The sequence below is a fragment of the Triticum urartu genome, chromosome 3A, assembly GCF_056163025.1.
Source record: "Triticum urartu cultivar PI428250 chromosome 3A, HENAU_Tu73, whole genome shotgun sequence".
Classification (NCBI taxonomy): domain Eukaryota; kingdom Viridiplantae; phylum Streptophyta; class Magnoliopsida; order Poales; family Poaceae; genus Triticum; species Triticum urartu.
In genome coordinates, this window is record NC_141875.1 from 733,072,098 (window position 1) to 733,144,186 (window position 72,089).

The 72,089-nt window shown below is 46.3% G+C and overlaps 2 protein-coding genes and 2 pseudogenes across 4 annotated transcripts; 2 read left to right on the top strand and 2 right to left on the bottom strand.

The window, feature by feature from the left end:
• The first annotated feature begins 5,165 nt into the window (after positions 1–5,165).
• Positions 5,166–7,256, top strand: LOC147982386 (uncharacterized; annotated as a pseudogene). The gene is made up of 6 exons (XR_015599187.1): positions 5,166–6,316; positions 6,383–6,484; positions 6,560–6,640; positions 6,716–6,796; positions 6,874–6,954; positions 7,033–7,256. The product of XR_015599187.1 is annotated as an uncharacterized LOC147982386 (transcript).
• A 17,057-nt stretch (positions 7,257–24,313) lies between these two features.
• Positions 24,314–26,211, bottom strand: LOC147982387 (uncharacterized; annotated as a pseudogene).
• A 186-nt stretch (positions 26,212–26,397) lies between these two features.
• On the top strand, positions 26,398–29,819 carry LOC125546301 (eukaryotic translation initiation factor 4E-1). The gene is made up of 5 exons (XM_048710522.2): positions 26,398–26,765; positions 28,050–28,215; positions 28,303–28,428; positions 29,397–29,462; positions 29,545–29,819. The coding sequence occupies exons 1-5, from the start codon at positions 26,527–26,529 to the stop codon at positions 29,593–29,595; spliced, it is 648 nt and encodes a 215-aa protein (XP_048566479.2). The 5' UTR covers positions 26,398–26,526; the 3' UTR covers positions 29,596–29,819.
• Positions 29,820–30,850: 1,031 nt separating this feature from the next.
• LOC125546302 (pseudouridine synthase and archaeosine transglycosylase (PUA) domain-containing protein) lies at positions 30,851–36,000 on the bottom strand. Of its 2 annotated transcripts, none has more exons than XM_087514365.1 (8): positions 35,863–36,000; positions 33,682–33,763; positions 33,498–33,565; positions 33,127–33,224; positions 32,342–32,478; positions 31,950–32,017; positions 31,500–31,563; positions 30,851–31,114 (listed from the first exon to the last, which is right to left on the bottom strand). In XM_087514365.1, exons 1-8 carry the CDS (start codon positions 35,871–35,873, stop codon positions 31,097–31,099), a joined length of 546 nt encoding a protein of 181 aa, XP_087370491.1. In that variant the 5' UTR covers positions 35,874–36,000; the 3' UTR covers positions 30,851–31,096. The 2 variants fall into 2 exon arrangements, with proteins under 2 accessions (XP_087370491.1, XP_087370490.1); XM_087514364.1 differs by lacking the exon at positions 35,863–36,000 and adding an exon at positions 34,027–34,203.
• Positions 36,001–72,089: the final 36,089 nt, after the last annotated feature.

A 72,089-nucleotide genomic window follows, 5' to 3' on the forward strand; every position in this document is an offset into this window, starting at 1 on the left:
CACTATGTGGTATGTCTTCTCATGAGAAATTCAAATTCTAAATAGTCCATTAATTATCTCTTGTTGGATCCTTTTATTTACCTCTTGTTTATCCTTAATTGGTATCACATTTATGGGGGAGTAATATGCTATGTGTATATTACTAGCCTAGAAAATGTGTACATTTGAGATATTGTCACCTAGTGTTGATATTGTAAATTTTCTTGTTCCTAGGTGGCATGTTAGCTCTACAAGTTGCAATTTGCTTTTTGTTTGGTGTGAAGATGATGACGGATATCCTTGTTATCTATCACTGGGAATTATTTCCAAGTACTTCTTGTCTTTTGACAATTGGTACTCATTTATGTGTGGTAGAAATTATTGATCATCTTTACATTGGCCTTTGCTTTTATTTTCTTTATCTCTTGCCTAGGATTGTGTCAACTCCCATTGTATTCCATACACTTGTGGATCTTGTTAATTTCTTGACCTTGTCTAGTGTTTTCTAGATATAGTGAAAGTGGTGATCCCACCTCGTGCATTTTGTATTCAAATGCAAATTCTCTATAATGCACTAGTCTTGGGGGAGCTATTCTATTCTCTATAAAACACTCATCTTGTGATCCTTATCAAGTGTGTGTTTGTGGAAGGCAAGCCGTTTCTTTTTGGTGCTTTGTGCCATCATGAAACTTTGTAGAGGGCTTGGTTTGTTTGGAACCATTCTCTCTTTTGGGAGTTTGACATATTTCTTTTTGAGTGTATCAATGGATATCTCATTCTTGATGTATCTTTTATGGATATCCTCCAAGTAATGATTTATTCATTCGGTATCTTTTCTTCGCTTGGTATTTCTTTGTCTTTTGGTCTCGGTTCTTGAAAGTCTTGAGCATGCATATTTACTTCTTGTAGTTTCTTTGGCATGTTTTCTTTCCTTGACCCAATATATAGGGGGAACTCCTCCAAGTCTCAAATTGGATGAGATATGCATGAAATTCATTTTAATATCTATATGCACATATTTATGTGGAGTTTGTCCTATGTGTTGTTGGTTCTCTAACTCTTTGGTCCCAATGAGTTTGGGTACCATTTTGTTAGTGTTGTTGTTCTAGGAACAAGTGGAGATGCATTGGATGCTCGGCTCACTCACAAGGAAGGTGTTGTCACCATGTGCTTATTGGAGTCAAGCTAGGATGATCAATGAACTACTTTGTATCTTCAATTGGTATCTACTACATCCTTCCAATGTTATCTCGGTAACAAGTATCTTCATATACTTCATGCACACATTTCTTGCATCAACCTTGTGTAGGTTGTTTCATGGCATGTTATCCATTCTTTCTTGTGATACTTGTTTCCTTTCTCAAAGCATCCCAACAATGATGTCTTGTTGCTAGTTGTGATGTCTTTGATGTTCGTGTGGTTGGAATTCATTTATATGCAATAAGACCATATCTAGCCTTGTGCTATGCTCTCAAGCAAATATCTTATTGGTATATGTGTGACTTCCTTTTGGATATCTTGTTCCTTCATGTTGTAACTATTTCGGGTGTACATCCTTCTTTGTAGATATATATCATCATGCTTTCATCTACCTAGAACTTTATACACTTGAAAGAAATTACATCTCTAGATGATATCCTTTCTTTCACGCCCACCTTGCCTTTCTTATGTTATTTCTTTGGTGGCTCCGTGAAATCTTTTGCCTTGAGTGGGTATCGTATCTCGTTGCATCTTGATGCACTCTTGTGTGGTGAAGATTATTTTCCTCATGCTTATCTTTACGAGGTTTTTGCCACCTTAATTGGCATCCCTCGTCTTGATGCGCCTTTCATATTCTATCTTCACCGCGGGTTGTCACAAGAATAGGTTCTCTATATGCTTATTGGTAAGCTTGTGAACCCATTTGCTAGTTGTGTGTGGGAATGATAGGCCTTGCACTGTGTGCCTCATTCTTTGAAGACTTTATTGATGCTTAATGCTCTTCTGTACATTAGTCTTCTCAAGTGCATTGCCTTGACTCACACACATCTTTTTGGTTGATCCCACTCTTAAGTTGCCTCTCTTACTTGTTGCTCAACCATGTGTTTGTTGCAAGTACTAGGCTTAGTTTCCTATATGCTCTCTTGCACTTGTTGTAAGTTTCTATTGATTTTGGGGGAGCTATGATCCTATTTTGTACACTTTGTATCCAAATACAAAAATTCTTGATGTGCACAAATCATGGGGAGCTTCTCTAGTTTCTTTAGAACACTGCTCCGCTCTTATCATAATATCCTTTATTCATGTGGCTCGTAGGATCATTGGCCTAGTTGGTTCAATTGGTATCTTTTGATAGCTTGTTTCAATTGGTATCTTTTGATTGCTTGATTGCTTGTTTCTCTCTTTGATTATGTCTTTGTGGCATATCTTCCTTTTGCAATATTTGGGCCTCAATATAGTTTGTCTTCCTCCAAGTATTTACCGTTGGATATGTGTATTGCATTCCACTCTCTTGTTGAGAAATACACAATTTATGTAGGAACACATTTTATATTGGCCTTCTAAGCTTTTAGCCCATTTTGGCAATCGACGCCAATGGGGGAGAAGTTTCAGAGAGTTTTGTGGAGAAGCTTTGGTTTATGTTTCCTTAGCTTTTGCATCTCATTCGCATGCATCATTGGTTGTTGCAGTGCATGGTGATGCATAATTCCTTATATAAACTCTCTTGAAAGTGATTGTCATCAATTACCAAAATGGGGGAGATTGAAAGAATATGCGGTGCCACCATGTTTGGTTTCGGTAATTGATGACAATCTCTATGGACTAATGGTTGTCTTGAGTTATATTTGAAGGTTTTGTCCATAGGCTTTTCTTGGAGTACATGTGTTGGTTTCAAGGAGAGTTTGTGTTGACCAAGGTGCTATTAAGGAATTATCCAAAGCTTGGTCATGTGAGAGTTGAGCTTATTGCAAGCATGTCTTGAAAAAGAAGATTGTGTGATCATTCATGTTTACCTTCAAGACATCATCCAAATGAAGAGAGTTGGAAAGATTCAAGGTTGATCAAGACTAAGTCAAGAGTGAATCAAGTTGATCAACTCACAAAGAGTAGAAGATGTACCGAGAGGGATCAAGTGATCCCATGGTATGGTAAGCGTTGTCCATTGCACTTTGTATACTAACCCATGGTCTATGTGAGAGTCTATGTGGGGTTAGGTATGTGTCCATGGGCTTGCGTCAAGAGGATGATATCATACAACCCATGGGAAGGATGACATCAAGTGGTGATCGTCATCAAGATTGTCGTGTGCAATTTCAAGTGGAGAATCACGAAGAGATCAAGTGCTTGAAGCTTGCCATCCATTGTGGTGTCAATGGACTTGTGAAGATGTGCCGAAGAGTGGCTCACCCATAGTGTAGTATGGGGGAGCAATCATCTAGTCTTCATCGACCCAACGCAATCAAGAAAGGTGGTCCATCTTGAGGAGGACAAGATCGTCATCATCTAACTCAAGTGGATCATGTGCAAGGCAAAGGTTTGCCCTTGATAGGTTTTCTATTACCGGTCTCATGGTGGTAGTTGGGAGACCGGGTTATAGGATCGATAGCCGTACTATCAAGGGGGGCTCTCAAGTGAGTAGCTTGATCGTATCGTTCGTCGAGAGCTCAAACCATTGCATCCTTGCATAATGTTTCTTGGTTCTTGTTTGGTTCTCTTTGTGAGTCTTAGAGCTTATAGTCATCTTGATGACAAGTTTGAGTTCATCGAAAACGGAGTTCGCATGCGTCTTCTATGATGTTTTCAGTGTTGTAGGTTTTACCGGTCTTATCCGAGGAAGGGACCTCACCATTTTCTTATGGGCCTTTTCTAATTTGCTTCTTATTGTTATTTCTTTCAAGATTGTGTTAGCCCTTGTCGCTAGCTTTCCAACAAACTTGGTTTCATCGAAAACGGAGTTCGCATGCGTCTTCTATGATGTTTTCGGTGTTGGAGGTTTTACCGGTCTTTTCCGAGGAAGGGTCCTCACCATTTTCTTATGGGCCTTTTCTCATTTGCTTCTTATTGATATTTCTTTGAAGATTGTGTTAGCCCTTGTCGCTAGCTTTCCAACAAACTTGGTTTCATCGAATTCGGAGTCTGTTTGCAAAAGTTGTGGCAGTTTTGGTGTTCTGAAAAGGCTGCAGCGGTACTACCGCGAATTGGAGCGGATGTAATTTTCAATCCCTCCATGGATTCTTGCTAGTTTTTGAGGGAAAAGAGAGAGGAGATCTAGATCCACGTTTCCACCAATCACTTTCTCCTCTAGGTGAGAGGAACCCCTTGGATCTAGATATTGGAGTTCTTGGTGTTCTCCTTCTTGTTCTTCCTCTCATTTTCCTCCCTAGCATTAGTTGCTTCGGTGGGATTTGAGAGAGAAGGACTTGGGCACTCTGTGTGCCCTTGCCATTGCATTTGGTGCATCGGTTTGAGTTCCCCACGGTGATACGTGGAAGTGAAGTTTGAGAAGCTTATTACTCTTGGGTGTTTGGGCACCCTAGAGCTTGTTCATCTTGGGTGCCTTGGCGCCCTAGACGGTTGGTGTTGTTCGGAGCTCAATAATTGTGGTGTAAAGCTCTGGACAAGCGTCGGGGTCTCCAATTAGGTTGTGGAGATCGCCCCGAACAATTTGACGGGTACCGGTGACCACCCCCAAGGGTTGCCAAAGTGTACGGGTTTGGTGACCGCCCCCAAGGGTTGCCATTTGTACGGGTTCGGTGACCGCCCTCAAGGGTCCCTTAGTGGAATCACGGCATCTTGCATTGTGCAAGGGAGTGAGGAGATTACGGTGGCCCTAGTGGCTTCTTGGGGAGCATTGTGCCTCCACACCTCTCCAAACGGAGATTAGCATCCGCAAGGGTGTGAACTTCGGGATACATCGTCGTCTCCGCGTGCCTCGGTTATCTCTTACCCAAGCTCTTTACTTATGCACTTTACTTTGTGATAGACTTATTGTTTCTTGTCATATATCTTGCTATCACATAGTTGCTTATCTTGCTTAGCATAAGTTGTTGGTGCACATAGGTGAGCCTAGTTGTTTTAGGTTTTGTGCTTGACAAATTAACCGCTAGGTTTATTCCGCATTTGTTAAAGCCTAAACCATAATTATTTTAAAACGCCTATTCACCCCCCCCTCTAGGCGACATCCACGATCTTTCACTTACCATAGACTCAACTGCATTAAATTGGAAGTGGAATGGTCATTTAGCTGCATGTACCGCTTTAGATGGTCATAATTGGATGTTTCCTCTTGCATTTGGTTTTATTGAGGTTGAAGATGAAGATAATTGGACATGGTTTATGACACAATTGCATAGAGCACTAGGTCCAATTTCAAAGCTTGCTATATGTACCGATGCATGCAAAGGCTTAGAAAATGCAATTAAGAAAGTTTTCCCTCAGGCAGAACAAAGGGAGTGTTTCAGGCATTTGATGCAGAATTTTTCGAAAAGATATCGTGGTGACATAGTTGGACGCATGTGGGGTGCGGCCAAGACACATAGACCTTCAATGTTTGAGTACCATTTCTCCAAGGTTCTAGAATCTAGCCAAATTGTGGGCAAGTATTTGCAAGATTACCATAATCTGAAGCGGATGAGGTCTAGTTTTGACACCGAGATCAAGTGTGATTACATTCATAACAACCTCGCGGAGAGCTTCAACAATTGGATTAAAGGAATCAAAGATCTTCCTGTAGATGGGTTGGCTGACACACTTAATGGAAAGATAATGAAATTGTTCGAGAAAAGGAGAAAGATTGGGGAGAAGCTACAAGGACGGATGCTGCCAGCAGTTGTACAACAAGTGAATAATAGAACAAGAGGACTTGGGCACCTGAAAGTTACCAGATCAAGTAGGTGGAAGTGTGAGGTGAGGGACATCAACAAAGACAATTTGAGGCATGTGGTTAACATAGAACAGAGTGAGTGCACGTGCCTCGAGTGGCAGCACACGGGCAAATCGTGTGAACATGCACTTGCTTTCTTGATTGGAAAAAGGAACGTGAAGATGGAAGATTATCTTCATGAATACTACTCTCTAGAAAGGTTTAGGGCAGCTTATAGGGGGGTTGTTGAGCCTCTCACAGACCGGTCACAATGGCCTAATGTTAAATTAGACTTTTTGTTACATGCACCACTCCCCAAAAGTTCAGTAGGAAGAAAAAGGAAGTCAAGATTGAAAAGTTGCCTTGAAAAGGGAGGGGGAATTATAAAAAGAAACCACCACCAAAAGGTCAATTAGGAAGCCAAAACAGGTGCAAGAAGTGTAAGCAATTGGGACATAGGCAAGCTGGTTGTCCGACTAATGGAGTGAAGAAAAGGTAATTTGTATTGATTCACATTTGCTCTACTATTTTGTTTGTAACATTGGTTGAATTTGTTGGCAGGAACCAAAAATCTAGAAAGATAAAGCCAAACACCGAAATTGATGTTGAATGTACAATCCCAGGAGATGTCCTGCAAGCCAGCCCTCGTCCTGTCACAAGGAGGTAAAAATTAATGCTTTTCTTCAACTTCTCTAGTGGACATGAGATAATTTTTATCAAACAATGCATATTGTGTAGTCAATCATCTCTTCGTAGCCCTCTTGGAGGGATGTCTCCATTGGCTGTCCCACAAGACAGCCCTCGTCCTAGGACTAGGAGGTAAATTTATTTTTCTTCTCTTCAACATGTCTACAAAAGTGATTTTTTTGCTCTTACACAATTCATTTTGTGCAGTCAATCTTCTCTTGGTAGCCCTACTGGAGGTATGTCATCGTTGGCTGTCCCACACGCTAGCCCTCGCCCTATGACGAGGAGGTAACATTGTTTTGCTTCTCTTATCTGTACAAATGTGGCATGTTTTTATATATAATAAACAATATATTTTTGGGTAGTCAATCTTCTCTTGGTAGCCCTAATGGAGGGATGTCGCCGTTGGTTGTCCCACACGCTAGCCCTCGCCCTATGACGAGGAGGTAACATTTTTTTGCTTCTCTTATCTCTACGAATGTGGCGTGTTTTTATATATATTATGAGCAATGTATTTTTTGCAGTCAATCATCTCTTGGTAGCCCTCTTGGAGAGACATCTTCATCGCCTGTCATACAAGGCAGCCCTGGTCCAATCACAAGGAGGTGACGAAAATTGATGTTTTTCTTCAATTGTTCTTGTTTGTAGGCTACTTTTTTATGAATGAAATCGATGTATTATGTAGGCAACTTTCTATGGAAATAGAGACTCCCACTTCTCCATCAAATGTTGGTGTGAGGCCCGCAAAGAAGCTTAAGCCCAAGAGGAGAAAAATAGTTTAGAATGCCATTTTGTGATCATGTAGTGTGTAGTAGTCATCTTTATGAAATTGATGCTACTTCTTCGCGTAGTCAATGCTTTTGGATTGAATTCACTGTTTCAGTGTCTCTGGGATCTTGTCGTGTGCATAGTCAGTAGACGACTCGCTTTATGCTTCTGGATGCAACTTCTGAGTCAAGTACTCACCTTATGCTTTAAATCTGAAACTCATACATATTCAGTCTGGATTGTCAAGTTTATGAGCACATATGCACCTTATTGAGCCTGATTATGTGGATTGTCATATATATTTTTGTGACATGTGAAAATGGTACAGAAATAAGGAGAGGTCATGCCAAAAATTTTGGTGAAAATGCTGATGAAATTTTACTTATATCCATGTCAAGAAAACTGTACATCAGCATAGTTACAATCACTGAAGCTGAATTTTGATTGCATCCAAAGGAAGACATCCATATCCAGTTGTGACAGCAGCTAAAGCTAAGCCATCAACACAAAATAAAGTTGTTAGTGTATCGTCTTCAGGCAGCACTACTTCCCTGCTAAAGCAAGCAACTACAGCAGCGACCAGTCACAGCCAAGCACCGCAGCGAGCAGCTACAGCTAACTACAGCAGCGAGCAGCTACAGGCTCCAGCCAGCAAATGCACGCTACGGCCACGGAGCGACTTGGACTGCCACACGCTGCAGGGGGACTTGAAGTGGCGGCGCCATTCTTCTCCCGCACGGTGAGGAAGCAGCCGGAGCGCGGCGTACGGCGGCGCCCTTCTTCTCCGGCACAGCGTACGGCGGCGCCCTTCTTCTACGGCACGGCGTGGGAGCGGTCGAAGAGCGGCGGACGGTGGCGCCTCCGCCACAGGAACGGGCGGCGCGGGATAGGAGACGCGGCGAGGTCACGGCGCTCGGGGAGGAATCACGACGAGATGGCGGCTGGCTGTTGCGTTCCTCTGTTTCGATGTTCTTCTGTCTTCTGAATCGTCTCATCTCCTCTGTTTTCCATCTAATAACCTGTTGACCGGGCAAGAAAGACCAAAGGGCAAAATCGTCCAAAATATTATGACGTGTAGGCCCATATCAGAAAAATGAGAAAAAAAGCCAGTTTGTGTCATTTTATCCAGCCATAGAGAAAAAGTGTGTCATTTAATCAAACAAAAAGAAAAGTGTGCTATTTCCTCAAGGTACGAGGAAAGATGTGCTATTTCCTCAAATTGCTCAAAAAAAAGAAAGAGAAAATACAAGAGAAACTAATGCCAACAACGGCGGATCGACAAAAAACGAAGAAGCCTCGAGGCCGCTGCACCCACCGGAGATCGCCCACCAAGCTCCGAGCCTCCGAAGCACCGGTACCAATCAACACCTTCAAGAAGGGATGCGACGATGACGACGCTGCTGCTAAGGGTTTCCCCCGATACACTATGAGGAGAGAGGAAGGGTAGCCCCGACGCCCTTCAGGAAGGTCAGGCGGTACCCACAAGCGCCACCGCGTCGGTGTCGGCCAAGCCAACAGGGATTTCTCCCGATCCCAACCTCCACCTCTGGCACTTCAGAGCTCGCCACCAAATAGACCCTCACCCTGCGCCAACCCGGTCACGAAGCTTCCCACGCCGTCTCACCACGGCACCGTGAAGCATGGTCCGCACAAAGAGAGAGAGGAGCCGGGACTAGGGCAGCAACACCGTCGACACGCGGGAGGGCCCCACCTCCACCGTCGAAGACGGTAGTTGACCGGACGCAATAGCAGGAACATACCAGGCCCGTGGCCGCACAGGCCCGGCCGGGATCTCCGAGGCCCGTAAAGTTCCCGCCTTCGCGCTGCAGCCGGCATGCCGTCGACGCTGCTGCCCCTGTCCAAGCCGCTCCCCTGCCTCCCCGCACAGAGAGCCGCCAAGTAGAAGCACCACCTCCACGCGCACCGCCGGCCACCACCACCAGGTCACCGGACCGCCACCGGCCGAGCCACACCACCACCGCACGCCCGCGACGGAGAGGAACCAACGCAGCCGTCGGGGGCCCGAAGCCGGACCCCAGCCGCCGCCCACGCCGCCCGCAGCCCGCGCCGCCTGCCGGACGGATCCGGCCGCCACGGCGAGGCGCGCACCACCGCGCAGCCGGCCACGTCGCGCCACGCCCGCCAGGAGGCTGCGCGCCGCCACGCCGCGGTGCCCCGCGTCCGCACCGCGCCCGCACCCGAAGAAGCAGCCCGCGCCGCCCCGTCGCGCCGGGGGAAGAACAGGCCCCGCCGCCGCCGCCGCCGGCCGGGCTTCGCCCGGCCGCGCCCCCTGGCGGCGGCGAGGGAGTAGGGAGGAGGAGGGGAGGCTCGCGGCGAGCGGATCTAGGGCCCTCGCCAGCCGCCTCGCGGGTGGCGGCGCGGGGAGGGAAGGGTTTTCGTGACGGGCCTCACGATGGTCCCCTTCATCACCTACAAACAACCATTGGGGATTACTTTTGAACACACCGTGTTTGGTTAAGCCGACCTCGAACCTGATGATCTCCATCGTTTCCGATACAAGGCAATAGAGATGGCCGTCGCAGAAGGCAATATCCATGAATGTCTTAGGATACAGCCGCTCGAGATGGGCGGCGAGCAGGGGCGGAGACAGGGGGGGGGGGGGTGGCGAGCAGGGGCTAGACCCCTGCTAATCGCTCGCCCCCCTCAAACCTTTTTTAGCGGGCTGTGTGTACTGTACTTTGCTAATGGCCGCTGCTAATGGTGTCATTAGCCCATAAAAAAATATTATTCATTTGAACCAGCAACTCAGAATATAGACGACCAAAGCCCAATAGCCCATACATCTAGACAATGTGACCAACGACAACCTGGACAATGTGATCCGTCCGATTGATTGATCTACGTGCATGTTCTGCTGGATCTTAGAGCGTTTGCTGAGGCCGCTGGCCGCCGCGCGTGTCCTCCGCCGTCGTCCGTGTCCTGCTAGGGCGTCTGCCTTTGCCGCAGCGGCAGCTCGTCCCGACTACGACACCATTCACTTGTCCGGATACGACTAGACGAAGGCGGATTAGATCATCAGAAAGTCAGAATACGGATAGAGGCCGCGCGCTATCCAGGTGACTAGGATCGAAGATATTGGCAGCAGGTACCATTACACACCTGTAGTTTTTTTCATGAATTATGATCTTATTTTTTGCGGGAGAATGAATTATGATCTTAGTCTTTTTTTTTAGAACGAAGGCTCAAGAAGAGCCCGGCTTTGAATTAACAAAGCCATCAACCGGCCAGGAATTACAATTGCCCTTACAACAAGAAAGAAAAACAAAGAAATTGAAAACGGCAGATACAAGGTGCTACAATAGCAGCCTACAAGCACCACAACAGAAAGCACAAGAAGATACTACAGTAAGACTAACTTAATGCTCAAGGAGCCCTTCGACGCGGAAGAAACACCGGAGCATGACAGCGAGAGAACTTCAAGAGGAAAACCCGCCTAGTGGAGATGAACACGCCCTCATCAACTCCGAAAGGAGACCACCGTCATTGAACCTTCCCTCTCCAATTCCGAAGGGGACCCCTGTTGGGGAACGTTGCAGAAAACAAAAACTTTCCTACTCGTTTCACCAAGATCATCTAGGAGTTCATCTAGCAACGAGTCATCTAATGCATCTACATACCTTTGTAGATTGCGCACGGAAGCGTTCAAAAGAACGGTGATGATGTAGTCGTACTCGACGTGATCCAAATCACCGATGACCAGCGCCGAACGGACGGCACCTCCGCGTTCAACACACGTACGGGACGGGAGACGTCTCCTCCTTCTTGATCCAGCAAGGGGGAAGGAGAGGTTGATGAAGATCCAGCAGCACGACGGCGTGGTGGTGGATGCAGGGCGTCACAGAAGCAGGGCTTCGCCAAGACTACGAGGGAGAGACGTAACGGGGGGAGATGGAGGCGCCAGGGGCTGGTGTAAAATCCCTCCTCTCCCCCCCACTATATATAGGGGTGCCAGGGGGGGCGCCGGCCCTAGTAGATGAGATCTGCTAGGGGGGGGGGCGGCGGCCAAGGGGAGGTTTCCCTCCCCCCCAAGGCACCTAGGGGTGCCTTCCACCACATGGACTCTTCCATGGTGGAACCCTAGGCGCATGGGCCTATAGGGGGTGGCGCCCTAGCCCACTATGGGCTGGGTTCCCTCCTATTTCAGCCCATGTGGCCCCCCGGAACAGGTGGCCCCACCCGGTGGGCCCACGGGACCCCTCCGGTGGTCCCGGTACAATACCGATGACCCCGAAACTTGTCCCGATGCCCGAAACAGCACTTCCTATATATAATTCTTTACCTCCGGACCATTCCGGAACTCCTCGTGACGTCTGGGATCTCATCCGGGACTCCGAACAATATTCGGGTTACTGCATATACATATCTTCACAACCCTAGCGTCACCGAACCTTAAGTGTGTAGACCCTACGGGTTCGGGAGACAAGCAGACATGACCGAGACGACTCTCCGGTCAATAACCAACAGCGGGATCTGGATACCCATGTTGGCTCCCACATGCTCCACGATGATTTCATCGGATGAACCACGATGTCGAGGATTCAATCAATCCCGTACGCAATTCCCTTTGTCTATCGATATGTTACTCGCCCGAGATTCGATCGTCGGTATCCCAATACCTCGTTCAATCTCGTTACCGGCAAGTCACTTTACTCGTACCGTAATGCATGATCCCGTGACCAGACACTTGGTCACTTTGAGCTCATTATGATGATGCATCACCGAGTGGGCCCAGCGATACCTCTCCGTCATACGGAGTGACAAATCCCAGTCTTGATCCATGTCACCCAACAGACACTTTCGGAGATACCCGTAGTCTACCTTTATAGTCACCCAGTTACGTTGTGACGTTTGGCATACCCAAAGCACTCCTACGGTATCCGGGAGTTACACGATCTCATGGTCTAAGGAAAAGATACTTGACATTGGAAAACTCTAGCAAACGAACTATACGATCTTGTGCTATGTTTAGGATTGGGTCTTGTCCATCACATCATTCTCCTAATGATGTGATCTCGTTACCAATGACATCTAATGTCCATAGTCAGGAAACCATGACTATCTATTGATCAACGAGCTAGTCAACTAGAGGCTCACTAGGGACACGTTGGTGTCTGTTATTCACACATGTATTACGATTTCCGGATAACACAATTATAGCATGAATAAAGACAATTATCATGAACAAGGAAATATAATAATAATGCCTTTTATTATTGCCTCTAGGGCATATTTCCAACAGTCTCCCACTTGCACTAGAGTCAATAATCTAGTTACATTGTGATGAATCGAACACCCATGGAATTCTGGTGTTGATCATGTTTTGCTCTAGGGAGAGGTTTAGTCAACGGATCTGCTACATTCAGGTCCGTGTGCACTTTACAAATTTCTATGTCTCCATCTTGAACATTTTCACGAATGGAGTTGAAGCGACGCTTGATGTGCCTTGTCTTCTTGTGAAACCTGGGCTCCTTGGCAAGAGCAATAGCTCCAGTGTTGTCACAGAAGAGCTTGATCGGCCCCGACGCATTGGGTATGACTCCTAGGTCGGTGATGAACTCCTTCACCCATATTGCTTCATGTGCTGCCTCCGAGGCTGCCATGTACTCCGCTTCACATGTAGATCCCGCCACGACGCTTTGCTTGCAACTGCACCAGCTTACTGCCCCACCATTCAAAATATACACGTATCCGGTTTGTGACTTAGAGTCATCCAGATCTGTGTCGAAGCTAGCGTCGACGTAACCCTTTTACGACGAGCTCTTCGTCACCTCCATAAACGAGAAACATTTCCTTAGTCCTTTTCAGGTACTTCAGGATATTCTTGACCGCTGTCCAGTGTTCCTTGCCGGGATTACTTTGGTACCTTCCTACCAAACTTACGGCAAGGTTTACATCAGGTCTGGTACACAGCATGGCATACATAATAGAACCTATGGCTGAGGCATAGGGGATGACACTCATCTCTTCTATTTCTTCTGCCGTGGTCGGACATTGAGCTGAGCTCAATTTCATACCTTGCAACACAGGCAAGAACCCCTTCTTAGACTGATCCATATTGAACTTCTTTAATATCTTATCAAGGTATGTGCTTTGTGAAAGACCTATGAGGCGTCTCGATCTATCTCTATAGATTTTGATGCCTAATATATAAGCAGCTTCTCCAAGGTCCTTCATTGAAAAACATTTATTCAAGTAGGCCTTGATGCTGTCCAAGAGTTCTATATCATTTCCCATCAAAAGTATGTCATCTACATATAATATGAGAAATGCTACAGAGCTCCCACTCACTTTCTTGTAAACACAGGCTTCTCCATAAGTCTTTGTAAACCCAAACGCTTTGATCATTTCATCAAAGCGAATGTTCCAACTCCGAGATGCTTGCACCAGCCCATAAATCGAGCGTTGGAGCTTGCACACCTTGTCAGCATTCTTAGGATCGACAAAACCTTCCGGCTGCATCATATACAATTCTTCCTTAAGGAAACCATTAAGGAATGCCGTTTTGACGTCCATTTGCCATATCTCATAATCGTAGAATGCGGCAATTGCTAACATGATTCGGACGGACTTCAGCTTCGCTACCGGTGAGAAAGTCTCATCGTAGTCAACCCCTTGAACTTGTCGATAACCCTTAGCGACAAGTCGAGCTTTATAGATGGTCACATTATCATCCGCGTCTGTCTTCTTCTTAAAGATCCATTTATTTTCTATGGCTCGCCGTTCAACGGGCAAGTCAGTCAAAGTCCATACTTCGTTTTCATACATGGATCCTATCTCGGATTTCATGGCTTCCAGCCATTTTTCGGAATCCGGGCCCGCCATCGCTTCTTCATAGTTCGAAGGTTCACCGTTGTCTAACAACATGATTTCCAAGACAGGGTTGCGGTACCACTCTGGTGCGGAACGTGTCCTTGTGGACCTTCGAATTTCAGTAGGAGCTTGATCAGAAGTATCTTGATCATTATCATTAACTTCCTCTCTAGTCGGTACTGGCACCTCAGGAACATTTTCTTGAGTTGCGCCATTTTCCGGTTCAAGAGGTAATACTTCATCAAGCTCTACTTTCCTCCCACTTACTTCTTTCGAGAGAAACTCTTTCTCTAGAAAGGACCCATTCTTGGCAACAAAGATCTTGCCTTCGGATCTGAGGTAGAAGGTATACCCAATAGTTTCTTTAGGGTATCCTATGAAGACGCATTTTTCCGACTTGGGTTCGAGCTTCTCAGGTTGAAGTTTCTTCACATAAGCATCGCATCCCCAAACTTTTAGAAACGACAGCTTAGGTTTCTTCCCAAACCATAATTCATACGATGTCGTCTCAACGGATTTCGACGGAGCCCTATTTAAAGTGAATGCGGCAGTCTCTAAAGCATAGCCCCAAAAAGATAGCGGTAAATCAGTAAGAGACATCATAGACCGCACCATATCCAATAGAGTGCGATTACGACGTTCGGACACACCGTTACGTTGAGGTGTTCCAGGCGGCGTGAGTTGTGAAACTATTCCACATTTTCTTAAGTGCGTGCCAAATTCGTGACTCAAGTATTCTCCTCCACGATCTGATCGTAGAAACTTGATTTTCCTGTCACGTTGATTTTCAACCTCACTCTGAAATTCCTTGAACTTTTCAAAGGTTTCAGACTTGTGTTTCATTAAATAGATATACCCATACCTACTTAAATCATCAGTGAGAGTGAGAACATAACGATAGCCACCGCGAGCCTCAACACTCATTGGACCGCACACATCAGTATGTATGATTTTCAATAAGTCGGTTGCTCGCTCCATTGTTCCTGAGAACGGAGTCTTGGTCATTTTACCCATAAGGCATGGTTCGCACGTGTCAAATGATTCATAATCAAGAGACTCTAAAAGTCCATCAGCATGGAGCTTCTTCATGCGTTTGACACCTATGTGACCAAGGCGGCAGTGCCACAAGTATGTGGGACTATCATTATCAACCTTACTTCTTTTGGTACTCACATTATGAACATGTGTAGCATCACGTTCGAGATTCATAAAGAATAAACCATTCACCATAGGAGCATGACCATAAAACATATCTCTCATAAAAATGGAACAACCATTATTCTCAGATTTAAAAGAGTAGCCATCTTGAATTAAACGAGATCCTGATACAATGTTCATGCTCAAAGCTGGCACTAAATAACAATTATTAAGGTTTAAAACTAATCCCGAAGGGAGATGCAGAGGCAGCGTGCCGACGGCGATCACATTGACCTTGGAACCATTCCCGACGCGCATCGTCACCTCGTCCTTTGCCAGTTTCTGCTTATTCCGCAGCCCCTGCTTTGAGTTACAAATGTGAGCAACTGCACCGGTATCAAATACCCAGGAGCTACTACGGGCACTAGTAAGGTACACATCAATTACATGTATATCACATATACCTTTTATTTTGCCGGCCTTCTTGTCCACTAAGTACTTAGGGCAGTTCCGCTTCCAGTAACCGCTTCCCTTGCAATAAAAGCACTCAGTCTCGGGCTTGGGTCCATTCTTTGGCTTCTTCCTGGCAGCTTGCTTGCCGGGCGCGGCAACCTCCTTGCCGTCCTTCTTGAAGTTCTTTTTACCCTTGCCTTTCTTGAACTTAGTGGTTTTATTGACCATCAACACTTGATGTTCCTTCTTGACTTCTACCTCCGCTGATTTCAGCATTGAGAACAACTCAGGAATGGTCTTTTGCATCCCCTGCATGTTGAAGTTCATCACGAAGCTCTTGTAGCTTGGTGGAAGCGACTGGAGGATTCTGTCAATGACCGCATCATCCGGGAGATTAACTCCCAGCTGAGACAAGCGGTTATGCAACCCAGACATAGTGAGTATGTGCTCACTGACAGAACTATTTTCCTCCATCTTACAGCTGAAGAACTTATCAGAGACTTCATATCTCTCGATCCGGGCATGAGCTTGAAAAACCATTTTCAGCTCTTCGAACATCTCATATGCTCCATGTCTCTCAAAACGTTTTTGGAGCCCCGGCTCTAAGCTGTAAAGCATGCCGCACTGAACGAGGGAGTAGTCGTCAACACGTGTCTGCCAAGCGTTCATAACGTCTTGGTTCTGTGGGACGGGAGGATCACCTAGCGGTGCTTGTAGGACATAATCTTTCTTGGCAGCTATGAGGATGATCCTCAGGTTCCGGACCTAGTCCGTATAGTTGCTGCCATCGTCTTTCAGCTTGGTTTTCTCTAGGAACGCGTTGAAGTTGAGGACTACGTTGGCCATTTGATCTACAAGACATATTGCAAAGTTTTTAGACTAAGTTCATGATAATTAAGTTCATCTAATCAAATTATTAATGAACTCCCACTTAGATTAGACATCCCTCTAGTCATCTAAGTATTACATGATCCGAGTTAACTAAACCGTGTCCGATCATCACGTGAGACGGACTAGTCAACGTCGGTGAACATCTTCATGTTGATCGTATCTTCTATACGACTCATGCTCGACCTTTCGGTCTTCTGTGTTCCGAGGCCATGTCTGTACATGCTAGGCTCGTCAAGTCAACCTAAGTGTTTGCATGTGTAAATCTGTCTTACACCCGTTGTATGTGAACGTCTGAATAAAACACCCGATCATCACGTGATGTTTTGAAACAACGAACTGTCGCAACGGTGCACAGTTAGGGGGAACACTTCTTGAAATTAGTATGAGGGATCATCTTATTTACTACCGTCGTTCTAAGTAAACAAGATGCAAAACATGATAAACATCTCATGCAATCAAATAATAAACGTGACATGATATGGCCAATATCACATAGCTCCTTTGATCTCCATCTTGGGGCTCCATGATCATCTTGTCACCGGCTTGACACCATGATCTCCATCATCATGATCTCCATCATCGTGTCTCCATGAAGTTGTTCGCCAACTATTACTTCTACTACTATGGCTAACGCGTTTAGCAATAAAGTAAAGTAATTTACATGGCGTTCCTCGATGACACGCAGGTCATATAAAAGAATAAAGACAACTCCTATGGCTCCTGCCGGTTGTCATACTCATCGACATGCAAGTCGTGATTCCTATTACAATAGCATGAACATCTCATACATCACATATAGATCATTCATCATTCATCACAACTTTGGCCATATCATATCACAAACCACTTGCTGCAAAAACAAGTTAGACGTCCTCTAATTGTTGTTGCAAGTTTTACGTGGCTGAATTAGGGTTCTAGCAAGAACGTCTTCTTACCTACGTTAAAGCCACAACGTGATTTGTCAACTTCTATTTACCCTTCATAAGGACCCTGTTCATCGAATCCGCTCCAACTAAAGTGGGAGAGACAGACACCCGCCAGCCACCTTATGCAACTAGTGCATGTTAGTCGGTGGAACCGGTCTCACGTAAGCGTACGTGTAAGGTTGGTCCGGGCCGCTTCATCCCACAATACCGCTGAAGCAAGAAAATACTAGTAACGGCAAGAAAGTTGACAAATCTACGCCCACAACTCATTGTGTTCTACTCGCGCAAGAAGAACTACGCATAGACCTAGCTCATGATGCCACTGTTGGGGAACGTTGCAGAAAACAAAAATTTTCCTACTCGTTTCACCAAGATCATCTAGGAGTTCATCTAGCAACGAGTCATCTAATGCATCTACATACCTTTGTAGATTGCGCACGGAAGCGTTCAAAAGAACGGTGATGATGTAGTCGTACTCGACGTGATCCAAATCACCGATGACCAGCGCCGAACGGACGGCACCTCCGCGTTCAACACACGTACGGGACGGGAGACGTCTCCTCCTTCTTGATCCAGCAAGGGGGAAGGAGAGGTTGATGAAGATCCAGCAGCACGACGGCGTGGTGGTGGATGCAGAGCGTCACAGAAGCAGGGCTTCGCCAAGACTACGAGGGAGAGACGTAACGGGGGGAGATGGAGGCGCCAGGGGCTGGTGTAAAATCCCTCCTCTCCCCCCCACTATATATAGGGGTGCCAGGGGGGCGCCGGCCCTAGTAGATGAGATCTACTAGGGGGGGGCGGCGGCCAAGGGGAGGTTTCCCTCCCCCCCAAGGCACCTAGGGGTGCCTTCCACCACATGGACTCTTCCATGGTGGAACCCTAGGCGCATGGGCCTATAGGGGGTGGCGCCCCAGCCCACTATGGGCTGGGTTCCCTCCTATTTCAGCCCATGTGGCCCCCCGGGACAGGTGGCCCCACCCGGTCGGCCCACGGGACCCCTCCGGTGGTCCCGGTACAATACCGATGACCCCGAAACTTGTCCCGATGCCCGAAACAGCACTTCCTATATATAATTCTTTACCTCCGGACCATTCCGGAACTCCTCGTGACGTCTGGGATCTCATCCGGGACTCCGAACAATATTCGGGTTACTGCATATACATATCTTCACAACCCTAGCGTCACCGAACCTTAAGTGTGTAGACCCTACGGGTTCGGGAGACAAGCAGACATGACCGAGACGACTCTCCGGTCAATAACCAACAGCGGGATCTGGATACCCATGTTGGCTCCCACATGCTCCACGATGATTTCATCGGATGAACCACGATGTCGAGGATTCAATCAATCCCGTACGCAATTCCCTTTGTCTATCGATATGTTACTCGCCCGAGATTCGATCGTCGGTATCCCAATACCTCGTTCAATCTCGTTACCGGCAAGTCACTTTACTCGTACCGTAATGCATGATCCCGTGACCAGACACTTGGTCACTTTGAGCTCATTATGATGATGCATCACCGAGTGGGCCCAGCGATACCTCTCCGTCATACGGAGTGACAAATCCCAGTCTTGATCCATGTCACCCAACAGACACTTTCGGAGATACCCGTAGTCTACCTTTATATTCACCCAGTTACGTTGTGATGTTTGGCATACCCCAAAGCACTCCTACGGTATCCGGGAGTTACACGATCTCATGGTCTAAGGAAAAGATACTTGACATTGGAAAACTCTAGCAAACGAACTATACGATCTTGTGCTATGTTTAGGATTGGGTCTTGTCCATCACATCATTCTCCTAATGATGTGATCTCGTTACCAATGACATCTAATGTCCATAGTCAGGAAACCATGACTATCTATTGATCAACGAGCTAGTCAACTAGAGGCTCACTAGGGACATGTTGGTGTCTGTTATTCACACATGTATTACGATTTCCGGATAACACAATTATAGCATGAATAAAGACAATTATCATGAACAAGGAAATATAATAATAATGCCTTCTATAATTGCCTCTAGGGCATATTTCCAACAACCCCTGCCCCTCACCCTGGATCGAAGGGCGCCGGACCGTTGCAAATTGGAGCAGCTCACCCTAGAGCAAGGAACGGTAAATATTCTGGAGCACCTTGGGAGCTTCTCAGCATGACCAAACCACTGAGCAAAGATCGCCAGAAGAAGAGCCCGACCATAGCCCACTGGTTCATACACGAAGAAACGAGGCTGCTGAAGGACCAGGACGCCAATGGAACAAATAGCAGAGTTGAATAGCGACCGTAGCTGAGATAAGATCAATGCTCAATGAAATAATGTCCAGACCACCCACACCGTGTTGCTGCTCACTGGGAGAGGAACCCTATCCCCTTCCCTACCATGGCAATGGCGCTGACGCATCCGCAAGCACACACACACGGCCGGTCTACAAGACAATAACAAGGAGCTAATCTTGTGAAAATTGGCATCCCGGCGCTACCTCCAACTGCCATGTTGCTGCTCGCCGGAAAACCACATCGAAACGCCAGTGCACACCCCCAACTCGCCCAAGAAGGCACCTTCAGCAGGGTGACGGCGCGGATGCCGCGCCGCTGCCGCCAAGCCCATAACTGGCTAAGGTTTTCACCCGGGTATGAGAAGGGAGGGAGCGGGGATCGAACCTTGACGACGCCTCCGAGAAGGGTAACGGCGCCAGCAGGCGTCGCCGCCGTCGTGACCGGAAAGCCGACCAAAGATTTCTCTCGGACCGATCTCGCACCTCCGGCGTCCCCACCTTCCTTGGATCCGGCGACCAGCGACCGCCACAGACCACATCCAGTGGGGAAAGGCGAAGGAAGGGGGAGGAAGGACCTCCAGATCTGACTCTCAGCCAGGGGCACCAGGCCACCCGACGCGACCTGCGCCCGACGCCTCCACCGCTTGCCGCCCGCACAGCCAAGCCGCACCGCCCGAGGCCGCCGCCTCGGCTTCCAAAGTCCTCCGCGAGAAGACGAAGCAGCAAGGCCTCGCCGCCGCCTTCCCTGGTAGTCGCGCAGCCTTCGCCGGCAACCCCTCTGGCGGCGGCGAGGAGTGGGAGGGAGGCGGACGGGGTTCGGCGGCTAGGGTTGTGTCGCCGCCCGCGTCGCCCCGAGCTGTTGACAGTTATGATCTTAGTCGCCGGGGGGTCATTATGATCTTAGTCTGGTCAATAAGTGCCTACAAAATAGGGCTGTTGACAGTTTGTGCTATTTTACGTGTCTAATATATGCACCGTGATGGATTTCCGTATCATGTAGTCTTTTCTAGTGAAGAACGGCCTCAATTTGAGTCTAAACTTGCCCATTTCTAGCTGGATGTTTGCAACCATCTAAACCTAAAAATCTTGTCTTCACTTGCCAATTAAATCGTTGGATTATTTTAAACAAATAAAACTACTATGGTTGATCCTTCATTTGATGTGTACCGCGACAACCGAATTGAACAAGCTTTTTTCGCTATAGATGTTTTCAAAACAGAATGGAGACGGTTTTTTAGACATTACATGATTGTCTATATTGATAAGGAAAAATAGTTGTAAAATTCACATTATCAACTTGTTCAACCCTAGTGGTTGTACAGCTCAATTTAAGTTAACAGAAATATAACATTCTTTTGTAGTTTCATATATACATTTTAATGATCGTCAACACTATCTGAGAGTTAACAATGGAGACAGATGTATCTCACTACATTTTCGTAATGAAAATGGGGCCGTGTCGCCCCTTTGATCAACAAAAATGTTTCGTGACTTTTGTGAATGTTAGCTTTTCGCCCCCCTCATATCTAAATCCTGGCTCCGTCCCTGGCGGCGAGGAGAATATCACCTTGAACGGAACAAACCGGTCGTCAACCAAGGATCCTCCTCTGTTTCGCAAACGGACGATCCTCCTCTGTTTCGGGGAGAGCGTCACCTCGGCGCCGGAGAAGAGGTTGACGATCCTCAGAGGGGCTTCCAAGAAGGAGACCCAGCCGCTGGCCGCCTACTATGCACCTGCCGACGGCCTCGTCAGGGAACCGGAAGCGCGGCGGCAGGACGACGCCGTCCTCGAGGCAGCACGTGTGCTTCGCCCTGTCGCTGCCGCCCGGGTCGAGGACCAGCCACGGGATGAGACGGCGCGGCGGGTGCATCGAGGCGACGGCGCGCCACCACCCGCACACGGCGGCGAAGCTTAGCCGGTCGGCAATCGGGCCGGCGACAAGCCTGAGGTAGATTACGCTGAGGAGATCGCCCGGGAGGGCGGACCACCGCTCCGTCGCCGCCGTCGGGATGCTGCCGTCGGCGGCCGTTTGCGTCGGCTCCTCCATTTCCGTGGCCTAGATTAGATCGGCCGACGAGTAGTCCGGCCATGGGCCACCCGACCCGAACAGCCCGGCCCGACCCGAACAGCCCGGCCTGACCCGGCCCGACGCTGCTCCCGGGCCGGGCTGGGCCTAGGTTTTGAGCCCGAAGACTAGGTCGGGCCGGGCCTGAGCCCGCTGTTTATGTCATTTACTGAAGAGGCCCGGCCCGAGGCCCGAGGCCCAACGTGTTTTTTGCTGTGATGGGCCGGGCTCGGGCCTGAAAACTAGGCCCGACGGCCGGGCTGGGCCGGGCTCGGGCCTGAGTTTTCTACCTCGGGCTTGGTCAGGCCCGGCCCGAAGCCCGGCCCGGCCCGGAGGAGGGCCAGGTCTACTGACGAGACAACAAACTACATGAGGTTCTGCACGTACGTGTGCGTGCGCGTGACCGACCACCTAACAGGCCACCACGACGATGGGCATTCCACAGGCTTGTCCGCGGGCGGCCCAGCCCGGCCCACTCCGCCCCTTCGTCTGTCTACTACCCGCCGCCGCTTCTTCTTCCCTGACAAAAAAAAGAATCAGCTACTTTTACATATATGTACTCCATTGTGTATGTGTTCTTTCTTTTTTGCGGGTATATATGTAAGTGTTCGTAAATACTTTTTTTTAGAAAAGGAGGATGACCCCCGGCCTCTGCATCTGGGAGATGCATACGGCCACTTTATTGATTATTCTCGAGGACCTTATAAAGTATTACAACAATGTGCCTGAATCCACCATTTTGGCAATATATGCCGCTACTCCTATCCAAAATGATGAAGGGATGCTAGCTGGGCCACTACCCAAACCACTCACCTAAGCCTAACATTAAAAGCCGAAAACCGAAACACTCATTCAGAATCCCCAGCCGCGCCACATACCGGGTCTGGGGCACAATCCGGTCAGACGCACTCGTGTGTCGTCGCCGTCATCTTCCACAGGTCCGTCTTCAGATCATATTGAGGCTTCTACCTTGTCTGGCCACTCTGTCATCGACGCCACCATGACGCCAGACAGTAACCTCCTCCTGCGCGAGTCCATCTCCGTGCATCGGACGCCGAGCCTTCACAGCACCATGCCGCCGATATCCGCCGTCATCAATGTGTGAGATGAAGCACCGCTCCACCATCCCCCAGCCAGCACTTACTCCAAAACGATGCCCCTAGAAGGGAAAGCGATAAAACGCCATCATCGTCCGATCCGGAAGACACAGATCTAGGGTTTCCCCCGGAGCATCCCGAGCCTGATGACACAGACTGCAATGACGATGCCTCGACAAGGGAACGACATCTAAGACGCCGCCATCATCCGCCATGACCGTAGTCGGCGCGATTTTCATCAGCAGTTGCTCCACCAGACGTGCGCCGCCAACGTCGTTGGTCCCTTCAACCGGAGCAAACTCCAAAACAATGCCCTAAAGAGGGACTACGATGCAAAAGCGCCGCCATCGCTCGATCCCAAGGAGATCTAGGGTTTCCCCCGGAGTTGCTCGCGCTGTCTAAGGACCAGACAAGGGTAGAATCCCGGCGGATCTACCCAGCTGCCGACGAGTCGCACCCGCCACCGTGCCGACGGCAGACCAGCGACCAAGGCCCACGCTTGGACATAGATCCGGCCGCACCGCCGCGGACCGATTCGGTCACGCCACCGCCCGCCAAGCCTACCAGTTGTCGCGCCCGACGCGCTCCAGCAGCCGCCGCGTCGGCCGCCGGTCCGCGCCCCACGCGCGCATCCGGAGTCGCCGCGAGCACGCCGTCCACGCCCAGGCCGCGCCGGAGCTCGGACCAAGGCCGCCGCCTCCTACCCGCACCACCGTCCGCGCCAGCCGCGGCCCGCGAGGTCCCAGATCTGGACCGCACGAACGCCAGCGACCGCACGCCCGCAACGGCGCGCCCACCGCCACGACCAGCCGCAGCTCCGTGCGCCGAAGACCACCTCCGCCGCACGAGGACGCCGCCCCGGAGCCGAGCACCGGAAAGCCGCAATCCGCGCGCGAGATCCCCTTTCTCCCAAGCGAACTGCAACCAGAGAGTGCCCCGCCGCCGCCGGCTCCGCACAGGCTTTGCCTGCCGGAGGCCACCGGCGACGGCGAGGAAGAGAAGGAGCCTAGAGGGCGGAGGCTGCGCGCGCGCGCGGGGGGGGGGGGGGGGGGGGGGTGGGGGGGCGGGGGCGCAGGGGTCGCTGCCCGTGTCGCTCCCGGGGAAGGAGCGGCGCGGGGGCCGGGCACTTTGGTCCCGCTCACGAAATTTTGAATCGAATGTGCTCCTTTTATTCATCGGTGCCGATTATAGAACTCGATTTCATATCTTGCTCTAGATCTCTGAAGCCCTATGATTCTTGGGTTGTTGGGAAGCAAAGTCTTCATATTTTGAATATAAAAGTTTAAGACATGAATTGGACTTCCCGGGGGCATTTTCTTTTCGCCAAGGGTGCCAAGGAAAAGAAACCATATGCGCCTGAGGAGGCAATTACAATGAAATCAGTGACTTGTTTGCCTACTTTAAATGTTTAATTTTCTCAAATCTGTGTCCAGCATAACCCAAGAGAAGCCACCATTGTTGTAGCTTTCATTGCGATCCATCTATCTCCTTCCAGACCAAAAAGAGAAAGATAGAAAGTACGCAGATATAGCTTCACATGCCCAACAGGAAAACATTTGACACTAAGTATAAAACACTTTAAACAGCACCCAGAGCAACCGCAAGGGCATCTAACGCCCACGGCGTGCACCGCGCCGTCCACCCCGCTAGTACATATAACAAAATCAGCCACTTCCCCTAAAAAAGAATCAGCTACTTCTACATATATTGGTTATAAGAAAAAAAAGAGTAACACGCCTTGAAAGAAAATGCAAAAGAAACAGCGATCAATGTAATCTTCTTCAACAAAAATAAAAGAAAAATCACGCTTCTCTAAAGTTGTGTCACGATGTGTCAGCCACATGAATCTTCTCGCACAGCAGGCGCGGTCAGCAATCTTCAAATCATTCAAAAAGGTCACATGAATCTCGACTTGTCCTTATGTGTATGATAATTATTCTACATTAGATCAACCAAACACACAAGGGTCTAAAGAAATACATAAATGATGCAAGCTCCTCGCATGCTCGATGAATTAATTGTTTTCAGGTAAAAAAAACACGAAACAAGAAAATAGGAGAAGCAGGACCAAAACAAAACTTTGCTAGAGATCCGGAGGAAAAGGCCACATGGGAGGATATTTTATCACCGCCCGACACATAGTGCCCCACTCACGTGATGCCCTCCTCATCTTTGTCAACACTTTCATCTTTCTTGTAGTACACATGACAACCATCACTGTCCATACTCGTCAAGAACACCTTGGCGTCCTCGGGCAAACAATCTTTTTGTGGGTAGCAACGATGGTGGGAGTAGTAGATGTGGTTTCTCTGCGGACTTCCATGCTCACACGTCGACCCCAAGAATAAGGCTTGGTCGCATAGGCTCTTCACATGTTCCAATATATACGCGCCATGTCCGACATCAACTAACTTGAAAACCATGAAAAAATGCCCCCTATTGTTGGGTGACCGCCAATCCCATCGTCTTTTCTTCCTTGTCGCTATCATGATCTTGCCACCTAGCTCGATAATATACACGACACACTCATCCGGATCACCATCACCCTGCAAGTACAACCACCGGTCATGTATATCCAACCATTGAGGATCACCTTTGAACACGCCATTTTTGATTAAGCCAACCTCAAACCTAACGATATTCATCGTTTCTAATACGAGGCAATAAAGATGGCCGTTGCAAAAGGCAATATCCAAGACCGTCGTCCCAGCAAATCCTTGTGGCGTCCATGCAGACTTGGCCCACAGATTGCGACTTCAGACCTGCCGATGATGGCAGCGAGGATACAGCCGCTCGAGGTGGGCGGCTCGGAGAATATTACCTTCAGCGGAACAAACAGGTTGGCGCGCGGGCGTAAACGGATGATACTCCTTTGCTTCGCCGAGAGCGGCACCTCGACACCACCAGAGAAAAGGTTCACTATCCTCGGAGCTTCCGAGATGGCGGCCCATCCACCATCGTGGCCGCCAACGATGCGCCCGCCGACGGCCTCATCCGGAAACCAGAAGCGCGAGAGGATGATGCCGTACGTCCTCAACGCAGTACACGTGCTTCCCCTTATCGTTGCTCCCCGGATTAAGGATCAGCCACGGGTGGACACGGCAGCAAGGCGGACACGGTCGACGCTGTTCGCGAGTCGCTGAGAATATCGTCAGGGAGAATTGACCACCTCTCCGCCACCGCCGTCACGGTCCAGCCCTCGATGCTGCTGCCGCCGTCGTCGCCGGCAGCTGCCTTGTGCGTCGGCTCCTCCTCCATCTTTGTGTCCGTGTGCGTGCGCCTGCACGATTGTAATAATCGTTTATTGTTCGGCCGACGAGACAAACTGTATATAAGAGGTCGGTGACAAACCTAAGCGGACACGACGATTGGGCTTCGATAGGCTTTGCTTCTGGGCCCGGCCCAGCTCGGCCCACTCCGCCCCTTCGTTTTTCTACTACTACTAGTCTCCATCTGGGCGAAGGCGAGACCAGACCTCACCACCGCCGCCGTCGCCTGCTCTCCCCGCTCGCGCCGCCCGCCCTAGAAAAGCCCGCGACTTTCCCGCCGCCGCCACCCACCGCCGCCGCAGGGATGACCGAGGACACGGAGACGAGGCCCGCGTCGGCGGGCGCGGAGGAGAGGGAGGAGGGGGAGATCGCGGACGACGGAGACGGCTCCTCCGCCGCGGCGGCGGGGCGCATCACCGCCCACCCGCTCGAGAACGCCTGGACCTTCTGGTTCGACAACCCGCAGGGCAAGTCCAGGCAGGTGGCCTGGGGGAGCACCATCCACCCCATCCACACCTTCTCCACCGTCGAGGACTTCTGGGGGTACCGCCTCCCTCCCTCCCCTCATCCCCAACCCGATCCCCCTCTCGTTTATGTGGTCCGATTGGATCCTCTCCCCTAAGATTGGCGTCGCTGCGGTGGCTGGGTGGGTGAAATTTTGTTCCTGTCGATGTGCTAGGTTTAGTGGATGCGATTGGGGATAGGCAGGTAGCCATTATTTTTGCGTTGGTCAGTTTGTCGCGGTTCATCTATGAGGGGCAGCGCCGTGGTTAGTGGTTAAAAGCGGCCAGGGTTTCCTTGTAGCTTGCAATTGAAAGCGTTGTAGCGTTTTGTCCGGTGCGCACGTCTGGGTTTGAGATTACGAGGAGGCTTGTATAACAGCACCATGTTTCATAGGCAGGAAGTGGACACCGTGTTCTGAATGATGCATATCTTCAAGCTTGCTACTTGTTGATGCCTAATAGTAATTCATACTGTATTCATTCATTATTACTGTCACCATGATTATTTGATGGACACGTCGTTGTACTGTCGTGTGTTATGCTGTTTTTTTTTGTTCTGGTTGTCTAGGTGTACATTGAAGAATTTTTTTATTTTAGGCTTCGGTTTTAAGAATGATAATTCTATATGTGTAAATTCAGTTGTCTTGAATTAGCCCATTGTTCCTAACAATGAAGGATACCCGAAGACAGTAAGTTAGTTTCCTTGCAAGCCATTCATCTTAAGTTGACGCAAGACGCACTCATAAGTTTTTTCGAGATATTTATGTTGACTTTAGGAGGAACTAGTGTTACATACAGCTAAGATTACTTAGAATACTCAATGTTCTATTGTAGTCTTAAGAAATTCTGTAGGTTAAGTTTGTGTAATATGGTACTCATACTTGACACCTCTAAAAGCTACTACTCCGTCCCATAATGTAAGATGTTTTTACAAGCTAACATAGCTTGTAAAAATGTCTATACATTATGGGACGGAGGGAGTAGTTTATATTAACTAAAAATATACTTATGTTAATGGATCTAGTTCTATGAGAAATTTTCAGCCACCTGCAAGCATGCCATGTTCACAGATTCGAGATAGTCCATTAAGCTGCTGAATAGTTTGTATTGCCTGACACTGTAGCTTGCCTTAACCTGTTCACCAGATTATCTATCATACTCATGAAATATATTTCAGGATGATTTCTTTCGTGCTAATAGCTTGCTTTAGATATTTGATTATGTTTGTGTTGATAATTTAATTAGCATTTTCATTTGTTTTGAGCTTTTGATATTATCTGTTGATATATTCCTTTTGTGTCTAACAAGTTGAGTGGTATTTCAGCCTTTACAACAATATACATAACCCTAGCAAGTTGAATGTGGGAGCCGACTTCCACTGCTTCAAGAATAAGATTGAGCCTAAATGGGAAGATCCCATTTGTGCCAATGGCGGTAAATGGACCATCAGTTGTGGCAGAGGGAAATCTGACACATTCTGGTTGCATACTGTAAGGATCTTTTGCATTGTTTTTGTTGCAGAATTATCTTTTCTCTAACTTCCACCCTGATTCCCTTTTCACAAATATTATGTTTAGTTGCTGGCAATGATTGGTGAACAATTCGACTTTGGTGACGAAATTTGTGGAGCTGTCGTTAGTGTGCGTCAGAAACAGGAAAGAGTAGCTATCTGGACTAAAAATGCTGCCAATGAAGCTGCTCAGGTATGTATTATAAAATGTACTCCCTCTGTCCCAGAATATAAGAGCGTTTTTGACACTATGCTAGTGTTAAAAACATTCTTATATTTTGGGACGGAGGGAGTATAATATAAAACTGTTCTTTGATTACAGGCAACAGCCATGTAGTTTACAACATCGTAGACATAAGCATGCATAATAATATTGTGACCTGCATATAAAAAGGTTGACCTGACTGTGTAGCCCTTTACAGTGTGATTGTGCTAAATGTCAGTATGTATGCAATGTTCCCATTTCATGTGCATAATTGAATTAACTTGTATTCCTGAAAGGATGTATGCAGTATACCTTGAACAACAGAACATTGTTGATGAAACTTGACCTGTTATCTTCCGGTTTACTGTGTTTCTATGTCTTCTTTCCCCAAAATAAGTTTGTATTAGAAGAAAGTTTCACTATTTCAACCAAATATTCCAGCTGTGCTACGTAACTCCTAAGCTATTTCAACTCTTCTTGCAACATACGCTCATTTGTCTGTCTTATTCTCCGGCTATATTTTTATGTCAACTCCTTGTGTAAGCATTTAATTGTGTTAGCATTTGTTGACAGTGTACTCTGTAGCATCATAAAGTGTGATACATTTAGTAGATCTTTATACTCCATTGGATGGCAAGACATGTTTATTTGAAGCTCCATTGATAAATGTTCTTATTCCCCCAGCATAGTTCTATTTATTTTCTCTCATATGCACTCATTCATTAGCATTATGCAAAATACTCCCACGTCATTCTAAATCAATCATCAGAGGGTACCTGGGTAAATTCTATCACCTATTTGTGAAGTACAAATAGGTGAGGGAGTACTATTAACGGTTTTGTTTTCTGTGCCGCTGTGGATACATGAGCATATGTACTGTCTAGTTTCTGTTTGTATCATTTCCAGCCAATCAGCGTTTATTAGTTTCTGAGCATATTTCCTATTTTATTTACCAGATAAGCATTGGCAAGCAGTGGAAGGAGTTTCTGGACTACAAGGACTCCATTGGGTTCATTGTTCATGTGAGTCGCTTGCACTTGAGCCTGGATTGCATTGTGTCTTTGCTGTCACCGTCTGACACCGTCTCTTTCTGCTTGTTTGCAGGAGGATGCAAAGAGGTCTGACAAAGGCCCCAAGAACCGCTACACTGTTTGATCCCGTGACTCGTTGATCCTGAGAGCTTCCACAGCAGGCCTGCCTACTCTTGGACGCAAGAAGGTTTCTCCTGGGATAGCTTAGCTTGTAGCGGGCGGATGCTATTTTCCGATATTATGTGTTTGCTGTGAATTGCTTGGAAGACATAATCTAACATCGTTGTGTTTGTCGTCGTTGTACTCCATAAGACACATTTTAATTTATGAAGAGTTATTTTATGAGAAGCGATAACTGTTTGAGCTGCCGCAGTGTTTACACTACTGCTTTGTCCATCTTGGACTTAAGATGGTTTCAGTGCAGAAGATTGCTCAATTATGTGTCATTCCAAACCTAGATGTTATGGTTGGAGTTACAGAGTTCATACTCCCTCCGTTCGAACATACTCCCTCAATCCGGAATTACTCGTTGGAGAAATTCCCTCCATCAGGAATTACTCGTCGGAGAAATGAACGTATCTAGGCATATTTTGGTTCTAGATACATCTATTTTTATTCATTTTTGTGACAAGTAATTTTGAACAGAGGTATAATATGTAACTGTTTTTTCACCTTGTTTTTCTAAAAAAAATATCAACATCTACAGTACCAAATTTGTACCATAAAAGCATTCTTATATTTTATTTATTTTATATTGTAGTTGTTGATATTTTATTCTATAGAACAATGCCCGTGCGTTGGAACGGGATATAAATATTCTAGTACGTTAGCTTGTGATTTAGCTGTCAATAATAATGTGATTGTGTAAATAAATGTTCATCAAATTCTGACCGGGCGGACGGCCGACCCAAACGGACAAAAGGCGGACGAAATCGCCGTCCGTTTGGGTCGGCCCGTTGGAGTTGCTCTTATACTTTGATTAGAAGTTTGGTAAGTAAATTAAAGTGGAATTCATTTAGAAGGTAAGTAAATTAAGGTGATTGATTATCATGTACATGAAAAGTTGGATGAAGGAGTGGTGAGAAGAAAGGTGAAATGTGAACTTACGTTCTTTTTAAATAGTAGAGAATACATGAAAAGTTGGACGAAGAAGTGATGGGAAGAAAGGTGAAATGGGAATCTTACATTTTTTTTTAGTATAGAGATAATCCTGGTCAAGCATACACAAGTTTGATTTGCATGAAAATTGATACACTTCATATTTTGGACCAGAGAGAGTATGTCACAAGAAATTACAGAGAATTTACTGCTTATGTGGCGAGAGGACAGCTTGGGGTCGCGGTGCCTTAGAACCACAGTAAATAAAACACCAAATACAGTAAAGTTCACAACAGTGTATATTTCTGTTTTCGCTGCATCATAAACAACAGGGTGTTCTTCTGAACTGTTTTTGGTAAAAGTGTAAATGGTCAGCCATATGGTGTCATATCATACAAGGTTCTCAGCGGCGGCATAGTACCAAACTAAGGTAACTAAGATTTCTCCCATGCGAAAACGACACATGATGCGCCTAGTTACAGTTCCATATGGCCTTGCCGCGGATTCTGCTTCCCTCAGCGATCCTACTACTCAAGCCGCTCCATCTGTCAAATGAACAAAACAAAAGTGAGCAAAATAGCATGTGTTGCGTTTCAACTGTATCTCTGCTCCTCTGCTCCCCAAGGAGCTTGCTGCGGCAATCATGAACAAATTGCAATGGTAAAAGGGCTGTCAATCACCATCTGGTACTAATTGTCACAAATCTGGCAAAGCCACTTGATATGCGCTTCAATTACAGCAACTACTCCCTCCGTTTCTAAATATAAGCCCTTTCAGAGATTTCAACACGGACTACATACAGATGTATAGACATATTTTAGAGTGTAACTCATTTTGCTCCATATGTAGTCCATATTGGAATCTCTAAAAGGGCTTATATTTAGGAACGGAGGGAGTATTTCATAAGGTAGAGGGAAAAGCAGAGAGTACCTTCCACAGGCCATCATTCAAATAGTGCATGTTGTCAACTCCAATTCCTTTGTTGATGGTGCTTCTGCAAAAGCTCAGGATTTAGGAGCAGCATTATCCACGGCCAAATGCAAGACGTGATACTAGCAAAGAATGTATGGGATGTAATATTCAGGAAGGCTTAAGTTTATCAGTACATCTGCATAAGGTTCTGCTATGTTGAGATTTAATTTGCAGGTACTATCACATAGTATAAGATATAAAGGAATACCAAAGGAGACCACCACAAATGTAATTTTTTAACACATATTATCATTCATTTGGAAACATTAGGACGGAACCTGACTGAAACGTCAAAAAAGATGGGGAAAAAAAACCATGAGCGCAAGGTTCATGCTTCACAAGTATAATTTAGAGACTGTAGAGACTTCGAAGCACCACTAGTGATTAATAATTCAAAAATGAGCTTACATGTCTTTCGCTGACATCTTTGTGAATCCAATCGCCAATGCGTGTTGCTTGCCTTCAGCCATTATAGCCTGACAATTATAGTTTTGAAGAGATAAATAATTAGTCTGGTGGTTGGCATGCTCAGGAGAAGGAACCTCTTTCATCATTTTAAAGTGTATTAGGATGCATACTTGCATAGTAACGAATATCAAATAATTACAATACTATGAACTAGTGAAGTGCACTAATCTGCAGACAGCTAAATTTAACTCATGTGAAAATAATAGAAACAAATACACTAAAATATAGCAATGTTATGTTGCTAGATATGACAGTCTACTGAAGCAGACGAGATTCCATTTGTACTGTATCTATAAATGGATGAACTGGAATTTAAAAGATTAGTCTTGTACCACTGGCGTTTCCTCCTCGACTTCATTGTCCAACACACCACCAGGCGATGTGAGTCCAGGGCACATTATGTTGGCACCAGAGAGAACAAACTTGATAGCACCTCTGTCCACTTGGAACTTCTTCATGATGTTAGGATCTGATCAAATGCAAGCATAAATTAGCAAAACAAAGGGGGGTATTTTGGAATGCAGATTTTTCGCAACTAGCTGTCCCTGCACCCCATGCTGAAAACATGCATCTTGAAGTTTTTAAAAAATGGAAACAAAACAGGGGCATACATATACATGTTATAACATGAACACTTGCTTTTGAAAATTTGTACGCAAATATGGCTTACTATGTGCTATTCAGAGAAGACAAGAAAGGGGCGAATAGTATACAAATTATCTACACAAATTTGTATTGTTGCTCAGTACACAAATGGTCACACTATTGTTTAATTCTTTTATAAACGCCCATATTACAGCACTTCATCTATGATATGTTCTGAAACTGAAAAAAAATGGATTTTGACAAGGGTTGCGCCCGCAGCTAGTTGCTCATTCTTGTTTCTTGATATTTTGATGTTCTGCGTTTACAAATAACTCGTATAATTTCCATTCTGGTTGACATTTTCTTTCTTCAACAGGTAAATGTTAAGAATGATGGTGCTCCAATTCTCTAACAGATAGGCAAGCCCAAACATATTAAAATAGAAGCAAATTCCATAGATAATGATGTACGTCACGGGGGAGAAACAGATGTAGCGACGGCATGCCAGAAAAATTTGAGTGAAGAAAATTACACTGATGAAGAAGGCGCAGGGTTGGCATGTATGGACCATCGCGGATGTTGAAGAAGAGTGGGACATTGTTCACCACCACAAGATTGAGATGATTTTGGCTAGGGAAAGAAACCAACTGCATTAGTTCTTTGGAGAAGCTAAAGTAGTCTTTGCTCATCAATCTAATCTACCAGCAATTACATGCAACCTAACCTATTCTGGCTTCTAGAAGTAGAAAAAAAATAGGAAACAGCCAATTTAACTCTCAGCATATCAGAAGCATAGCACAGGCATAACAAAGGCAGGCTATTAAGCAATAAGCATGTTAACCAATAAAGGTAATTCAACAGACTATCAAGCAAGCTGAATCAGAAATATGGGGAACCACTGACCATTTAACAACAATCATCGGCGACTTCTTCGGAAGCATGTCCTCCAGCAATGGTTCGAGGAGAGGGTACTGCAACAAACAAACTTGCTAACTTCAGTATAGCTGAAGAGAAGAAGATAGCAGGGTCCGCAGCCGAAACAAAAGGTGATAAATAGAGAGGGCTATGCGGATATTTTTGACATAACCTCCTCGGCGATGCTTTGCCGGATCCTCCGCTGCACAGACGCCTTGACCTGATTCTGCCCGGATATGTCCTCGGAAGAGAACCTAGGGACAAAAAAAGAGGCAGCTTTTGTCATGGTTAGTGCTTAGCGCTTGGCAGGGTACACAATAATTTTTGCATTGAATCCAACGGGGATTGGTAATGGCCAGAGCAAAGCAAGCCCGAGCCTCTGGTTCGGAACGCGCCCCTCCCTCCTCTCTAGCTCTCTCCCACGACGGCAATGGCGCCTCTGAATCCAGTGCCACTCGTCTACTTGGCCGCTGTTAGGTGTACGGGTTTGGACGGAGACGGGGAGGGGGGTACTCACTTCTTGAACATGGTGAACGGCGGTCCGCGGCGCGGCGACGGTGGTTGGGGGAAGCGGCAGATCGGCGCGGAGGGGCGGCGGCGGCGGCGGGCGGCTCGATCTGGAGAAGGAAAGAGAAAGAGAGGTCGGGAGAGGAGAGAGGGTTCCGGCGTGGGCCCCGGTGAGATGTGGGAGGTTACGCCGGGACCCACATGTCAGGCAGGCCGGTCTCGACATGGCGAGTCCCCTTGGGCCGCCCGGTCGCACGGTTTTCTCTGGTTTTTCTCCCGGTTTTGTTCTTTCGGTTTTCGGCTTGCTTCTTCGGTTTTTCTGCGTATCTTCCTCGGTTTCATTTTTCCTTTATTCGTCATCGGTTTTCTTTCTCTCTCTCTCTTTCTTTGGGTTTTTCCTTTTTTTTCTTCAACGGATGTCTAGTTTTTCAGCACACATTGTACATTTTTCTAATATACGCGTAACATTTCTCTGATACAAGTTGAACAGTTTTTAAATACATGATGATGTAGTCATTTCAAATACGTATATTGAACATTTTCCATGAATGCATGTTAAATATTTTTTTGAATATACTTTGAACATTTATATAACGGCACAAAACATTCTTTTAAACTATGCAAACATGTTTCTTAATTATATAAAATACTTTTTAAATGTCATGAAGATTGTTTTGAAACATGTGAATATTTCTGCAGAATGCCCCGTACATTTTTTTAATGGAACGATTTTTTTATTATCCAAAAACATTACATTATATAAAAAGTTCAAAAAATATAAAAAAAAACTTTGTGTTGAAAGGTGTAAAAAAATAACTGTCAACATTTCTTTTATGCTATCAACATTTATTATAGCTACACGAATAAATTTTTACACTGCATGAACATTTTAAAAATGTGCGATGAAAACTGTTTTACAAAATTATGCAAAATACGTTTCCATTTCATAAATATAAATAAAATTAATAAAAACAAGAAAATAAACGTTCACTGGGGAGCCAGTGCTCCTCCTGCATTGGGCCGGCCCATTTAGGGCGTCCTTCAGGCGAGGGCATCATCCGACTCGATATATGCGTCGCCTTCGACTGACGTGTGCCTATTTGTTTCCAATGAACTTTTTCTTTTAGAAGGCCCAAGGCCTAGTAAAATAAACCCTTACACAACTTCAATATAGGAATATTGTCTAAAAAAACTTCAATATAGGAACAAGAGAAGTCCTGTAAAAATTAGCACCCTCCTTCTGTATCCACCGATGGTGCGATGTGTTGTGAGCAGAATTCTTGTCGCCTCTAGGTTTCAGTCTCATTGGAGCAACCTTGTTGAAATTCAGGAGCTTGTACAAAGAGCGGCAGGAATTTCGTTTACATAAAAAAACTCTCTAAGCTTATTTCTGTATTATTATAGGGAAAACAAAAAAGAAAAGGAATAAAGGGGCTTTTGGCCATTTAGTCAAACACCTCCCTTACATTGCTTGTCGGAGGTCGCACTAGCTAGCGAAAGCTCTCCATAAATCGGTGGACCCAGGAAAAAACTTGAGCGGGTGCAAGAATGTATGGCCATATTTATAAAGCAATGAGGCAAGCATGCATAAAAACTAAAAGAGGCAGTTTTTGTCATGGTTAGTGCTTAGCGCTTGGCAGGGTACACAATTTTTGCATTGAATCCAACGGGGATTGGTAATGGCCAGAGCAAAGCAAGCCCGAGCCTCTGGTTCGGAACGCGCCCCTCCCTCCTCTCTAGCTCTCTCCCACGACGGCAATGGCGCCTCTGAATCCAGTGCCACTCGTCTACTTGGCCGCTGTTAGGCGTACGGGTTTGGACGGAGAGGGGGGGGGGGGGTACTCACTTCTTGAACATGGTGAGCGGCGGTCGGCGGCGCGGCGACGGTGGTTGCGGGAAGCGGCAGATCGGCGCGGAGGGGCGGCGGCGGCGGGCGGCTCGATTTGGAGCAGAAGGGAAGAGAGAAAGGTCGGGAGAGGAGAGAGGGTTCCGGCGTGGGCCCCGGTGAGATGTGGGAGGTTACGCCGGGACCCACATGTCAGGCAGGCAGGTCTCGACATGGCGAGTCCCCTTGGGCCGCCCGGTCGCACGGTTTTCTCTGGTTTTTCTCCCGGTTTTGTTCTTTCGGTTTTCGGCTTGCTTCTTTGGTTTTTCTGCGTATCTTCCTCGGTTTCATTTTTCCTTTATTCGTCTTCGGGTTTCTTTCTTTGGTTTTCTCCTTTTTCTTCAAGGGGTGTCTAGTTTTTCAACACACATCGCACGTTTTTTTAGATACGCGTAAGATTTTTCTGATACAAGTTGAACAATTTTTAAATACATGATGTAATCTTTTCAAATACATATATTCAACATTTTTTCCCTGAATGCAGGTTAAATATTTTCCGAAAATACTTTGAAGATTTATTTATATAATGGCACAAAACATTCTTTTAAACTACGCAAACATAGTTTTGAAACATGTGTGAACCTTTCTGCAGAATGCCCGGTACATTTTTGTGAATGGAATGAAATTTGAATTACACGAATATTATTTTTACATTATATAAACATTTTCAAAAAAGTCATGAACCACTTGTTTTAAACTAGTAATTGTTCTAAATGGAACCACCATTTTTTTAAAGTCGCCCGAACATTTTTTACACTGCATGAACATTTCCAAAATGTGCGATGAAAACTGTTTTAGAAAATTAAGCAAAATATGTTTCCATTTAAAAAATATAAATAAAAGTAATAAAAACAAGAAAAATAAACGTTCACTAGGGAGCCAGTGCTGCTCCCGCATTGGGGCAGCCCATTTAGTGTGTCCTTCAGGCGAGGGCATCATCCGGTTCGCTATATGCGAGAATTAGCATCCCCCTCGACTGACAGGTGCCTATTTGTTTCCAATGAACCTTTTCTTTTAGAAGGCCCAAGGCCTAGTAAAATAAACCCATACACAACTTCAATATAGGAATAAGAAAAGTCCCTGTAAAAATTAGCACCCTCCTTTTGTATCCACCAACGGTGCGATGTGTTGTGAGCAGAATTCTTGTCGCCTCTAGGCTTCAGTCTCACTGGAGCAACCTTGTTGAAATTCAGGAGCTTGTACAAACAGCAGCGAAAATTTTGTTTACATAAAAAAAAACTCTCTAAGTTTATTTATGTATTATTATAGGAAAAGCAAAAAAGGAAAAGGAATAAAGGGGCTTTTGGCCATTTCGTCAAACACCTCCCATACATTGCCTGTCGGAGGTCGCACTAGCTAGCAAAAGCTCTCCATAGAGCGGTGGACCCAGGAAAAAACTTGAGCGATAGCAAGAATGTATGGCCAATTGGCCATATTACAAACCAATGAGGCAAGCATCCTTATAAACTAAAATCTGGGTATAGTAACTTCATTTTCAACAACGTAACCAAGTTCATTGCAAAGTGAAACAAAACTAACCGTTTACGGAAATTTAACTTATATCAATATGACAATATCGTATTGTGAAGTTCCAGAAGAGGATGTCCGCATATTATTCTGACAATCTAACCTACAATTTGAAAGGAAAAGAAAACATTATCAAATGAGGAGCTCTGGCACATTGCCTTTCGTTTTATCCCACGATAATCTTTACAGCATCAAAAGGTTCAACTATTACTTCATTAGGAATTTTCTCCAACAATTCTTATTCCACAAAGCAAATAAGGTTGTTCTTCATAAAATCATCATTAATCTTGATACACTAAATTAGAAACTCATCAGCATTGGACACCGCATTTTGGACATTACTTTGGTCAAACATTTTAGCTAATCCAATTTTGCAGTGACCAAAGTGGCATAATTTGCAAATTTACAGCACTATATTTGCCACTTGTTAGGCCTCTTCCAATGCATGGGTGCTAAGGTGGGGTGCTAAAGGCATTAAAGAGCTTAGCAACCACTCTTCCCAATGCATTGGTGCTTAACATTTGTAGCTAAGCCTTCCTCATTTAATGTTCTAACACCAAAACACCTTCATGCATTGGTTGATACTCATTTTGCATAGGTCCATGCGCTTAGGCTGGTCATAGTGGGAGTAACATAGCAAGTAACATAACACATCCCAAGAAAAGTTTGCTTACATGGCATGTATTTAATAAGGAGAGAGATGGTTGAAGTAACATAATATGTTACTGTAACATAACACATCCCAAGGCAAAATGAGTCTACATCTTAATAAATGATGGTTTTGCACATGTTACTAGTCTAAATTACTCCCCACTATGAGCAGCCTTAGCACCGTTTCCTCCTGGGGTCACCGTAATACTCTCTTTCCTCTTTAATTGCTCTGCCACATCACTTTTTTTGTCTATGTGGCATCCTTAGCACCGGTACACCTTGGAGCACTGGGAAGGGCCTTACAAGTTTGTGGGCCTGTCAAGTTTGCGACAATTATATGGTATGTGGTGAACTTCTCAGCTGGGAGGCCTTCTCTTTTAGTTCCCTCTTTAATGATTGGCTTGATAGTGGAAATTCATGGTCACAATTGATCCAAGTAAGAATACATGGCAACGAACAAGAAAAGTAACCACGTCGACTCCAGTGGACTGTTGACGTGGTTGATTTGGCCACATTATAATGCACTGCTACTTTCTTGTGGCCGTGCTGCCACACACCGACCTGCAAGTCAGTCAATGCATGCCTTCTTGATGTGCAGGTTGGGTATTGACAAGTCTTTGACATCCGGCTCATTTATGTTCAGAATAAACCGCTTTGCATTATCTGGCTTGTGGTATAGGCAGAGAAAATCCTCACCCTATGTTACTTGGGGGGACTTCAATATTCTGCGGTATAGGCAGGATAAAAACAATGATAGGTTCGACACTCGATGGCCCTTTCTTTTTAATGCGGTCATTGACAGTCTTGATCTGCGGGAACTCTCCCTCTCGGGGCGTCAATTTACCTGGGCCAACAATAGATCTACCCCGACTTTCGAAAAACTCGATCGGGTCCTAGTCACTACAGACTGGGAATTTAAATATCCATTAGCATCAGTAAGAGCTTTGGAGAGGATTGAGGCCTCATCGGACCATGCTCCTTTGCTCACTGATTTTGGCCAACCTGCTACCACGTCGAGCCGCCATCAGTTTAAATTTGAACTGGGGTGGCTCACTAGAGAGGGCTTCCCGGATTTGGTTAAAAAGGTGTGGTTACGCCCAACACGGGGCGATACACCGATTCAGCGTTGGAATAATCGCATTAGGGCGTTGCGCCAATTCCTCCGTGGCTGGGCTAAACATACTGTCGGGATTTATAAGAAAGAGAAGCTGCGACTATCCGTCTTGATAGACTCCTTAGATAAAACCGCGGAGGTGAGGCTTTTATCTGCGGACGAGATTGAACAAAAAAGTCATCTCAATGAGCAGCTAGCCCGCCTCTTACGCGAAGAGGAGATCAAATGGTACCAACGGTGCAAGACTGACTCGTTGGTACTTGGGGATGATGACACGAAGTACTTCCAAATGTTAGCCAATGGTAGACATAGAAAGAAACGAATTTTCACCCTGGATCAGGATGAGGGCCACATTGAGGGGGACGGTCCGCTAAAGGACTTTATTACAAAATACTATAAAGACTTGTTTGGTCCGTCCTCGGAAACTACGCTGGAGTTGGATGAGTCTCTTTGTCATGACATTCAGCAAGTTTCGGCTGCGGAAAATGAATTCCTAACCTCTGCATTCACTGAGGAGGAAATTCGGACTGCGGTTTTCCAAATGGATCATAACAAATCTCCGGGACCGGATGGTTTTCCGGCGGAGTTTTATCAATTTTTTTGGGATATGTTAAAGTCTGATCTAGTTCAATTGTTTAATGAACTGCATACTCATAGACTAGACATCTCCAGAATAAATTTTGGTGAAATTATTCTTTTACCAAAGACAAAGGATGCCAATCGGATTCAACAGTATAGACCGATTTGCTTATTAAACGTGAGCTTTAAGATTTTCACCAAGGTCGCGACCAACCGTCTGAATGGGGTCGCTGACCATGTAGTGAAACCTTCTCAGACGGCTTTCATGCAAGGACGGAACATTTTAGACGGTGTTGCTGTTCTCCATGAAACAGTTCATGAGCTTTACCGTAAAAAGTTGAACGGTGTCATCTTTAAGATTGACTTCGAGAAAGCTTATGATAAGGTGAAGTGGCCTTTTTTGCTCCAAACTCTTCGCATGAAAGGGTTTTCTGACACTTGGTGCCGATGGGTTGAGAGTTTTGTGTCTGGAGGTAGTGTGGCTATCAAGGTCAACGATGACGTAGGCAATTATTTCCAGACTAGGAAGGGGCTTCGTCAAGGCGACCCCGCATCTCCTATCCTTTTCAACATCGTGGCTGATATGCTAGTTACTCTCATCGAGAGGGCCAAACTAGCTGGACAAATCACCGGGGTCATTCCTCATCTAGTAGAAGGAGGCCTCTCAATTTTGCAGTACGCGGACGACACAATTCTGTTTTTGGATCACGACCTTGAAAAGGCCAGAAACCTCAAATTGGTATTATGTGCTTTTGAGGAGCTCTCGGGCCTGAAGATAAACTTTCATAAGAGTGAACTATTCTGTTTTGGCGAAGCCGCAGAAAATTCACAAGATTATGCGGAGATATTTGGATGCCATTTAGGCCAATTTCCGATTAGATATCTAGGTATTCCTATTCATTATCGGCGTTTGACAATCGCTGAATGGAAACATGTTGAAGAAAGACTGGAGAAACGGTTGGCGAGCTGGAAGGCCAAACTCCTGTCCTATGGGGGCCGACTAGTTCTTATCAACTCGGTACTTACCAACATGGTTCTTTATATGCTATCTTTTTTTCATCTGCCAAAAGGTGTTCTCCAACGCCTTGATTATTTTAGATCAAGGTTTTTTTGGCAGAGTGAAAATGAAAAAAAGAAATATCGCTTGGCTAGGTGGAATATTATATGTCGGCCCAAAAGTCAAGGGGGACTCGGAATCCAGGATCTTGAGATAAAAAACATTTCATTGCTCAGCAAATGGGTATACAGATTACTCATTGAGGATGGTGTTTGGCAGGAGATCATTCGTAATAAATACATTGGGTCCAAAGCAATTTCCCAGGTTTACTGGAAACCAGGTGACTCTCATTTTTGGAGTGGGGTTATGAAAGCTAAGGAATTCTTCTTCCAATTTGGCACCTTCTCGGTCAGGGATGGCTCCCAGATTCGATTCTGGGAAGACACCTGGCTAGGGACTACTCCTCTAAATGTGCAATACCCAAGCTTATATCGAATAGTTAGACATAAGTTTGTCACGATTAAGCAGGTATTGGGACAAGTAAACCCAGATATTTCTTTTCGCAGAACGATTTCTGGACCTCGTCTGAATGCATGGAACGATCTGCTGACTCGTTTGGAAGCTGTCCAACTGTCGGCTGAATCGGACATCTTTAAATGGAACCTGCATCTGAACAGAAGATTTTCGGTTAAATCCATGTACGATGCACTGGTTCATAACGAGGTTCCATCTGATAATAGAAAATTGTGGAAGCTTAAGATTCCTCTAAGAGTGAAGATTTTCCTTTGGTTTCTCAACAAAGGTGTTATCTTAACTAGGGATAATTTAGCTCGACGAAGCTGACAAGGCAGCAAAAAATGTGTTTTTTGCAATCATAATGAATCCATTAAACACCTATTTTTTGATTGCAAATTCGCTAGATCGGTATGGGCAATGGTCCAAATTGCTTCGAATCTATACCCTCCACGCAGCGTACGGAATATGTTCGGGAATTGGCTGAGGGGAATAGATAAACAATTTTCTAAGCACATTCTTGCGGGGGCGGCTGCCTTATGTTGGGCGTTGTGGCTAACCAGGAATGATATTGTTTTTAATCATAAAAGTGTTTCATCTCCTATGCAGGTAATTCATATATGCTCGCGACGGCTCCGTATGTGGTCTATCCTGCAGAGGCCGGAGGACAGAGACTTTTTTATGATGGCTTCTACCCGGTTGGAGTGCTCGGCCAGGGACATTTTCTACCCCCATGGATGGCGGTGTGACCTTCGGATAGGCCCGGCATCACCTTAGGCCTCTTTTATCTTTTTTCGCTACAGCTGGCGTTCCGCCTTTTTGTTTTGTTTTTTGGGATCTGGTACTTTGGCTGTGTGCATCTAGATATGCAGAGGCCGGGTTATCTTTGATGCGGTTGTATCAACTCGATAGTTCAATTCAATGAAAAGCCCTTTATCGAAAAAAAATCTGGCTTGTGGTTTCTGCTCAGAGATAGACATGATAGCCGGCTGCCAATCTTCAGTGCCACCCAGTGAGCTAACTGACAGTAATTGAATGCACCCTCAAATTTATCTGTTAATTGCTGATGAAGCTGCAACCAAGAGCGCAAAGTAAAGATTCTGAACACTGGAGATAGACTGCAGACAAGGATTCGAGTAAAACAATACGAAAAAGGTGCGATGGCACCCGGGTTCCCCGGCACCCTCTTATATGGCTCGTCCGGCCTTTTTAAGATTCGTGCAGTGTTGCAGGCAGCAGCAGGCCATTAGCGGTGGCAGGTTTAATTAAGCAGGTAGGCTGTGTGAAGCAGAGTAGGCTTTTGCAGAGGTAAAAGTAGACCTGGCCGGAGTTGAAAGGACAGGTCATGGGCTTTTTGCGTGTGGAGTCTGCGGTGCATGCGACGTTTGTGCATGGACCCCAGGAACATCACATCAGCCTCATACTACTTTTTATTTCTTTGTTCTCTATCATGTAAGGGTATCTCCAGCCGTTGGCCCCCCAGGGGGCATCTAAAAACGCCGCCTGGGGATGAGCCGGCGCAAAAAATGGCCCTGGGGGCGAGTCGGTCCCCAGCCGTCGGCCCCCAGGGCCGCCCCCAGGCGCGTATTAAAAAACAAAAAAAAAGAATGTTCGGCGAAGTTATGATAAAAACTAGTTAAATTTCGGCCAAACATGGAAAATTTCGGCGGAATTCGTCCAAACATTACATTAACCTAATCTAAAAAAAGAAAGGGGGAAGTCGTCGCCGCCGTCGCCGCCATCGTCGTCGTCGGCCTTCTCCTCCTTGACGCGGGCGCCCCTGCTGGACCCCTGCCCGGCGTCGCCATGGCGAACAGGCGGCGGCGCGTCGTCGTCGTCGCTGCTGTCGCCTTTCTCGCGGCCGCGTCGGCGCTCCTCGAAGCGGCGTAGGGCGGCGCGCTGGCGCTCCTTCTCCTTCTCGCGGCGCGCCTTCTCCATCGCAATGGAGTCCTGGCGCGCCCATTCGAGGGCGGCGTCGCCGTCGTCGGCGAACTCGGCCTTCACCGACGCCAGCCCCGGCTCCGTCTTCACCGGCGCCAGCCCCGGCTCCGTCTTTGGCTTGACGAAGCGCGGAGGAGCCGACGAGGGGGCGCGCCGGCCGCCCTCGTTGATGACGATGCCGGCGCTGCGAGTGCGCCGGCCGAGCGGCGTCTCCGCCGCGGGCTCGGCCTTGACGCCGGGCAGCGCCGAAGAGCCGGAGGAGTGTGAAGAAGAACGGGATGATGAGGAGGAAGAAGAGGAGGCGCCGAACCTCCTTGGAGCCCATGGCCCGGCGCGTCGGTGCTGCGCCGGGGCGGCCACCCTCGCCGGGGGGTACGCCAACGGCGGGTCGTTGCCGCCCTCGAGGTACGTGAGCACGCCCTCGAGTGTGCAGCCGGGGACGCCCCACCAGAGGTAGCGTCCCTCGCTGTTCTGCCGGCTGCCGACCACCGGCGCGCCGTTGGTGGACGCCAAGCGCTGCTGTTGGCGGCGCTCGAAATACGCCGCCCAGGCCGCGTGGTTGTCGGCGGCGTACTGGGGGAGGGAGAGCTCGGCGTCGGTGAGGGACGCGCGCACGATCTCGACCTCCTCGGCGAAGTACCTCGGGTCCGCTGCGGCGTCGGGCAACGGGGGAATGGGCACTCCCCCGGCGCTGAGTCTCCACCCCGTCGGCCCGGCGCGCATGTACGGCGGCGCCGGGATGTTCGCCTGGAACAGGAGCCAGGACTCCTGTTTGCGCAGTGAACGGCGGCCGAAGCCATTGGCCGCCGCCGTATCTCCGGGGAAGCGTTCTGCCATGGCGAAGGCGGGGCTGGGCGGGCTCGGAAGAGGTAGAGGGAGGGGATGGGCGGCGGCGCTCGGGGAGAGGTAGGGAGAGGAAGGGCTGGACGGCGGCGAGGGGCGGGGCTGGTGTGGGCGCAGGTGAGCGGAGGCCGCCGGCTTTTATAGCCGGGCCGCGCCCGTGTGTACGCGTGCGAGGGAGTGGAGGCGTCGGCGCGCCGTCCCATGAACGCGCGCCCGTGAGGAATCAATGGCAAGGCTGACCGCCGGCAGCCTTGCCATTGATTCCCCGCGGGAATCGAGGCCGTTGGGGGAAGACGAGGCGCCGAGTCGCTGACGCGGCTGGCCCGCGTCTTTTTCGCGCCAAAACAGCTCGCCCCGGCGCCCCCGGGCGCCCCCCAGCGCGCCGGGTTCGGCCTGGGTCCGCCGGCGCTGTTTTCGGCCCAAGCCAACGAAAATCGGGCTCCTGGGGGCGCGACTGGGCCGTTTTTTCGGCGCCGGCGCGAAAAAATCGCCTGGGGAGGCCTTCCTAGGGGCGCGGCTGGAGATGCCCTAAACTCCAACGATTTATTTCTTTGTTCTCTGCCGTCATGTAAACTCCAACGTTTATCTGTCACAAATGTTCTCTCCTTCTCTCTCCATTTTTTCTGTGTCACTTCTTCAGAAAAAAGTGAAGTTCTCTCTCATAAGCAGTCTCTCTCTCTCCATTATTTCTGTCACTTCTCCAAAAAGTCTGACGCAGCAGCGTCCTCTCACTCAACAGTGTACTACACTAAAAAAAAGGAGAGAATTCTCCTGTTGTTTCTCTTAGCTGCTAGAGAAATGGAATCTGTGTATGAACACCGCAAGGGATACTGTTGATGTACTCTGGCCGCATGTCAAGGACAGCAACCTCCGGCGCTTAACAGCCACTGCGTCTGCTAATCAAATTAAGATACAGTACATGGCACAGATCTCTATGCGATGAATTCTGAAGGTATGGTTTTGATAAGGGGGTGCCTAGACACCCGGGTGTTGAAAGTCCACTCTCTAAACAATATTAGGAAATGAGCACATGTACCATGGATTCATCGGAAGAGCTGAACCGAAGAGAACCCAAATGCCTGGGAGAGATTGCTTCGGCACCTCTCGATATCTTCTTAGGAATGCATATCCAATTGCCCAAAGCCCCCCTCTGCCCCCACCAAGTACATCGGAGGTGGAAGATGTAGATCGGGAGCAGACATCGTGGAGGGCGCGTGTCCTCTTCGATGGAAGGTGGCGCTCCTGGCTTTGGCTCGCTCGCTGCCGGCTCTCGCTGATGGATGGTGGGAAGCGTGAGCGGCAGAGACTGCATGTGTTGTAGGGTGGAACCCTAGATGGAGATCTTTCACGAATTGGAGGGGAAATCCCAAAGAACACGAAGAACACAAGAGAGGGAAAACACTCAAATTGACTAGATCCAATCACACATATGCTAGATTCAAGAACACACAAGAGGTCACAATGATCCAAGGACAACAAAAGAAAGACACAAGGTAACTAGTTCATCCCAATCCTATGAGCAGAGAGGTCTTGATAATCCTATGATGGGGATCCTTCCAAAGATGGGGCTTGATATCTACTAGGGATCTTCTCCTAGGAGGTCTTGATCTCCTAGAGGAGTGGGTACAAGGAGCAAAGCTCACATAATCATCTCATATACCTTGCTATCCTCTAAATGAGCTAGGTGGGAGGTACTTATAGTCTAGGGACGAAATAGAGGGAGAGGGGAATACAAAGGTCCAAAATGACCCTCAAAACGTAGACACTCTCGGAGTAGTCCGGGCACCCGGGGTGCGGAGGACCAGGCACCCGGACCGGACAGGGGCGGGTGCCAAGAGGTGGACGGCCACCCGGGGCGTAGAGGGCCGGGCACCCGGACCGCCCTAGGAGCCGGATGGAGGGGGGGGGGCGGGCACCCGGGCCCAACATGGTTGGGCACCCGGGGAGGGCTGAGGCCGCGCAAGAGCTGGGCCGGGCACCCGGGGGTGATGGCCCGGGCACCCGGTGGGGAACTGGGCCGGAGCGGGGGTGGCCCGGGCGCCCGGTGCCAAGGGGCCGGGCACCCGGAGTGGGCAGGGCCGGCGGATGGAAGAGGCCCGGGCACCCGGGGTGTCCAGGGAGCTCCGACTCCTTTCGTTCTTCTCGCTTCTCTCCTTCTCCTTCTTCTCGACCGTAGGTGCTTGGGTCTTCGTGCTAACCTCTCCATCATCAACACCTTGATACCTAATCATGCACAACACCTCCGTTTGAGGTAGGACCCAACTCTCGAATGAATTTGAGTGGAGCTCGAAGAGGAAAGAGTTCACCTCGTTCTCGATGGCGCATGCATGTGCTCTTGTCCATGATCCTCTCCGTCCTTGCGGTGGTGGTGTGACGTTCATGGTGATGGTCGAGGGATGCTCCGCATCATCTCCCCCCCCCTTGGGAGAGATCCGTCCACGGATCGTGATCTTCATTACCATGGTAAAGAGAGGGCGTCGCCGTGTAGAAGTGGACAACCACCAAGCACCATCTTGTTGAAGCTCGAAATGTTGAAGATTGAAATGGGCACTCTCCAATGTCGCACCATCTTGTGATTCCTTCAAAAGGAGCAAGTATAACAAACACATGGAAAAACAAATGTGGTTAGCATTAGTGTTAAGCCAAGCATTCACGAGGTGATTCACCAAACAAGTGTCGTCATCAAGCATAACATATGGTGTGACAAAGGATCGTGACATGTCATGTAAGCACATAATTTGAGCAAAATCAAGGACATCATGTAAACAAGCATGTAAATGGGAGGTAGCGATGCAAATATGTGTGTCAAGAGAATAAGCATCTACCTCAAGCTCATAGCAAGCATGCATAAGACTCTCAGTGAACGGTCTATGGTAAGCATAAGAGTCATTCACAACACCAACTGAAATGGAATGTCTAAACATATGCAAGTACAAGACAATCCGAGCATAATGTGCATAGGGTGTAGTGAAAATCGAGTGGCACTCAACACAATATAAAGAGCAATTGTTCATCATGTGTGAGGCAATCAAATCAATCATGTGACAAGCAATGGGACATGGCATATGGGAAGTAATGACATTGTTGCAACCAAACATGTGATAGGAGCAAGTAATCCAAGAATTGGATGCAACATGAGAAAACATAGAAATCAAGTTGTGCCAACTAGTGGAGCGAAGATGCAACACACTAGAGGAAATCATGACAATCATGTCATGTGAGCAAATAAGAGATATAGGCAATGCACATGACATATCGCGATCACGAACACAAAGCAAGATCAATGTATCGTCATAGGCATGGGGCACATGGCAAACATGGCAATAACAAGCAATATCTCCACCAAGCTTGCAAATACACATACAAGTAGTAGAATCAATCATCATGTGTAATGCAAAGCATGGGTCACAAATGCATGGCAAAGACATAGGAATGAGCATATCATGCAAAGTGAACATGGAAATATGGGTATAGAATATGTAATGGACAATAACCCATAGCCAAGTGAGAGCCATGTAGAAGAAATGTGTGAAGTCTTTGCGCGAAGAGAGCGGTGGGAAAGACAATCCATATCAATATCGTCACAAGAGAAACAAATGCCAATAACCAAGGGCTTGTCATCTATGCCATAAGTGCAAATTGGGTTAATTTTAATGGCATATGCATAGTCACTATGAAGAGATTGCAAATATGACATATGGTTGATCGCATGCATATCATATGACAAGTCAAGCGGATTGTCAACATGATGTGACCGAGAGAACTATCACAAGAAATCCTATGTAACATGGCATCACAACCAATAGACTCCTCATGGCAATCATCAAACTCATCATAAATGGGTAAATCATCGCATGGGGAAGTCACACTAGCATGAAGCATGGTAATAGGTGGATCAACATCATGCAAGCAATCAATGTCAAGAATGTGCACTAGTGAGACTAGAGCATCACCTTCACCTATGTTACCTTTTTCATTCCACTCAAGTGGTGTAGGTGAGGTGGCAAATACCAAATGGTGGTCATCATCTTCATCTTGATGAAACCATGTGGGGGTGCATCATATTCCACCATGGCCACCGTCTTGTCCAAAGGAAGGGCGAAGTCGTCGCGAATCGGCGCGTCATCATATATGGGACCTAGCACCAAAGGAGAAGACACAATAGAGGTAGAGGTTAAGTCGTTAGAAATCATAGTGCCCTCACATGCCCTATCAACTACCTCACTCTCTCTATGTGGTGGTGGCTCACTCACTCCCTCAAGGTAGGTGCACTCAATCTCACATATGACGGAGTCACTCAAATCACTCAAGTGGTGGTGGTGGTGGCTCTTCTCACATGGGAATTGTGGCAAATCATCATATATGGGGCTAGTGGTGAAGTCACTCTCACTCTCCATATGGTGGCACAAGTCACTCAAGTCATCATACATCGCCGTGGTCGAAGGGAAAATCCCATGCTTAACCATCTCGTTGTCGTCGCCGTGGATGAAGGCCGAAGATGGCACATCATCACTCTTGTCGTGGATGAAGGCCTAAGATGGCACATCATCACTCTCATCGTGGATGAAGGACGAAGATGGCACATCACCACTCTTCTCCATGACTGAAGGGAAAATCCCATGCTCGCTCATCTCGTCACCGTCGCCGTGGAGGAAGGCCGATGTAGGTGTACTCGTCGGAGGTAGGCGAAGATGCCATACGTCCAAAGGCGAAGATGCCTTGATGACACTTGGCGAAGATGCCGAAGTGGTCGTAGTAGTCGTAGCTCCGTCTTGGTGGTGCTTGTCTCGCGGTCTTGTCTTGTGCTCAAGAAGTTTGGCCGTAGCTTGATGTAGAGCTTTTTGGGACTTGTAGGTGTACGCATCGCGAGCATCTTCATCTTGATGGTGTTGTAGTGCTTGAGCTCGATGACATTCGGAAGATTGGCCACTTGAGCGTCGCCGCCTTGAAGATGACGAAGGGGAAGAAGATTTGTAGTTGGCCACCATGTCTCGTACTTGATCCCTTTGTTCGGCCAACTTGGTGTCGAGGTAGTCCCTTATCCTTGCTTCGTTTTGGCGAATGTCGATGGCGAGTCGCTCAATGCCTTGCATTGCTCGTTGTAGTCCGAAGATGGACGTTTTGGTGATGTAGTTGTTCGCGTTGTCGTTGTCGTGGAAGACCGGAGATGAAATGCCTTGCCTATCCATCACAAGACTCGAGCAAATGTAAGTGGAAGAGAGGAAAGAACTAGACCAATGTACCTTATCCAATGTTGAAGATGGATCAATGATCACTCAATAATGTAACAAGGAAATAGCACAACTGGTACCGGATCTTGTCAATTCTCACACCTACACAAGTAAGGCTTATGGTGGAGCTCGGTGAGGATAGTGGCACAAAAATTTGATGCAAAATGTTAGCAAGAGTCAATAATGTTGGAAAAGATTCAAAAATTCGCAAGTGAAACAAGTAGACCAATAGCAATATGTGGCACACGGAAACACACACACGGATAGATAAATGGGGTCGTGCAACCAAGGAATGAGTACAAAATGTGGAATCCACGGAAAACGCTCGTGTTGCACAACTCAAGAGAGACGCTAGCACGATTGCTCAATAGGCGGATAGGACACTTGTGCACAACCTATAAGATGCAAAATGTATGAGCTTTCTATCCCAAGTATGATATGTGTATGATGTTCCCGTTGTTCTTCTCAAGATGATCCAAGATGAACGGATATGACAATCTTATGTTCAATGTGGTATGATGCTATGGCACTTGCTTACAAGCTCTTTGCTCTCTTTTCTTTTGCTTAAAAGCTTATTCTTTCTCTTTTTTTGATATGGCCACTATGCGAAATGCACAAACCAAGATAGCAATTTTGTATATGCGGGAACAATCTTGTGACACAAGAGATGATGTGATACCAAGATGATACCAATATGATATGGTATGTATGCAATGGAAGGTACAGATCACTAATGTGCACAAGTAACGTTGCCGGTAATACTCAAAGGCTAGTCTCGATAGGCAAGTGACGCAAAATGGGCTAAGGGGTTAACAATGTAATGGCAAGAATATACAATGATGGGATACCACGATACCAAGATGATATAGAGGTTACCGTTCTTGCTTATGGTTAGGGTGTTAAATTGGTGAAGGGGTCGATGTCGAAGACGACCTCGTGGCGATGATGAGTGGCGGTGTTCTTGATGTAGATACCAAGATGATGTAGACCCGTCCCTAAGTAGCCGAAACACCTTAGGAAACGGCAAAAACCGCAAACTCAAAATCTCCAAAGGAAAATGTCAAATGGTGGTAGCAGAATGCGTTGGTGGTTCCGGAGTTAGCAATGCGGAAGTGGTGGTGGTGGATGATGAAGAAGCAACCGTCCCTAAGTAGCCGAAATACCTTAGGAGACTCAATTCACCCCTCAAGCAATCACAAATGCTATATGGAGCAAAAATTGGGTTAGGTTGCGGAAAGCTATGGTGGTTTTGCGTATGATATGGTGGATGGCCTATTCAAAGATGCAAAAATGCCAAAATTTTGATAGAGTCAAATGGTGGTAAAACCAATATGAGCAGCTCGGGCACGTCGCTAGCTTTTCAACGAGCCAAAGAACACCAAAATCGGAGTTTGGGAGTGAAAGTTATGAGTGAAATGGTGAATGTTAGTGGGCTGATTCGGGGGTGCGGGTGCCCGGGGGTCGGGGGTGCGGGCACCCGGGGTGGGCAGGGAGTTTGGGCGGAAAAAAGGCCCGGGGGTCCGGGTGCCCGGGGGTAAGGGGTGCGGGCACCCGGGGTGGTCAGCGGGGTTGCACGGGGGGTCCGGGTGCCCGGGGGTCACGGATTTGGGCGAAAATTCATGGATAAATGGAAGAAATTGGTAGATTTCGTGGAGGGAAAGGTGGATATGGATGGGGGGGGGGGAAGGCTAGATCCACTTGAAACCAAGCAAATCCATGGATCAAAACCAACAAAACCTCATCAAACCAACAAATCACAAAAAAAATTGGGGGCTATTTTTGATGGGGAATTTTCGAAATTGGGGAAGAACACACAAAATTAGGCTAGAAAACAAAGAGGGGGGCTCCAATTTCGTGAGAAACCATGGCTCATGATACCAAGATGTTGTAAGGTGGAACCCTAGATGGAGATCTTTCATGAATTGGAGGGGAAATCCCCAAGAACACGAAGATCACGAAGAACACATGAGAGGGAAAACACTTAAATTGACTAGATCCAATCACACATATGCTAGATCCAAGAACACACAAGAGGTCACAATGATCCAAGGACAACAAAAGAAAGATACAAGGTAACTAGTTCATCCCAATCCTATGAGGAGAGAGGTCTTGATAATCCTATGATGGGGATCCTTCCCAAGATGGGGGCTTGATATCCACTAGGGATCTTCTCCTAGGAGGTCTTGATCTCCTGGAGGAATGGGTACAAGGAGCAAAGCTCACATAATCATCGCATATACTTTTCTATCCTCTAAATGAGCTAGGTGGGAGGTACTTATAGTCTAGGGATGAAATAGAGGGAGAGGGGAATACAAAGGTCCAAAATGACCCTCAAAACGCAGACACTCTCGGAGTAGTCCGGGCACCCGGAGTGCGGAGGTTTGGGCACCCGGACCGGACAGGGGTGGGCGCCAAGAGGTGGCCGAGCACCCGGGGGGTAGAGGGCCGGGCACCCGGACCGACCTGGGAGCCGGCTGGAGGAGGGGGGGCTCCCGGGCCCAACATGGCCGGGCACCCGGGTGTTGGGGAACGTAGTAATTTCAAAATTTTCCTACGCACACGCAAGATCATGGTGATGCATAGCAAGGAGAGGGGAGAGTATGATCTATGCACCCTTGTAGATCGCAACGGAAGCGTTGACACAACGTAGAGGAAGTAGTCGTACGTCTTCCCGATCCGACCGATCCAAGCACCGTTACTCCGGCACCTCCGAGTTCTTAGCACACGTACAGCTCGATGACGCTCTCCGGGCTCCGATCCAGCAAAGCTTCAGGGATGAGTTCTGTCAGCACAACGGCGTAGTGACGATGATGATGTTCTACCGACGCAGGGCTTCGCCTAAGCACTACAACGATATGACCGAGGTGGAATATGGTGGAGGAGGGCACCGCACACGGCTAAGGAACGATCACGAAGATCAACTTGTGTATCCTAGGATGCCCCCTGCCTCCGTATATAAAGGATCCAAGGGGGGGGGGGTGCGGCCGGCCTAGAGGAGGCGCGCAGGAGGAGTCCTACTCCTACCGGGAGTAGGACTCCCCTCCCTTTTCCTTGTCCAAGTAGGAGAGGTGGAGGGAGAGAAGGAAAGGGGGGGGGGGGGCGCCGCCCCTCCCTCCTTGTCCAATTCGGACTAGGGGGAGAGGGGGCGCGCGGCCTGCCCTGGCAGCCCCTTCCTCTTCTCCACTTTAGGCCCATGAGGCCCATAAACCCCCCGGGGGGTTCCGGTAACCCCCCGGTGCTCCGGTTTTATCCGAAACTCATCCGGAACACTTCCGGTGTCCGAATATAGTCGTCCAATATATCAATATTTATGTCTCGACCATTTCGAGACTCCTCGTCATGTCCGTGATCACATCCGGGACTCCAACTAACTTCGGTACATCAAAATGCATAAACTCATAATAACTGTCATCGTAACTTTAAGCGTGCGGACCCTACGGTTCGAGAACAATGTAGACATGACCGAGACACGTCTCCGGTCAATAACCAATAGCGGGACCTGGATGCCCATATTGGCTCCTACATATTCTACGAAGATCTTTATTGGTCAGACCGCATAACAACATACGTCGTTCCCTTTGTCATCGGTATGTTACTTGCCCGAGATTCGATCGTCGGTATCCAATACCTAGTTCAATCTCGTTACCGGCAAGTCTCTTTACTCGTTCCATAATACATCATCTCACAACTAACACACTAGTTGTAATGCTTGCAAGGCTTATGTGATGTGCATTACCGAGAGGGCCCAGAGATACCTCTTCGACAATCGGAGTGACAAATCCTAATCTCGAAATACGCCAACCCAACATGTACCTTTGGAGACACCTGTAGAGCTCCTTTATAATCACCCAGTTACGTTGTGACGTTTGGTAGCACACAAAGTGTTCCTCCGGCAAACGGGAGTTGCATAATCTCATAGTCATAGGAACATGTATAAGTCATGAAGAAAGCAATAGCAACATACTAAATGATCGGGTGCTAAGCTAATGGAATGGGTCATGTCAATCAGATCATTCTACTAATGATGTGATCCCGTTAATCAAATAACAACTTCTTTGTCTATGGTTAGGAAACATAACCATCTTTGATTAACGAGCTAGTCAAGTAGAGGCATACTAGTGACACTCTGTTTGTCTATGTATTCACACATGTATTATGTTTTCGGTTAATACAATTCTAGCATGAATAATAAACATTTATCATGATATAAGGAAATAAATAATAAATTTATTATTGCCTCTAGGGCATATTTCCTTCACCGGGGAGGGCCAAGGCCGCGCCAGGAGCTGGGTCGGGCACCCGGTGGGGAACTGGGCCGGAGTGGGGCTGGCCCGGGCACCCGGTGCCAAGGGGCTGGGCACCCGGAGTGGGCAGGGCCGGCGGCTGGAAGAGTCCCGGGCACCCGGGGCTGCGGGGCCGGGCACCCGGGGCGTCCAGGGAGCTCCGACCCCTCTCGTTCTTCTCGCTTCTCTCCTTCTCCTTCTTCTTGACCGTAGGTGCTTGGGTCTTCGTGCTAGCCTCTCCATCATCAACACCTTGATACCTAATCATGCACAACACCTCCGTTTGAGGTAGGACCCAACTCTCGAATGAATTTGAGTGGAGCTCGAAGAGGAAAGAGTTCACCTCGTTCTCGATGGCGTGTGCACGTGCTCTTGTCCATGGTCCTCTCCGTCCTTGCGGTGGTGGTGTGACGTTCATCATGATGGTCGAGGGATGCTCCGCATCAGCATGTCAGGCTTGGTGGGGGAGGAAGGAGGTGGAGGACGTGGCGAGGCTGCGGCGGGTGGAGGCGCTGGAGGGTGAGGACGAGGCCATGGACCGGAGAAGGGAGAAGAGACTCTCTCTGGTTGCCGTACGTTGGGTTGGGCTCCCGTGACACGATCCTCTCTTCGGGCCGAGTGTTGGACCAAAGCCCATACTTACGGCCGAACAACATCCTAAAACAACAATACTCACTGCAAAAAAAGACCTCACAAAAAGTTTCCCTGCCTCGTGCTAGGGTTTTCTTCCTCTCGTTTTCTGATCGGGTTAGGGTTCAAGACATCATGGCGCCAGGCGGAGCTTCAGTGTCGAGCTCGAGGGGACCTATGGAGCCCGACGATGTGACGGCGCTGATGAAGGATCTTGGTCTTTGGGAGGAGGATCTTGACGACGTGGTTTTTGATGAGAAGGAGGCTCCGGCCGAGGCAGCGCGATGGATAGCGTTGGCCAGGGTTCACTCGGCCAAAACCTACAGCCAATTTTGGTTCTTCAAAAACATGAGAGCTGCACGGGATCTAGCCCAGGAGGTCCAGTTCAAGCCTCTGGAAGATAATCTGTATACGGGGCAGTTCTCCTGCTTGGGGGATTGGGAAAGAGTTACGAGGGACGGCCCGTGGCACTTCAGAGGGGATGCTGTCATCCTCAAACAATACGATTGGCTTGACGAAGCCGTCCACAGTTCAGCTTGACACTATAGAGATTTGGGTGCAGATCCATGATGTTCCACAGCTATATGCTCATCTTGTTCCATCTCTAGCAACAAAGGTAGGCGAGGTCATTTATGCCGAACCCCAATCACAAGACTTCAATGGCAATTTCCATCGAGTTTGGGTCCGGATCAATGTCAATAAACCTTTGAAGAATGCAGTCTCTATGATAAGAGAGGGGAAACGCTAGATCTACAGGATTAAATATGAAAAACTCCCAGATTGGTGTGCGGTCTGTGGCATGTTGGGCCATCAGTTTAAAGAGCACGGTAATGGTATACACCCTCTGTCAGCGCTGGTCTTCCAAGATCTCAGGGCGTCTTGGGTCATGCGTACTGGACAAGGCCCGGGGGGAGGGGGTGGAAGAAGAGGAGGACGGCGGGGAGGCCGCGGTGGACGTGGAACCAGACCCCGTTTCGATGAAGATCAGAGCAGCGATGGGAAGGAGTACTCGGGCACTACATCCGATGCCATCATGGAGGAGGGAGACAACAATAGGAAAAGGGCGCCAACCCATGTGAAGCAGTCTGGTAACAATGAATCAAACAGGGTTGGTCCTGGGGTGATGTTAGCGCTACCCTCATCCCCATTTGTCCCCCCGAGCCCAAGCAGCAAACAAGATCCAAAAAGAGTCAAGATGAGCACAGGTGCAGGAGAGGAGGACGTGGAGAGAAGTGTCGGTCATGGCAACATCGTCACTTCTTTGGCAGGCTCCTTCGAGGAGCGCCGCCGAGCCCAATGAATGCGCTATGTTGGAACTGCCGTGGCGCGGGTAAACCTGCGGCAGTTCAAGAACTTCGTGAATTTGCGAAGAAGTTTACCCCTACCCTACTCCGTATTGTGGAAACACTGATTGAAGGCCGAAGGGTAGAAGCGTTGGCTAGCTCGATAGGTTTTGATAATTCTTATGCTATTGATAGTCAGGGAAGGAGTGGTGGTATTGGCTTATTTTGGAACAATTCAATAAAAGTTGAGATTCTTGGTTATTCCTGTTATCACCTTGATATATCTGTTGAGGAACAAGGGAAGGATCCATGGAGGATGACTTGTGTCTATGGGGAGGTGCAGACCCATCTACGACACCAAACATGGACTGTACTAAAAAACATAAGCACGTTAAGCAATCTTTCATGGTTATGTATTGGCGATTTTAATGAGGTTTTACGTCCAGATGAGCATGAAGGAGTAGGACAACGCAGCAATGCTCAGATCCAAGCATTCAGAGATACTGTAGATGTTTGCATGTTACTAGATTTGGGCTATAAGGGCTGTTTTTGGACGTTCGAAAAGAAAGTGACGGGGGGCTCCTTTACCCGTTGCCGTCTGGACAGGGCACTAGTAAATGTGGATTGGCTAACGAGATTTCTGCTGGCTTCCATATCAGATGAAGTTGCGGCATCATCGGACCACATGACCTTGTTACTAGATCTTGGTCGAGCCAAGGGCGAAAGGACAAAGAAGGAATTCAGGTATGATACAATGTGGGAGACGCATGAGGGCTTGAAAGATATGCTGCTCCAGGGCTGGAATGCCGATGTTCCATGCAACTCGGTAGAATAAATACGCCTTAAGATTGCGAACCTGGCCAGAGGGCTTGGGAGATGGAGTAGTGATACGTTCGGAAGCGTGAGAAAGGAGATTAAACATCTAAAAAAGATGTTAGAAGAGCTGCGCGGCGACCCTCTCCGTACATGGCCCTCACATGTTGAACTCAAGATAAATGAACGCCTTACTGAGATGTATCACCGGGAGGAAATAATGTGGCGCCAGAGGGCAAGAATAGACTGGTTGACGGCTGGTGACAGGAACACCAAGTTTTTCCATCTCCGAGCGAGTTTGAGGCGGAAGAAGAACATGATAAAAGCCCTACAAAACTCCTTGGGAGCAATTGTGGTGGATCCAAATGAGCTCAAAGCTATGGTAAATAATTTTTATCAAACGTTATACAAATCCGAGGAGGTCCAGGGGATGGATGAAGTGCTTAATCACGTCCCGAGGAAAGTTTCTGAGGACATGAATGCAATGCTGAATGCGGAATACACTAAAGATGAGGTGAAACAGCTTTGTTTCAAATGTTCACGACTAAGGCACCTGGACCAGACGGGTTCCCGGCGCATTTTTATCAACGCCACTAGGACATATGTGGTGACGACGTAACGAGGGTGGTGCTGAAAATTGTTCGAGGAGAAGAGAGCCCGGAAGGTATTGATGACACTGTTCTAGTTTTAATACCAAAGGTAATAAACCCCACCCTCTTATCTCAATTTCAGCCCATAAGCTTATGCAACGTAATGTGTAAGATTTCTTCTAAAGTGATGGCCAACAGACTGAAGTTGATCCTAGCGGACATAATTTCGGCGGAGCAGTCTGCTTTTGTACCGAGGAGGCTTATCACTGATAAAATCATATGTGCTTATGAGTGCTTGCATTTCATGAAGAGGTCTAAGGCAAAAACAAATAGTTTTTGTGCTCTCAAATTGGACATGATGAAGGCTTATGATAGATTGGAGTGGCCGTATCTGAGGGCCATTATGAACACTAGTCGTCAACCCGTGCGTCTGCACGGGCTAGTCTATTTAATGGAAGCATTGCATATATATTAATGTTTGTTGATTCCAATATAAGTTAAAATTAAAATTTATGTATAATTCAAAAATAGTTCTGGATGATTGTAACTAATAAGATGCAATACAAAAGATTTTTGACCCCAATGTCATCGACATATTTCCATTGGGTTAATAATACCATGCATCATATTTCGCAAATGCCTTGTAAATTATAAACATGAAAATATACTAATCAAGCCTAATTCAATTATATAATATATAGGTCATAATGAAAGACTACATGTTTTTAAAAACCAGAATAATCTGAAGCCCCAATAACAAACATGTTCAAATGAATGTTCTGCCAAGTATGTACTCTTCAAGGTAGAAAGCAAACACAAATTTCCATCAACTTTTACGGATGTAGCAGCCATGAAAAACAGCAATAATATATCAGTTTTTACATCAAGTGTTAATTAACATTTTTGGTTTCCACATTGAATCTTAATTATTTTATGATATAAAGTTGTAAAAGCCATTTTTTATATTTCAAAATTTTGTTCATTAGAATTTGGAAGTTTGCTTGAATATTGTTAAGCTCGTCCAGAAAATTTTAAAATCTCAACCTTCTATGGTCTAACAATTCCTATAAAATATTTGAAGCCCATCTGTACTACTTATAAAGTTATTCTGTACATTTATGGAAACTGGTCGTTTTGATATCACACAACTGAACCATCGGAAAAAGTAATGTTGATGCTTTTCTTTAGCCGATGAACTCTGGCAGGTACTCTAGTTAATAACCGTAGTAGTGTCGGCATCTATGTCATCAAAATATGTGGACGTGAGCACATCTTCTCTTTTAGCTACTACTAGCATGTACCCGCGCGGCGGCATGCTGCGCCTCGTCGATACATTGTGTTTATATATGATACTTTTATTTTCACAGTTAAACTCAATTTAAAGCAAGAGAGGTAGATAGTTGAGGTTACAATCATAAAAGAAGAAGCTAGAAATGACACATTTATCATCACCGTGCATATGTATTAATGTTAAGTTTTATATATATGTTGCTTTTGTCTTGTTTTATAAACTTAAACTTAAAATGAAAATCTTTAGGTCCATATGTTAGTATGAAAAAGGCAAAACATGCATAAAAGCAAATTCATAAGTTTGTAATGAAAAAAGGCAAGACATGGCAAAAGAAAATTGAGGACGATACACTAATTATTTGCATCAGTGCTACATCTTACAAAGTCCAAAATACGCATCGACACTTTCTTAATAAGACTAAACACATTTCATTTATTTATGACAGCGCAGCTTCCTGCCTGTGATGAACTTGTATAGATCTTTTGCAAATTGGTGCATATCTTTGACAGGATCTTAATGTGTCTTGTGAATTTATTTTGCAAGGATCTTAGTCTTTCTTGTGAATTTACTTTGCTAGGTGGTTACATGTTGAACTATCATTGGTTGGTGCGTGCCTTCTCTTGCATTGGAAACAGGTTTCTCTTTGTGACTTCAAATGTGTGATAGTTATGATCATTGATAATCAGGTGATGCTATAGTGAGCACAACCTTGAACTGCTCATGATCGGAGGCGGGAAGAAGCATGGCCAGGCGCAATGGGGCCGCTATCCTATGACGTGTTTTAAAGATCAAAGCGAAACCATCATTGGAAGAGAAAGACATGCTTCATTCGATATTGGGCCGACGGGGCACAGGTCGGTGTAGAACAGGCCGTATTGCCAGAGGACATGGCTAATCACATGAAGGAAAAATATCTCAATCAGAAGAAATTAATAATAATTCAAAAAGTCTAAGCTAATCACATGAAGGAAAAATATCTCAATCAAAAAAATTAATAATAATTAAAAATGCCTAAGCTAATCACATGCACGTAGTCACATCCATTGCCATGCAGGTAATCACATCCTCCGAAATTTGTGCCTTGTTAGTGCACTCACCTATCAGCTGCCAAACAGAAAACTAACCAATCCCATGCCGCAAAGCAAAAGGTAGTTTGAGAAAACAAACAAATCCCAGGATAAATTTCTATGTCCGTCCAAGGAGAGTACCACTCAATTACCCTGGAATTCAAATGGGAAGCCCATAAAATTGGCTGGTAAATGCAAGAATATCTTAAATTAAAAAAAGAAGAGAAATGGGAATCCCTAGGGGAAATAGAGAAGTTAGTAGTACGTGAAGAAAGAAAGAAATTAGTTCAAAGACCATGCATGTTAGTGTATCCGTGTATATATGCATTTCATGTCCAACACTGGATTTGTTCAAATAGGCACATTGGGTCATTAGTCTAAAGCACATCAATCCAGAATCCAATTATACCGATTATACATCCATTATTGACAGAAAGCATCCACTAATTCCATCCTCATCATTGAGTATAATCTAAATAAGACTACACTGGATCGAGACATGTAAAGCATGTGTTAATAATAAATATGTAGGACACGACCAAAGCTGAAACAGAACAGAACAGAGATGACATACAGACATCCGAGATCAGAGTCGTCACCCATGATGGCCAAGGATGTGTTCAGACCAAAGTCGCTGCTGAATTGATCTGTGGTTCCATGGTCTATACAACATAAACATAAATCTCCATAAACAGACATGCAGGCACAGAAAAATAAAAGGAGACATGAATGAAAGTAAGGAGACGAACGCTTACTACCCACGTACCTGTGAAACGAAGATAGTAGCAGCATGGCCGCATGTGAGAGGAACGCCGACGCTTGGGCGGCACCTCCGCGCCTGTTCCCTCAGGAAGTTGAGAGAGGCAACAAAGCACGCAGCTGGGGTGGGGGTGCGGCGGCGCGCGGGGTACTGGCAACTCACGCGGGGGCATAGGTAGCGGTCGCACGCCCCAGCAGTAGATGTTGTAGAGTGCCGAAAAGAAATTGGTCGACCCGCAGGCGACGCCATCGTGCAAGATACCAGCAGCTCCCCGGCTTTTCTCGGTAAAGCAGCTAGAACGGCGCAGCCGGCTCCTCCATGATGGTGGCTGCTCCTCCTTCGACGAAGATGCCCGAGGGTGGCGCTGGCGGCACTCCTGCTCAGATGGCGAGAGGCAGACCCACCTCGCGATGGCGATGCAGGTTCTCGCTCCTCAAAGAAGCACCGACATCGACTCGACGCAGCTCCTTGCCCGATACAGGCCCCTGGTGGCGGCAACAGAACCCCCCTTTGCGGCCGCACCCCGAGTGATCCCTGGTGCCTTGTGCGGCTCCATTGACTGCATGCCCAGCGGGCTGCCCTCGATGTCCCTGGCAGCTTTCGGTCTTTCCACGGCTCCCCGCAGCGTTAGGGCACCATGAACTGTAGCAAGAAAAGAAAAACATAATGAGATCGGAAGAGGTGGAGAGGCGACGATAGCGAGAACCTGAACAACAGCGACGGGAACGGCATGCCGTCGCCGCCTTAATCCTGCTTCCCGCACGCACGCCGTTTCTGACGATCTCTGTGCGCCATCACCATAGTCGTGTGGAGAAAATGTTGGAGCGGGACCCCGGAAGAGAGGGCGCCGAGACGGGTAGCGCCGAGGACGGACGTAGGCACAACCTTGATCGGGAGATGCAGGCCGAAGGGAGGAGCTTTTATAGCCGGGAACGGTGGTAGAGTGGTGCTAAAACATTGGATGGGATTCTCCGCGACGCGCCTTCGACTGCAGATGAAACAACGACAGCTGCACCGATAAGAAAGAAACAACAGGTTCTGGAATAGACGGTAAAAGCGGCAGCTGTGAAAAAAACAGCAACATCTAGATAAGACGATCGAGGTGGCACCGCTGTTTCTCTTCTCACAGCTGGACGGCACCGATTAGCCCAACGAAGGACAAACATATAACCCAATAAAGAGACTTGCGCAGTGAACACCATCTAGATCGAACGACCGAGAGCAGTAAGGTGGCACCGCTGTCTCAGATGGAAACACGCCACCATGCAGCGAAGGAAGACCAACTGGGCCAACAGCAGCACGCATGCAACGCAATGGACAACAGAAAGCGACACAACAACTGGGCCAACAGCGGCACGACCAGAACGGCAGACAACAATTGGGCCGACGGCGACAGAAGCAGAACCCAATGACGAATAGAAATCAAGAGAAGCATCGAGGCAGAACGACCGCGCCGGGGCACGAACTCGACGTACAACCTGCCGCACAGACAACAAAAAAATGCTAAAGCAACCAACACAAATGCCACGCACGTTTTATTTTTTTTGAAACGAAACCCTGAACACACCACGCATTCGTACACAGCCATATAATAAAAAAAAATACATGTACCATGTACAAATTTGCCCAGAGGTCATTTTCATACAAGTGGGTTAACCTTAGAGCGAAAATGCCCCCAAAAATAGGGGCTTGGGGAAGGTTTAGTATATTAACAAACGATCATCTGAACCAAAATGCTAAAGACACCCCAAGTGCACATGGAAAAATGCGAATCAGTTAACAAAATTTTGATCGAAGGCCTACGGCCACACGCGTTTTCTATCCCGGCTGTAGCCTCCCAAACGAATGCACGTGTCAACAATTGATAGATCTCCCAGTCCCCATCAGCCAAGTGGCAAGACGTGGGGGCAAAAACCTCCCCGGATATAGAGGTTTGGGTATTAATTATTAGAATTTTATTATCTAAGTGATTTTTTATTTGGAGAAACCACCGTCACACACAAATTTGTGGACGGCGTTGATATATGCACGTATTTGTTATTGTGTACGTACAGTTTTTTTATACTACTCATACTAGCCGAATGCCCATGCGTTGCCACGGAACAGCACAATGATATCACTCTAGTTGTATTTATCCGGCTTTTACCCTCCATCAAGTGATTTTACTTTTTTTTTGTAATATATGCATTATCTTGGGCCAGCCCTTTGACATGATAAGCTAGTGCTTACAATGCTCTTCATTTGACTTTTAAAGGGTTGGTAACACTCATGCTTAGCTGTATTTTTCTCAAACAACCGGATTTTGGACTAATAGGACATTCAAATTAATGATTCTTGTGATTTTCCCTACTCTTTCATTATGCTGACTTGTGCTCCTCATTGGCTACGACTTGAACTCATTGACATTGTTTCTGTTCAAAGCACCTAGCAAAAGCATACTGAGTTGTTAAGATGAAAAATAAAAAGATGCACAAAGTATTAAATAAAATAGAAGATGAACCAGTACATGCTTGCTCACTGAACATAATATTGTCCAGAGTACTCAAAGCTAACTAAAAACTATGCAACAATCAGTTTACGGGTTTTTGTTTTTGAGAAAAGTTTACGGGGTTGAAATTGCACCAATCTTGTCTGCAAATGCCTGTCATTATAGCCTGCACTACCTATCATAGTTTAGCCATAAGTTAGTATTGCTACTAAGGTTGCATTTCTGTTCTTCAGTGACATACCTTATTCTTATACGACAAATTCAGGACCAAAACAATTATTTGCGCAGACGTAGAAAAAGCTAAATTAGTTGTTCTCTACTTACCACTGGTATGAAAAATATGACCCTTTTTCTTGCCATAGGACACAAAATTAAGCTGTGATCATAATTTCATCCACTATTTAAATGCAGACCATATAGTCAACTTTCAAATCAAGAATATAAAATGCATGTTACAGGGAGTCAAGGACTCCGAGTCGACATAAATCATGGCAAAGTTTCCTTCATTCCCTAGTAGCTTAGCCATGGTGACATGCCCTAACACAAGCTTCAAACTATGTGCCCAATAATTGCAAATCTAAAATAGTAACCTCTTGGAATTCCCAAAATAGTAGCCACATGAGTGTTAATGCAGAATAGAAAAACTTTAAAGAGCAGTTCCAAAGGTGAATTTTTTCCAATTTATACCGAAATTCTTGTCATGTCAGTAGCCTAACATACATGATCTCCTTCAAGGCCTTGGAAGCCAATAGTGTGCACCAGCTGGATCCAAGACGCCACTTCAAAATCTTGTTGGATCTTTCATGTGTTACGGCCATTGGCACGAAAAAATTATACCTACAGCCTAGAAACCATCTACAAGGTTCAAGCTACAAATGAACATAAAAAATCTGATGTATTCAGAAAACCTTAGACTATATAAAGCACACAAACAACTTGGCTCTCCATCTCAAGTAGGAGACGAGCACTACATTACCTCCTAGTGTGGCCACATGCCTTGTCAAATCTTGCGCTGAAGTGGCACAACCTTATTTGTTCCAAAATTCTTCGGGTTTGGTCAAACACTGTATCAGAGTATGAAGGGATATGAAGCAAGATTTAGGTCATTTAATACCACTATCTCCCAAAGTAACAGGCAATTTCTTAAGCTTTGGGATGGGCTTGAAAAGAAATTTAGCTAAAAAAAGGGCATACCCATTGCTGAAAGCTCCCACACAAGGTGGGGTCCAGGGAAGGAATTTGTAGACAGCAAACAATCCAGAAAGTCCCTACCTCGAGAAAATTTGATTACAAATCAATTCCACATACTTTTTTAGCCTTGCGTGAATAGGTAGTTATAGTTTCAATCGGTTTAATAAATGATACATCAAAAAAATTAAGGAGAAAAATATCACAGTTAGTAAAGTGTAACTGTGCTACGTCGTATTAAAATGCGAGATGCGCCTATCTTTGCAAAAATAAGCGAATCATCAACCGCAATTAAACAGATCGCTATACCATCCTCCACAAACTATACTTGCGTAGTCCCTGAAAAAACCCACTACTTATGTAGGATAATTATTTAAGAAATCAACAAACATAACTATATTTCTAAACTATTGATAGAAGGATGCAAGTTTAGCGTAATTGAAAAAGTATCACTGAACCAAGTATAGATGAGAATTATTTCACCTAATATCAGGTTGTCTTAGGTGACGAACTGATGATACAGTGTAACTTTTTGAACTATAACCTACATATTCACTTGTTCTCTGAGGAAATGGTCATTATCGCAGACAATTTGAAGTGATTCACAATGCAATTTATTCACAGCCAAATAACATATATTGACAATCCTATTTTCATATACAGAAACGCACTCTATGTCTTCATGACTGAATATAAAATCTATATTTTCATTTGATATGAGCAACTTTTGACACATCGACAGTCAGTTATTCTCCTCCGTCCTTCAGCCAATTCACAAATTGTAATTATTCATGCCATCCCCACTCCCAGTCATTTTTGTTCAAACGCGAGAAGTTAAAAGCCCCAAATTGTAAACACAGCCATGATAGTAAGAGCAAAGATAATAAGACAAGAATTCACACCACGGATGTCCTGCTCAGGCACCACGTTGATCAACTGGAGCCGCTCCGTCCGCCGCGTGCGGGCAGCGTCGCTCCTCCCAACAACCTAGAAGAAGAGAAGAATTCACGTTACAATCAACTACTGGTGAAGTAAAGTTGAGGCAGAAAACTAACCCGTCAGTTTGTTTCATGTCTGGCATTTCTTGGGCGGCCTTCTCCTGATCGTCGCTGCCACTGTCGTTGCCTGTCGGCCGCACACCCCAATGAGTTTGAGCCTGCGTCGACAGCGGTCGGAGGTGGAGGACCCGGCCACGCAGCTATAGTGGTGGAGGTAGGATGGCGGCGAGGGGAAAAAGTCCTCCACCAGTGGATGAGAGGACGCAGCACGGCTGGCGACAGCGCCGCGAGTTGACGTGATTCCTGCCTCCTCCCCAGCCCGTCCTCCTCTAATGAATGGGGTTGTTTCTGGATCACGATGATCAAAAGATATAATGCAAATGATGTATAAAATCTAGTGTTCGCATCCTCCGTGCAAGCATGAAAGCAGCCATCCGAGAACCTTGAATAAACTGCAGGCCCAGAAATTCTAGTGCATATTCTTGGTGCATACATGAGCTGAAACAAACATCATATTAACAGTACGTACAGATAATATATAATTTTACCAGTTTCAGAACTATAGAATGCGTTAAAAGAGTGTTGTGCCTGACCAACTAATAGTCTAAGAAGTATGACAATGAGTAAATTTAGAAAAGCATCGGTGATGTGTACTCATCAGATGAGTTTCATGGTATCGCGAATTACTAACCATTAATTGAGATATTTATAGGTGTGGTAATAAAAATAGCAGAGCTATCCATCTTGCATTATGGGCTGTAACACATAATTGTTAACCAGACCACTGTGATAGTTCACTCTAGTTTCCTGACTCGAGAATTTGCCAAATTTTTAACTCACGCAATTATGCGGGAGGAAGTACATGTAGAGCTTCTTACAGTAAAAATAAACATCTAGAGCTTCCTGCTTCAAAGTTCAACCACAAGATATTCCCACATTTGTCATACTGGATACCAGTAGATCCATATAACATCTTTCTGTAATATTTGCTGAGGTATAAATAGTTAACAAACTCGTAGCATTGGCGCACATTATCTATTTTGGCTAAATATGCCTCACAAAATTGTACAGCACCTGCATTGGAAAGAAAGAGTATGCATATCCAATTCATGAACTCAACAGGACATAACTGTCCAAATGGTTGAGAGAAGAAGCGAGTGTCGTATTTATACGATTAAAGATTCTGAAAACCCATTAACTAAATCTATTTATACCAGAAAACAAGCAACCATTTGGAAAGTTAGGATAGCCTTTTGTGAAATAAGCTTTATATGTTTAGGCTCTAAAAATATACCTTAACGAGAAAGATTAGTTTTACCGAAGTTTAGGCAAGTGGGTGCACGGCCATCCGGCTGAACCAATAAGACCATGCAGAGTACAGGGAGATGATGCAATATTACTTTTTCCATTTCAGAGATCTGCAAGAGATCATCATCAAGTAATTCAATGGTACAGAATAACAAAAGGTCTAATCATCTTATTTCCTCCATTCCACTGAGAAAAAAGAATTATGAAGCAAGAATAGTACAAATTAGAGGGATTATGTGACCTTCATGGGAAAGAAGAAGCCACGAAAAGAGAAAAAGTAGTGAGCAATTTTACCAGCGCCACGAGGCTTGCCAGGCCACCATTGGTTGGACCAACCTGCATCGCCCTCCATGAACAACAGCGCCAAGATGTCCAGCTGGTTCAGACCATGTCCTCCGATCCGCTGATGCCCGCCATCGCTGCCAAGACGGAGGCCAAACCACCTACCATGTCATGTGCACGGCGGACTCGTTCCGGCCAATACGTAGTAGGCCCAGCACGCGCGCGCTCGCCACGCATGAGGTCGTCAGATCCCCACCGGTGTAAGCATGTCCTCGCTCCTCCCCTAGCCCGGGCTTGTGTATTTAGAAGGAAGGGGGCGGCGAGGACTTGGACGTGCGGTTCTTGAGGTAGCCCCAGGACGAACGATGGGGAGAAGTGAACCGCGGCCGAGTCAAGCGAGGAAGTAGGAGCCGACTACAGAGATTTCTCTGGGGAGAGACACGGGATCGGCATGGAGGTGGTTTGGATTTGGAGGTGATGGGGGCGTGGGAGTGGATCGGGTGGGACGTGCGTCCGAGGTTTTTTTTTTTCTTTCGCTGGCCTCGAACGTAGGATGTTGTATGCTTATCTTTTTTAGCGCGGGGGTGATAGAAGATGGAGGTCGAACCATCACGACGTTTGATTCTCCTTTAATAGTAAAGATATCTAGCCGTGTCATGCATGCCTGGCTAATTGCATTACTATGTTTACTAAGGAAAAAAGCTTCCTTAAAAAGTGTAGTTTTTTAGGTGGTTCTGGTTTGCACGTTTTCTGGTGTAAAAGTGTATGGACTCTTTTGGGCTGATCAGATATGACTTGTACGGGCTGCTAAACATGAAGTCCATATCTCGTTCCTAAACGTAGAATTAAGATCAAACGGTTATTTTAAGTGGTCTTGTAGAATTAACGTGGAGGATCGAACGGTGACTCCAATTATAGTAAAAATAAGATATCATCTTCATCAGCACCAAAAGAGACAATTCGGCACAGACAGACCAAATAATTTTCAATTGAACTGGAAGTCACGAACATGACCGTTATGGCGCCCACAAACTTGGTTGGAACCAATTAGAAAACCACTATATGACCATTGTTTCGCCTTGTTCTCCTGTGAATATTGATCTGTGAAGAGACAATGCAGATATTTGAGAAGCCATCGTGGAGAACAAAGAACAGTCCCAAACAGCCAAATATAAGAATCGTAAGTTCATAACCATATTTCATTTTAGTGATATAAAAACAATTAGTCTCAGCTAAAACATATTGATCTTGAACATAAATTCAGAGGTTACAGCGTGCACAGCACATGATTGACTTTTAATCAATTGAATTAACTCTTTAGTCAAGCAATCAACTACATCACTTGCCATGAAGAGACAGAGAAGATCTGACGGAGTTGCTACTATATTTAGTGAAGTAGTACTCTAACAAACTATCAGATGTACGTGCATGCATAAAGATTGGACATAGCTGTGAGGCCTGAAGGTAATATGCTGGTCTCCAATTTCATACTAAGAAAAAATACCACTTCAGGGGAAGAGGACCGGCCTGGAGTGTCAATCACACCATGCACGTGCATGATTATGCCCATGTCTATTATATCATCGCTGCCAAAGCCGGTTATGAACACCTAATTAAGGAGTTGTTCGGGAAACCTCCAGCTCCGCCAAATCCAAGGATCCGAGGAGCACATGTTCCGCCGCTTTATAAATCTGAACTGTAGCTCCGGCTGCTCCGAGAGCAGAGTCACGGAGCGGGAGGGGAACCGAACAGGCCCTAAGTATCAATATGTATTTAAGATTATTACATTTACTGTGCTAATATCCGACCGTTCGGAACATTAGTAACAGATCCGGACGAGTTTTGCATGCATGCGGTTGATTTCTTTGAAAAGAAACTGAGAACCCACAGGCATTCTTTTTTTCAATTGTTGCATGCATGCATATAAGACGAAAATGATGATGTCAGCAGAGATTTCATCGAATTCAAAGATTCAAAATGTTTTGTAGCTCTAACCGTCGTTCTGATTGAAAAACCGTTTTCACATAAAAGATTTGTCGCGACGAGACCTTCGAAACTAGATCTCATATTGATATATTCCGACGACTTTTTTCGGGTCAAAAGTTACCAGCCCCATGCTAAGTAAGTTATCACATCTGTGGTATATAAGTTATCGTCATGTTTACATAGAAATTACCGGGGCATAAAAATGGCTCCTCCAACATTCTCTCCACATGCAAATGCAGTAGAGCACGGGAAATCTGATGTCATTGTAAATTCTCACTATTTCAAAACTGTAAAATGTTTTATAGCTCAAACTGTCGTTTTTGATTGAAAAATCGTTTTCACATTAAAAAATCCATCACGATGAAAATTTCGAAACTGGATCTCATGTTGCATGTTTTGATCACTTTTTTGGTCAATAGTTACCGTAAACTTATCATTTATGTTATATGTATACTAACATGTTGTTTATGCAGAAGTGACCGAAGATGTGTCTCAACGACTTCTTTCCCCTGGGTCAAATTTATCGTGATATTTATACCTAAGTTATCAGCTTCGGATGCATACATTACCGTGCTATTTGCACAGAAGTAACCGGGGTATGTTTCAATAACTTTTTTTCGGGTCTTAAGTTATCGCGTTGGTTATACCGTAGTTATCAGGTCAATAATGTGTGAGTTATCATGCTATTGACAAATAAGTTACCAGAGGTATATTTCATTAACAACCCTCCCCACCCATCAGCACTGTTGCCAAAAGTTATTAGGACTGGGGCACATAAGTTATCAGGTCTGCAATGTGTGAGTTATCATATTATTCACACAAAAAGTTACCAAGGGTATATTGCATCAACCACCCTCCCCCCTTCTTGTCACCAAAATTTATCAAGACCGGGGTACATTAGTTATCACGTCTACGATGTGTGAGTTACCATGATATGCACATAAAGGTTACCGGGGGTATATTTCATCACCCCTCCCTCGCGAAAAGTACCATGACCGGGGTGCATAAGTTATCGGGTCTCCGATGTGTGAGTTACCATGCTATTCACACAAAAGTTACCGGGGGTATTTGGCTGCCAGCCCCCCCCCCCCCCCCCCCAGGCCAAAGTTATCAGGACTCGGGTACATAATGTATCAGGTCTGTGATGTGTGAGTTATCATGATATACTGATATTCCACAACCTATAATGTAGTATGAAATAATATACTCCCTCTATATAAAGTTAGTACAAAGTCGAGTCACGTATTTTGGGGCGAAGGAAGTACAAGAAAAGGCCAACAAACAACAACAAAATAGTTTTTTATTTCTGCCATGGGGTTTAAAAAGGGTCAAATAGACAGTTTTCGTTTGTAAGACAACAAGTAGTATTAGGTGAGTTGGTCATTGGCATTGTACAACAATCAACGGAACTGGGTTTGAACCCTACTATGCACATTATTTTTACTCGATGGGAAAGAAAAAATGAAAAAAAATCAGTAGCGACAACGACAGGATCGACAGCGACGTTTGCTCAAACACGTAGGCTAAACGCGCGCCTTCAGATTCGAAATGGACGGCATCCAAACAGTGCGGATCTGTTGTAAACGAGTAGTCGGCAGGAAATTAGCTTTTGCCTTATTACATACCTCGACATGTATGTATAGAAATACTTATATGCCTGGCTTCTTAAGGTGGACGGAAGCAGGCCCGTATCATCTCCAAAGTAGCTGTGTGGTGGAACAACAGTCAAGGTTGCATCCATGGCCATGACATCGAGAGCGCTAGGCCACCTGGGGTATTGCTTCATTGTCATTGGACTTCTCGCAACGGTCGGTCGCCTGGGAACTGTGACGTAATTGGTGATAACTGACCTCCTGATGCATCCGTGTGCATTTTACGGCCATCTGGATCGTCAACGGGGTCTAGCAGGCATGCATGGACAATCAGCACTTATGGGGCATGGTGATGGCTGGGCATGATCTCGTTGAAGATTGCATAACAGAGGGAACAAAATAGATCTGGTTAAAAATTACTAAAGAAGGTTCAAGCGTCGGAGAAGACGTACCAATATAAGAACCTTGAACGGATGAAACTACTTCCGTTGCCTTTTCCAGATCAGAGAATCAACGGATCTAACTCAAAAACAGATATCACAACCGGAGAGATGGATCAAGAGAATGGTTTCTGATTCAAACTTATGAAAGGACATACCCCGTGGCTGAATCAACCATCATGAATTGCCAAGTGTTGGGGGGCACATAAGAATGAACAATTGTTTGGAAGGGAATCACGCAGGCTTATTTGTAGCGTGGTAGTTTATAACAGCCTGGGATGTGAGAGGAGGAGATAGAGAGGACACGTCCAGTGTTCCTTTTGGTGGCCGGTGAAAGATTTTTTTTTTTTGTTGAGATGGCCCGTGAAAGAATTTTCTAAGGAGGCTGCGTGGGACAAAACACATAGACTCTGTGTATACTTCATCTAACGGCTGTTAATAACTAACATGAAAATTAGATGGACAGTAATTATTTTTTCTAAGAATTAATGTGGAGCTTCCGTTGGTGCTTCTAGTTAGTAAATGTAAGATATAAGATATAAGAAGCTTGGTTTTTCTCAGAAGTGCATTAACATGGTAATGGGCATGGTTTCTTCAGTGTCCTTTTCTGTTCTTTTAATGGTGAAAAGCTTGATTCTTTAGACCAATCAGAGGAATCCGACAGGGAGACCCAATTTCCCTTACTTATTCTTGATAGCAGCAGAGGGCCTTTCGTGCCTCCTGAAATCCAGTACTTAGTCTTCAATTGCAGGTATTAAGGTGGCTCCGACAGCTCCCACCATAAACCACCTTTTGTTTGCAGATGACAGTCTGTTGCTTTTTAAGGCTAATGTTGAGGGGTCAGTTGTAGTGTCAAACCTGTTGGACACATATTGTAATGCTTCAGGACAACGTATCAATCATAACAAGTCTTCCATCTTCTTCAGCCGGGGTTGTCCGGGCCCTATGAGAGAAGCGATTAAAAACTCCTTGTAGGTTCACAATGAATCTTCAAGTGAGCGTTATTTGAGCATGCCAACGGATGTCGGACATTCCAAGAATGGAACTTTCAAATACTTGAGAGACCGGGTCTGGGAGAAGGTTAAAGGTTGGATGGAAAAGTTACTCTCAGCAGCTGGGAAAGAAGTCTTGATCAAGGCTGTTGCGCAAGCAATCCCAGTTTACTCTATGTCATGTTTCCATCTACCAAGGGGCTTATGTGATAGTATATCTTCCATCATCAGGCAATTTGATGTGTGTGTGTGGGGGGGGGGGGGTAAGCAAGGCAAGCGAAAACCAAGTTGGGTTGCCTGGGATACTATGATACAACCAAAACATTTGGGAGGACTTGGATTCCGTGATCTGGAAATCTTCAACTTAGCTTTACTTGCGAGGCAAGCATGGAGAATAATGAATGATGAAAACTCCCTCAGTGCCCAAGTTTTGAAAGTTGTTTACTTCCCGCACAATACACTTCTGGAGGCAGAACTGGGCCCTCACCCCTCTCAGATTTGGCGTGTGGTGTTAGATGGAAAGGAAATATTAGCTCAGGGTATCGTGAGGAGGATCGGTGATGGGGAAAGCACAGACATATGGTCAGACAATTGGTTCCTCATGATAGTTTTAAAAGGCCAATCTCATCCCTAGTACCCAGCCCACCACAGAAAGTATCTGATCTCATCCATACAACCTCAGCACAATGGAAAGAAGGGCTGGTTCGCTCGGTGTTTACTCCTTTTGATGCAAATGCGATTCTGAGAATACCAGTGTGCACGCGGAAACTGCCGGACTGTTGGGCTTGGCATGAAGAGGAC

What these genes read in the sequence shown, in the direction of transcription:
- LOC125546301 (XM_048710522.2), top strand. Translation starts at nt 26,527, where the DNA reads ATGACCGAGGACACGGAGACGAGGCCCGCGTCGGCGGGCGCGGAGGAG. An exon ending in ACCGTCGAGGACTTCTGGGG is followed by an intron (nt 26,766 to 28,049) that starts GTACCGCCTCCC and finishes GTGGTATTTCAG; the next exon opens with CCTTTACAACAATATACATA. An exon ending in CCATTGGGTTCATTGTTCAT is followed by an intron (nt 29,463 to 29,544) that starts GTGAGTCGCTTG and finishes GCTTGTTTGCAG; the next exon opens with GAGGATGCAAAGAGGTCTGA.
- LOC125546302 (XM_087514365.1), bottom strand. An exon ending in GGCAAAGCATCGCCGAGGAG is followed by an intron (nt 33,566 to 33,681) that starts GTTATGTCAAAA and finishes TGTTTGTTGCAG; the next exon opens with TACCCTCTCCTCGAACCATT. An exon ending in CCTGCGCCTTCTTCATCAGT is followed by an intron (nt 32,479 to 33,126) that starts GTAATTTTCTTC and finishes GCATTTGATCAG; the next exon opens with ATCCTAACATCATGAAGAAG.